The sequence below is a fragment of the Neovison vison genome, chromosome 1 (genome assembly GCF_020171115.1).
Source record: "Neovison vison isolate M4711 chromosome 1, ASM_NN_V1, whole genome shotgun sequence".
Lineage (NCBI taxonomy): Eukaryota > Metazoa > Chordata > Mammalia > Carnivora > Mustelidae > Neogale > Neogale vison.
In genome coordinates, this window is record NC_058091.1 from 2,001,731 (window position 1) to 2,071,437 (window position 69,707).

General features: G+C 57.7%; 2 protein-coding genes across 3 annotated transcripts; both read left to right on the forward strand.

Annotated features, from left to right (window-relative positions):
- Window positions 1-6,601: 6,601 nt before the first annotated feature.
- On the forward strand, window positions 6,602-38,077 carry UNC93A (unc-93 homolog A). Of its 2 annotated transcripts, none has more exons than XM_044242407.1 (9): window positions 6,602-6,992; window positions 22,256-22,437; window positions 23,442-23,671; window positions 25,220-25,345; window positions 26,784-26,995; window positions 28,612-28,747; window positions 29,738-29,869; window positions 37,393-37,597; window positions 37,788-38,077. In XM_044242407.1, exons 2-9 carry the CDS (start codon window positions 22,331-22,333, stop codon window positions 37,960-37,962), a joined length of 1,323 nt encoding a protein of 440 aa, XP_044098342.1. In that variant the 5' UTR covers window positions 6,602-6,992; window positions 22,256-22,330; the 3' UTR covers window positions 37,963-38,077. The 2 variants fall into 2 exon arrangements, with proteins under 2 accessions (XP_044098342.1, XP_044098335.1); XM_044242400.1 differs by lacking the exon at window positions 6,602-6,992 and adding an exon at window positions 18,736-18,969.
- Window positions 38,078-55,353: 17,276 nt separating this feature from the next.
- Window positions 55,354-56,810, forward strand: TTLL2 (tubulin tyrosine ligase like 2). The gene is given in 8 exon segments (XM_044234738.1): window positions 55,354-55,703; window positions 55,705-55,754; window positions 55,757-56,062; window positions 56,065-56,371; window positions 56,373-56,569; window positions 56,572-56,672; window positions 56,675-56,736; window positions 56,738-56,810. Coding segments are annotated over 8 exon segments (1,446 nt in total).
- Window positions 56,811-69,707: the final 12,897 nt, after the last annotated feature.

Genomic DNA, 69,707 nt, shown 5'->3' on the forward strand with positions numbered 1-69,707 from the left:
GCGAGCCTTGAGCCGACAAGGGCTTCTGCGTGGTCAGATGCTCAGGAACCTGCCTTCGGGGTGGAGCACAGACCACGAGCCTCGGTCTACCGTCTAAAACCCCACACGGCGACCTCTCCAGCTTCCATTTTTAATTCCTTCAGAAATGGTTTTCATTTTGGAAAGTCATGGTGTTCCAGTTTTCGCTGGCCAGAGAGCACGCTCCCCGTGCAAACTCTGCTTCCCTCGAGCCACGAGTCACCGGCCGCGAATCTCTTCGGAGCTGTTGTGCTCTCCGGAGGGGAAGGGCCGCCCGCCAGCTGCGGGCTCCGGGCAGACCCTGTAAGGTCGCCGCACCTGGGCTGCCTCGCCGGCTGGCTGGGAAACAGCTCACAGCGTTGCCACGAGGACGGCCTCAGGTGAGATGTGTAAACTGCCCGGCCCGCGAGCCGCCGCGGGAAAGCTTGCCCAGACCCAGCGGTGAGACGAAGCATCGGTCCCGGGTCCTTTCCTCGGAACCCCAGGCCTGGGCCCGAGCCTCCGGGTGGTTCTAGAGGGGTCTGCTCTGGGGTTGGTTTCCTCCTGCCTCCACCCGACCGTACGGCTCCGCACGGACAGTAAGCTCGCTCGCCGAGACGGGAGCCGGACAGCTCGCGAGTTATTCTGTCTGCAGTAACGCAACACGAGTTCCGTTCAACATGTATAAAGAGTAACCCCAGGCACTACTTTCCTATTAGATATTTTAACCAATTTTGCACCTGCTAGAAAATGTACTTCAACATTCTTGACTCTGTTTCTGTACGTGTATTTGTGCTGGACACACACACACACACACATACACACATGGCGGACCCTTGAACAACACAAGTCCTGCACGAATTCGCTGTTTTTTCAATACAGTACAGTGCTGTAAATATAGTTACTCTTTTTTATGATTTTCTTAATATTTTCTTCTAACTTTGCTGTAAGAAAAAGTATCCTATTTTGTATGAAATGTGTGAATCGACGGCTCATGGGATCGGCAAGTCTTCTGGTCAACAGCAGGCTATTAGGAAAGTTTGGGGGGATCAAAATTTATACCCACATTTTCTCCGGGGCAGAGAATTGGTGCCCCAAACCACGCAGAACCCAAGGGCCGGCCGGGTGTGCTCTGCTCTTCCAACTCTCCTGGACTAGCCGCACCAACCGTCTGCTTCTCTCACGGCTGAACGGTGCGAAAAAGATCTGTGATGTGTGTCTGTCGAACCTGCATGAGTCATGATTTTACCTTTTTGAAAATTATACTCATCACGCCCGGTGATGAGCGTGAGTACGGCTGAGCCATGGGTCCCACGCATGGGGAGCAGCGGGGCCGGGCCCCAGACCTGAGTCATCAAGCCGGGCAGGCCGTGGCGCGAGGAGGCCATGAGGGAGGTGGCCGTGGGAGGGGGAGGCCGTGGCGCGAGGAGGCCGTGACAGGAGAAGGCAGCAGGGCCTTCCAGAGGCTGACGTGAGGCTCCTGCCCGGGAAGAGCCCCGATGAAGGTGCCTCACACAGGCCTCCTGTGCTGGGGACGCCCGTGCCACCCACTCAGATCACAGCAGGAAACAGCACCCCGGCTTCGGAGCCCCCACTGAGTAAAGCCCCCCTGGCGCCCTGTCCTCTGAGCTCTGGTCGGGGGTGGGGAGGGAGCTGCCAGGGACAGGCGGGGCTGCCTCCACGCGTCCCTCAGCAGCCCAGCGCCCGCGGCCCTGACCCGGCAGGCCTGCCCCGGCTCCCCCTCCGTGCAGCACGGGGTGACATCTGGGGCGCGTCCTGAAGAAGTGGTGGGAGGGTGGGGGGCGGCCCCATCCGCTCGCACACGGTGACGGGGATGCCACACTGCCCTGCGTTCTCTGCCGCTGGGAAAAACTTCCGGAAGCCGGGCCGGCGGGGCCTTCTTTTGGGTTGAAGCGTCTTTCTGTCTGATTCTCTAGAGAACGGGGAGCGTCCGGTTTGGTACGACGTGAGCACACAGTCCCAAGGGGACGGACCACGCACCCGGCACTGAGGACTCAAACCTTAGAAGAAAAACGGGACTTGGGGGCCCGTAATAATTTTCTCTGAGGCAAGGTTATTTTGCCAATAAGTTTATGTCGCATTTGCACTGCTCGGAAACGTACGGCAGCCGTGAAACAGGACTCCGGACTCAGGACCCCGGGTGGCCGCGTGACGAGGGAGGAGAGAAGAGAGCTCATCACTGCTGTGATGAGCTGACCCTCCCACAGACCCCCTCGGGCGACCAAAGACACGCTCGCCAGCAGGGAACACGTCCCGCCGGTCTCAACAGAGAGGCCGGAATTAGTTCTCCTGAAGCCCATTCGCGGGGGAAGCCAGTCGGGTCTGTCCTGAGCCCTGGGACCCTGTGTGCTCTCCCCGGGGGTGGGGGGGGGCTCGGTCCCAGCCACAGGGATGGGCTCACGCCGGGTGAGGACTCCCTCAACACCCTGCCACACCCATGGGTGCAGCAGACCAGCAGTGGAAAGCTGCCCAAGCCCGGCCCCATCTGCCTCCTTCTGTCCCAAGGCTTCTGCTTCGGGACTGCCAGACGGAGTAGAGCAGTGGCTGAGTCAGGTAACCGGTCTCACCCAGGCCCATCAAAGGGCCCTCACCTTGACCTCACTGTGGCAGTGACAGAAGGCAACACAGACTTAGCTGCGACGGCCCAGTTCAGGGCACCAGTGAGCTCCGGGCCTGCGTGCTGTCCCTAGCAAACCCAGCCACTCTCCAGAAGCTTCTACTGAAGCTCGTCACTGCCTGGAGGACATCCTCAGTGGAGCCCCGGGAGGCTGCTTAGCGACCCATCCCAGCCACCGAGCCGCGTGCGCACAGCTAGATCAGAAGGCGGCTCGTGTCCCTGACCGGGAGCTGGGATGAGTGCCCGTGTAGGACGATCCAAGGCAACGGACTTCATTCTGAGGACGAGGCGACGGGAGCCTCGGCAGCAGAGCCGGCCTCCAACACGTGCTCCCCCAACACTCGGGAACACAGGCAGGCGCATTAGGGACGGGGCGGCGGGGGCACGTCAATGGTCAAGCCAGGCCGGGCAGCTAACACTCCAGAAAGTGTGCATTTCCCCAGCATGGTCTGTGGTGAGGGGGGATGCGTGGAAAGGCCCAGGGTCCCCTGTTGGACGGGCACGCGGGAGCGGGGGCGGTCCTGGCCCCGTGGGTGGGCCTGTTGTCTGCCGCGTGCGGTGCGCGGCCTCCGGCGTGGCCTCACGAGGCTCGTCCACCTCCGTGTCTGTGGGGAGCCGAGGCCGGGCCGCTGCCCCTCATGGCAGAGGCCTCCGGCCCCAGCACACCTCCTGATGCTCCTTTCTGAGGAGATCGGCGTCCTAGCTCAGAGAGAAGGCTTAACCATGCTCCCGGGAGCAAACCGTTCACCTCCAGGCGATGATCACGGCCAGACGCCAGCCCTCCATGTCCCGGGAAGGAGCCATTCGATTCCGTCCAGTCTTTCCTTGGGGTCCAAAGGTAAGCATGCTGGGGATCGGGGTCCCCGTCAGGCAGCAGACGGGCCGGGAGACAGGCTGTGCCCTGCTGGCTGTGGTAGGGCTGTCCGGGGGCACATCTGAGTCGGCTTCGGACAGGCGTCCCACAGCGCGGCGTCCACACCAGAGCAGCCTCAGCTGTCGGCTGGTCAGGGGACGGCCGTCCCTGCATCCAGCTGGTTCCAGGGGCTCACACAGCTCCAGGCTTAGCTGCTCAGCATGATGGGGACAGCTGGCCGGCCGCATCTGCCTCAGCACAGGTGCCACAGGGTCACCCATGAGTGCGATAGGGTCGAGAGAACATGCGGACTGGGGTCTCACCTATGTCACTTAGGGGGGTGCCTCCTGGTGAGGCCTTGCCTGGGGCACAAAAGGAGGAAGGGGTTCTTTCTGGCCAGCACTGTGCTCCCATCTGGGAAAGTTCAGTGTCTCTATGCCAAACAGCATCTGTCACAAAGCACGGTGAGGCTGACGTTTCACACCGCCCCCCGCTGAGCCCCACAGGGACACGTGGACCCGTAAGTGAGGCGAAGCTAGGGGAGGTGGTAGGAGAAACAGGTCGTTTGGCATTGGGCCCAGAGGACATTATTTGGGCCATAAACCCAGACTGGAACTCTGCTTGCTCCCTTGCTCCCTCCTTGCCTCCCAGCTGCTGAGGAACGGGGCAAGACTGAGACACATTTGCACACGCACATGCACACACACACGCACATCCAACCTAACTTGATTCTTTAGACGTGGGTCTGAAGAACAGGAGACAAGCCGTCAGAGACCCCCGCAACGAGGAAGAAGCTACAGCTGCTTAATCACGGAAAGAGCCCTAAGAAGGACGGACTTCCAGTAAGGACACGAGCCCTTGCTCGGGACTCGGGACGCCAGAAGTACAGTCATTGGCAAACGTTTCAACAATAAATTGGCTCTTCCAGGCCTCAGGCTGCTTCAGTAAATGATTTTAATCTGAATCTCCTGGACTGTTCGTCCCTTTGGGGAAGTCACAAGGCACACGTTCTCTTACTCTGGCGGAGTCTATGTTCTAAATCCCAAAATACTGCACACCGAGGGCAAGCACAGGACCACATGCCAGTCAGAGCCCCAGACACCCGGCTGCGGATGGCCAGACCTGCGGGGCGCTCCCCACCCGGCCAGCCTGCCCTGCAGAGCACCGCGCGGCAGGCTCTAGAGCGGAGGGGAGGCTGCGGGGACCTGTCCGGACATTTTCAAACACCGACCACCTTGAGGGCAGCAGGGGAAGGCTTTTCAGCGGGTCATTTCTGAACTGTAAGCCCATTTTCTTCTGCAGAGCCTGAGGACCCGAGGCTCCTCCTCGCGGCGGACGGCACGGGCCAGGGGCACCACCGCGGAGAGCCGCTGAGCAGGACTCGAACACGCGGCTCGGGCACAGCGCGGACGCGGCGAGGACGAGCTGGTTGGTGCATCGGGGCTCTCACCTCACAGAACAGAACTCGAGCCACGGCCACAGGAATGCCGGGAAACACCATGACACCAGTTAACCTCACGGTGTTTAAAGAACCAGGATACTGGGGATTACTCCAAAAACCCCACGGTTTTGCTTGGAGAACCTTCACACACACCCCGTTTCCCCAGGAAAACCCAGTCCCGAGTCCAGGGGCAGACGGCGGCCGGGTTTAGTCGAGCTGCCTCGGCGGGTGCACTGCCTGCGCCCGGGACACCTGGAGGCAGCTCGGCGCGGAGGTTCTTGGCTTCCAGCCGCTGGGCATCCTGCCTTGGGAACGCGGGCGCGTGGCCCCCCTGGCCGAACCCAGGCCCACAAGGGCCGAGCTGCCCCACAGGCGAGAGCTGTGAGCATAGAACCTTACTTACCTATGAGTCACAATCCCTCCTGGTTCTCAAAACACATCATCAGCCTGATTTCCCTCCCCCCGACCCAGGAGCCAAAGCGCACTTCCCCACCCGGTGACAGCCCTGGGTCCCGCAGCCCGTCCCCATCACAAAGGGCCAGGAGGTCCTTCTTGACTGAACAGCACCAGGGGTACGTGGTCCCCTCCCAGCCGGGGAGTGGAGGGCCCTCGGGGGCATTGAACACCGTCCAGTCGTGCCAGCCGGGGCTGTGGGCCGGCCCCCGCCTGGGTCTTGGGCTGGGGGAGGAGGCATGTGTCTCTGCGGCCTGTGTGGAGCAGGACTCGGGGAACGGGAGCAGAACGTGGGGAGACCCCTGCACCGCTGGCCTCCGGGCTGCTTCCGGGGGCCCAACCGCACGTCTCGCTTCTTTCCAGCTTGGCACAGACAGGCCGGGCCTCAAGGAGCTGCTGGCCTCGCATGGAGCCAGCCCCAGGCTGAGCGACCCCAGTGGCCCTGCTTCCAGGAACACTAACCCCATTGCAAAGGATGGCCTGCGGGGTGGCCGCGGGCCGGGGCGGGAGAGAGTGTGAGGCTCCCCCGGGGGCGCGGGAAGCCGAGCGCAGGAGGCAGACACCGGGGGCCTGTTTGCATTCGCTTCGCAAACCCCTGGCTCTGGGCGCAGGGGGGCCAGGAACGTTCAAGAGAAGTAAGAGGGCAACAGGTTAATGGTTAACACGGGGCCTAAAAGTAATGAGGAGTTTAGTTTAATGCTCCGAGTTCTTCCTAACAAGGTTCTTTAGATAAATCCATTTTCCTTTAAAAACCATTACTGTTTATAGAATTAAATGCTTTTTCTAAAACCAGGGGACTAGAATACAGGTGCATCAAAGAGAGGACAGATGCCCCGACTTCCACTTCATCGTCCAGGGAAGGGCTTGCTGTCAGGCTGCCTGTGGACTCCCTGTGTGTGCGCGTGTGCACGTGGGCGTGTACTTGTGTGTGCACGTGTGTACTTGTGTTCACATATGCCCGTATGTGCATGATTTTTGTTTTTTTTTCACTTCTTCATGTTTTTATTAAGTATAATTGACACACAATTATTGTTGTCAGTTTCTGATGTACAACAGAGCGAGCGAACACTCTGCAGGCCACCCAGGGCCCGTCCCTACGTGGGCACCCCGAGTCCCCGTTCCTTCCCACCCCTCCCACGCCCCTCCCCCACAGTGACCAGTGTGTTCTCAGTTAAGAGTCTGCTTTTAAAATTTGTTTCTTTTTTTCTTGATTTGTTGATCTGTTTTGTTTCTTAAATTCTACAAGATGATTTTTTTTTTTTTTTAATTAAGATGAGCTTCTGCCGTTTTGGTGCAAAAAGTAAGACCTCAGTAGCAGCGTTTCTAAAATGTCAGCCACACCAGGCTCTCTCCCCGGCCGCCTCTCCACATCTGGCCGGCAAACCTCTCGCAGAGAGAGTCAAGGAGCTCCCAGATGAGCAGCCGCCCAGGGCTGGTAATCTGCAAACAGGTCGTACCACTTGCCGAAGCGAAGGAGGATTTCCCAAGGCTCTGAGAACTCGGTCCTTCTCCTCGCCACCAAAAGCCAAGCAGGAAAGTGTCGGCGTCCTCCGAGACCTGGAAGGACACGTGCCACGGTAACGACGGGAACGCAGGAGGCGCAGAACCAGGTAAAGCCCTCGCTGCTTTCGGTCCGGGCGGACGTCACGCAGACTTCATGGGTGTCTGTGTGTCGTGGGATCAAAGGCCCACAGTTGTCTTTGGAGGTTCACCAAGGTCACTTACAGCCCTGCTGCTCTGCCTCTGTAGACCGGATAATGGACTGAGAACTACCCAGAACATTCCGGCGTCATCACCGCTTTGCCCTCATCGGAGGAACGTGGGCAAGTGTGCGTTTGGTGCTTGGCTGTCCCTATGGCAGGTCCCGCTTTCTCAGCCGCTCCCAGGGCTCAGTGGGACCTGTTCAAGCAGAAGGACACAGGCTTTGGTCTGCTGGGCTCATAAGATGCGGGGCTGAAACGTTCCCTGTCTGTGGGGCACAGACTGGCCGGGCTGAGCACACGGGAGCTGGGTCGCTGCCCGAGTGGCGGGCTCTGTCACTGTCGTGGAGGTGTGGGGCGCCGGCCAACGGGCTCCCCCTCCCGTCTGGTCTATCACGTCACCTGCTGGCTTCGGGTGACGTGGCAGTGTGTACCCCACCTGCACTGGTGTGATTTCTCGACCTGCTTCGTGGTTTACTCTGTGTCTCCTTCAGTGGTGGGAAACCTCGGTGGGAACAGGGGCTCTTGCTGACCATCGGGGCAGTGGCCTCAGCACCCAGAGCCGTCTCTGGCCCAGGGCAGGCCCGAACAAGTAGCCTGACTGCAGTGGAAGGCGGCTGGGCTGTGCAAGCCACCGGAGGGCGAGGGACTGTGCACTTGGAAAAACAAAGGAGTGTGTGAGCACGCGTGTGTGTTAGACAGGGAACATCTGTCGTGCCCCCACATATGCGCGTAAGGCGTGAGGACTGCCCCCTCTCCGATTCCTTCATGTCGCCACATAGGCTGGGCACATGAAGGGCACCCAAGGGCTCAGCGAAGCCTGCCCAGCTCTGTCTCTGGGACAAAATGAGGGGGTGTGGCCTTTGCTGAGGCAGTGGCTGGGGGCGGGAGGGCGGGACTCCTAAAGCCCTGCTGAGGATGTGGGCTGTAGGCGGGCGCCTCCGGTGGCCCAGCTGGACACGCATGAGGGACCCAGGGGGTGGGAAGACTCTGCTCTCTTGGATAAGGATGGGAAGGAGCTGAATGGGCCTTCTCTGTGGGGAGGACGGGATCTGGAAGGACCCCCCCCCCCGGCCCCCAGGAGGCTGCGGCCAGCTGGGTCCTCACAGCCCCCACCCTCTCCCGCCGGCCAGCCGTCCAGCCTGCCTTCGGCGGCTTTGAAGACTTGCTCGGAGACGAACCGAATGTTTTCTGAGGCCAGAGTGGGGAGGGTATAAATTGATCTTACTTTAAAAAAGAAAAAAAAGTACATTTATTTCCAAATACATTTATTTCCAAAGTGTAAGAATTCCAAACGTAAGCAATAGTTCGCTCCCTTTCTTACAAATGCTTTGTTCGTCTTTGATAGGAGAAAGTATAACTAATGATTAGGACAAATTTGAATTTGTTCGGTGCTTTTACTAACAAACGTATCAGGTCTAAATGTCAAGAAAATTGATGATAATTTGCTTATATAAGTAACTTCTTCAAAAGAGCAAATCGCTGATGAGTCTTCTAGGAGCGGAGAGCTTCTCCGCAGGAGATCACGGACGGGAAATGAGGTCCTGCGGGACTCACACCCCTGAGGGGTCGGTGAGCTCAGTGTCGGCAAAGCGGTGACATCTAGTGGCTGGTAAAATCCACTGCCCTCAAACCCCGAGAGTTTCTAGAACCTTCGTTCTCAGCCGGGTGCCAGACGGGGACTTTCACTGAATACCCAGTAAGGGATCATGAGGGTTCAAGAAGATCCACAAACCATTTTTCTTCCTCCCGGTGAAGAGGTGTGCGTGTGAATTGTAGGGAATGAAGTCGGTGTTTTGAGCTGTTTACACCTAAGTCTTCAGCCGTCCGAGGCGCTCTCCGGCGCGGGGTCCACAGCACCCGTTATGGGCTGCTAATGCTGACACTGGCTGACCGGTCAGAACAGCTTTTGGGTTTCTGGAATTCCCCACTCTCGTCCCCGTCCCAACCACGTAGCTGCAGGAATGTATAAATTAGCGGAGGCCGGGGCCGTCTGATTATGAGGGAAGTATTGTGGCATCAGCTGAATCAGCTTGTCCTCGTCACAGGAACAGCTCAGGCACGGCCCCAGGGGACATCTCCTAAGACATAGTTTGGGAGAGTTCCATCACTAGGGTGGAACAGAGGTTGTCCCGGACTTTGCTCCCTCTCGCAAGAACCACAGCCAATACCTGGTAGAGAAAGAACACCCTGAGAGGATTCTAGAACACCGGCGTGAGGCTGAAGCACCAGCCGCACCTCAGAGACCAGGACGGATCGCGTGTGCCGGGGAAGGGAAGCCACCACACGGCCACATGGCCACACGGCCACACGGCACCACACTGCCCCTCCCCCAGGCCTGCAAAGCCCCACGCCGAGAGGTCTCCCCGAGCCTCTGGTTCATCCACTGGGAAAAGGGAACCTGGGGCAACAACGAGGCTCCCCAGCATTGTGGGTCCTTTTGTGGGATACCCGAATCTGCTTTCACATGGTGGGGATTATGGGGGAAAAGTGCAGGGCTTGGCCACTGGGACCGTGACTTTGAGGGAGAAGTGGGGGAGGGGCTTGCCACAGCAGCCCTGGGACTTCGGCTGACCAAGTTCATATCTGCAGTGCTCAAGTAGTGATCCCCACAAGAGGTTTTGTTCACCAGCAAAACCAGGCCCGGGGTCCAGTCTGACTGGGGAACTTAGTGGGCCGCAGACCTGCCTGACTTGGCTCCTCAGACAAGGAGTTCTGCTGGCCCTAGAGCCCAGCTTGCCCACGCCCAGGCAAGGTGCTGAGCCACAGCCCTGTGGAGAGGGCTTCCAGCCCCGTTTGAGCAGAAGGGCTGGCAGCGAATCCCGGAAGCTGTGCGGCCTGGCATGTTCCAGCCAAGAGCCGGGCGGGCTGAGCCGATGTCACCCAGAGCGATGCCAGTACCAAGCAGGGACGCCTCTTCTGCTTCACACAAGCAGGGAGATGAGCACATGCCCAAGTCCCAGGGGCGCTCCCGGCCCCTCCCAGCTGGAGAGCTTGCTTGGGAAATTGAGAGGAGCTTTTCCCCCTCCTTTCCAGGCACAGGGGCTGAGACATAGCCTCACCTGGGGTGCAGAGTGTCTTCTAGCCCCAGCTGCCCAGAGGGCTTGGTGACTGCTCCTGGCAGCTGTGTGACCCAGCAATGCTAGAGTGGAGAGAAGGGCAGGCACAGCTGACAGTTTGCAGAGAAAAGCTAGTGGCCCTGTTCTTCCAGGGAACTTGGGGTGTGGGTTGGCCTGAGTTAAGACGAGAAAAAAAGAACTTTACCAGCTTTAGAGCCGCTTCCCCTGCTGTTCCTGGCCGTCCCTGTCCATCTAACTCACAGCCCAGATCATCACTGAATATAGCCCTCAGCCTGTAAACAACCTAATCGAAGCACATGGGAAGCTGCATAGCCCATGCAGTAGTGCTACATACAGGGACACCTGAACAGAGCCCAGACTGACTTCCCCCTCTGCAGAGCAAAAGCAGGGGCCTCCCCTGACCAGGGACTTCGGCTTATTTCAGGCCCCCAACCATGAGCTATACAGGCTCTGGTAATGCTGTCTTGCCAAGGCAGGGAAACTAATTCATAGTCCTATGTAGCACTGAATGTAGTAGCCAGTCCTGACCATCTAGTAAACCTGACCAGCAAATCCAGCCAATGGCTCCAGCTGTGGAGCCCATCCTACATCCTCACCTGGGGAGGGAACCAAACCAGCAGTCCTATTCAACTGTTCTCAGCCAATGGCACAATTCCAATTCCCAACCACAGTGCTAGAAAAGATGCCTTGCCAAAAATAGACCATAATATCAGGGCCCATCTGCCCAAGGACATGACCATCAGACACACACAGAAACCCAAACGGAGCTGACTGGTGAAGAGCTGTCATGCCAAAGCCAAACTGTAACATGTAGAAGAGGAGACGCACAGATACCAATGAAGTGAACAAAGGGTCATAAAAAACCAGGTGCATATGACACTACCAAAGGCAACTAATAAAGCTCCAATAACTGACCCTGAAGAAATGAAGATCTATGCACTGTCAGATAGAGAACTGAGAACAATCCTCTTCAGGAAGTTGAGTGGTACATACGAAAACAGACAACAGGGCACCTGGGTGGCTTGGTTGGTTAAGCCTCTCAGGTCATTATCCCAGAGTCCCAGATTGAATCCCGAATTGGGCTTCCAGCTCCACAGGGAGTCTGCTTCTCCCTCTGACCTTCTCCCCTCACATGCTCTCTCTCTCTGTCTCTCTCTCAAATAAATGAAATCTTTTTTAAAAATTAAAAAAAAAACCAGACAACTAAACAAAATTGTGAAAACAATGCATGAACATAATAAGTTCAACAAGGAATAGCAACCATCAAAACAAGCGAACAAATGAAATCCAGGAGTCACAGAAATACAATAACTGAACTGATGAATTCAGTAGCATGTTTTAAAAGTAGAATCAACCATGGAGAATAAGGAATCAGTAACTTGGAAGACAGGATGTTAGAAATAATTCAGTCAGAGGAGCAAAAAGAAAAAAGAATGAAAGAGTGAAGAAAGACTATGGGAATTACAGAACACAATGAAAAGAAACTATTCACATTATGGAAGTTAAAAAAGGACAAGAGAAAGATAATGGAACAGAAAGCATATTTAAAGTAATACTGTCTGAGAACTTCCCACACCTAGGGAGAGAAAAGGACATCCAGATCCATGAGGTCCAAAGGACCCCAAATATGTTGAACCCAATTAGGGCTATACTGAGACACACTGTAACTAAGTTATCAACAGTCAAAGATAATAATAATAGTAGCTTTAAGAGCAGCAAAAGAAAAGATAGAAATAACATACAAAGGAAATCCCATGAGACTGGAAATGGATTTCTCAACAGAAACTTTTCTGGCCAGGAGAAAATGGAATGACATACACAAAATATTGAAATAACTGTCAACCAAGAATTCTACACCCAGTGAAGCCATCCTTTAGAAACGAAGGAGGAATAAAAACTTCAGTAAACAAACAAAAGCAAAAGGAGTTCATTACCACTAGACCTGCCTTACGAGAAATGTTAAAGGGATTCTCTGAGTGAAGGAAAGGAATGTTTATTAACATCAATTAACATCAATCAAACCTCACTGGCAATGGTAAATATATAGCCATGGTTAGATTCTGCAATATGGTAATAGTGTGCATAATTCACTTGCAACTATAGTTTAAAAGTAATAAAAATGAAGTATTAAAAATAACTATAACTACAATAGTCTTTTATTAATTATACAATATAAAAATGTAAATTACAATAGTAATAAGCTAAAATGTGAAGGGGAGGAGAAGTAAAAGTGTAAAGTTTATTAATTTTATTGGAGTTGAGTTATTTTCAGTTTAAAATAAGATGTTTCCAATTTAAAATATTTTATGTCAGCTTATGATGACCACAGGGGTAAATCCTATAGTAGCTGTACAAAAGAACATGATAAAGAAGTCAAAGCAGACTGATGCCAAAAGACATGAAAATACATGAAAAAGACAGCAGGATAAGAAAGAACAACCAATCTATAAAACAACCAGAAAACAACAAAAAAATGGCAATAGTAAATTCTTACTTATCAGTAATTACTTTAAACATAAAGGGATTGAATTATCCAATTAAAAGACATAGAATGGCTGGGTGGATTATAAAAAACAACAGAAGATCTAACAATATATCATCTAGAAGAGATTCACTTTAGCCTTAAAGACACACATAGACAGTGAAGGGATGGAAAATCATGTTTCAAGCAAACAAACATGTTTCAAACAGCAACAACAAAAAGAGGGGTGACTACACCTACACTGGACAAATCAGACTTTAAACTAAAAATGGTAAAAAAAAAAATAAAAGAGACAAAGAAGATTATTAAATGGTGATAAAAGGGCCAGTACATTAAAAAAAAAAGATACAACAATTGGAATAATTTCTGCACTCAATGTTAGAGTGCCTAAATACATAGAATAAAAACTAACAGAGCTAAAAGAAGAAATCAACAGGAATACAATAATAGTGGGGGACTTCAATACACTATTCTCAACAATGGAGAGATCATGCAGAGAATCAATATGGGAACAATGGATTTGAACAACATTATAGACCAAATGGTCCTAATAGGTGCAGAGCATTCTATCCAACAACAGAATACATTCTTCTCAGGTGCCCATGGATCATTTTCTAGGATAAATTATAAGTTAGACCATAAAAGAACTCTTAGCAAATTCTAAAGACTTGAAATTATATCAAGTATCTTCTCTGACTACAATGTTATGAACCCAGAAAACAATAACAAAAGGAAAACTGGGAAATTTATGAACACATGAAAATTGTACAATCAATGGATCAAAGAAGAAATTAAAGGGAAAACACAAACGTTTTTTGAGACAAACAAAATTGGAAACACAGCATATCAGAACTTGTGGGGTGTGGGAAAAACAATTCTAAGAGGGAAGTTCATTGCAATAAATGCCTATATTAAGAAGCAAGAAAGATCCCAAATAAGTAACCAAATTTTATGCTTTAAGGCACAAACTGCACACAAAGTTAGAAGAAAGGAAATAATAAAAATTAGAGCAGAAATAAAGGAAAAGAGAATAGAAAAAACAGTAGAAACGATTAACCAAAGTAAGACTTGGTTCTTTGAAATGATAAAATTTATAAACCCTTATCTAACCAAATTAAAAAGAAAAAGGATGCAGATCAACTAAATTATAAATGGAAAAGTAGACATTACAATGGATACTACAGAAATTCAAAGGGTCATAAGAGGCTGTGAAAAGCAACTATATGTCCACAAACTGGAAAACCTAATAAAAATGGAAAAGTTTTTAGAAATCTATAAATTACTAAGACTGAATATGGAAGAAATTAAAAAGTATGAACAGACAAATTCTAGTAAGGGGACTGGCTCAATAATAAAAAAAAAAAAACTCCCCATACAGAAAAGCCCAAGACCAGATGGCTTTATCAGTGAATTTTACCAAAATTCAAAGAAGAATTAATACAAATTCTTCCCAAGGTCTTCTGAAAAGTCAAGGAGGGGGGCCATTCCCAAACCCATTTTATGAGGTCAGCATTATCTTGATACCAAATTCAAAAAAGAACGCTACCAAATGAACAAACAAAACAAACAAACGAAAAAGTACAGGCCAATATCCCTGATGAATCGATCAATGCAAAAATTTTCCACAAAATACTAACAAACCAAATTTAGCCGTACATTAAAAGGACCATTCACCATGAACGAATAGGATTTACCATTTGGAATATGAGGATGGAGAGTTTGACATATATAAATGAATCATTATGATACATCACATTAATAGAATGAAAGAAAAGAATCATAATCATTTCAATAGAAGCAGAAGAAGCATCTGACAAAATTCAACATTTATTCTCAATAAAAGCTCTTAACAAATTAGGCATAGAAAATACATATCTCAACATAATAAAGGCCATATATGACGAGCCCATAACTAATATCATGCTCAGTGGTGAAAGGTTGAAAATTTTTCTCCATGACCAGGAAGAAGAGAATGGTGCACACCTCACTGCTTCCATTCAGCAATGTACTAGAAGTCCTAGCCAAAGCAATCAGGCAAGAAAAAGAAATAAAAGGTCAGAATTAAAAAGGAAGAAGTAAAATTTTCTCTATTTTCAAATGGCATTATCTTATATCCAGAAAATCCTAAAGGTTCAACCAAGAAATCATTAGGTCTGATCAATGAATTCAGTGAAGTTTCAGGATACAAGATCAATATATGAAAACAAGTGGCATTTCTATACACCAACAAGTTCTCAGAGAAGGAAATAATTGAAATTGATCCCACTTACAATACCATCAAAAACAATAAAATGTTTAGGAATAAGTTTAAGGAGGTGAAAGATCTGTACTTTGAAAACTACAAGACATTGATGAAAGACATCAAAGAAGACACAATTAAATGGAAAAGTGTCCCATGTTCATGGATTGGAAGAACTAATATTGTATAAATTTCAGTACTACTATAAGCTGTGTATAGATTTAAGGCAATCCCTGTCAAGATTCCAAAGGCATTTTTTACAGAAATAGGAAAAAAACTCTTAAAATGTATATGGAACCACAAAAGACGCCCAAAAGCCAAAGAAATCCTAAGAATGAAGCAAAAAGCATCACACTTCCTCATTTCATGCTATACCGTAAAACAGTAGTCATCAGAAGAGTATGGTACCAGCGCAAGATCCAGAATGGACCAATGGAACCCAAGCATTATAAAGTTAATGTTTGATAAGGGAGCCAAGAATACTCAACGGAGAGAAGACAGTCTTCTCAATATACAGTGCTAGGATACTTGGATATTCACATGTAAAAGAATGAAACTGGGCCCATATATATTCTACACACAAAAATGAACTCAAAATCGATTAAAGACTTAAATATAAGACCTGCCACCATGAAACTCCTCGAAGAAAACACAGCAATAAAGCTGCTGGACATGAGTCTTGGCGGTGATGTCTGGGTGTGACGCCTATACCACAAGCAACAAAATCAAAAGTCAATGAGCAGGACCACATCAAACTAAAAAGCTCTGTACAGAAAAAAAAAAAAAAATCAACAACCTGAAAAGAGAACCTACAGAAGGGGAAAAATATTTGCAAACCATAATCTGATAAGGGATTAATATCCAATATATACAAAGAAGGCATATGAATCAATAGCAAAAACAAACAAAGCAAAAACAAAAAAATTTTAAAATGGGCAAAGTCCCTGAATAGCCATTTCTCCAAAGAAGATACACCAAAAGCCAACAGGTACATGAAAAAATGAACAATATCTCAAATCATCATGAGATATCACCTTACACCTGTTAGAATGGTCACCATCGAAAAAGACAAGAGATAAGGAAAGCTGGCAAGTATGTCAAGAGAAGGATCCCTACGCGCTATTGGTAGGAATGTAAATCTGTGCAGCCACTGTGAAACACTGCATGCTGGTTCCTCAAAAAGTTAAAAATAGAACTACAGTATGATCTAGCAACCTCACTTCTGGGTGTGTATCCAAAGAAAACGAAAACACCAACTCAAAAATACACGGCACCCCCATGTTCACAGCAGCATTCCTTACAACAGCCAAGACGTGGAAACTACCTAAGTGGCCGTCAATGAATGAATGGACAGGTAATCCGTGTAGGGAGATACAATGGAACATTTTTCAGCTGTAAAAAACATGGAACTTGTACCACTTCTAACAATACCGTGGACTCCGAAGGCATTATGGTTAGTGAAATAAGACAAAGGAAGACACATACTGTATGATCTCTCATACATGCAGAATCTTAAAAAATAAATTTAAAAACTTAAAAACCAAACTCATAGGGAAAAAAATGGAACTTAGGGTTACCAGAGACAGAGGATGATGGGAAAATGGAAGAAGGAGGTCAAAAGGTACAAACTTGTGGTTTCAAGATTAATAATTACTAGAGACAGGAGGTAGAGCATGCCCAGTACAGCTGATGCTGCTGTGTGCATGTCTGGGAAATACAGGGAAATTTTTAAATCCTTAGAATTCATCACAAGAAAAATTTCTTTTTCTCTTTCCTTTCTTTTCTTTTTACAGTATCTATGTGAGAAGGTGGTCGGTAGCCAAGCCTATTGTGCTAATTATTTTACAATGAAGATAGATCAGACCACCATCCTGCATACCTCAAACTTATACGGGGATGTATGGGAATGACTTCCCATTAAAACTGGGCAGGGGAGTATTTTGTTCTGCTAGAGAGCGAGGGCAGACTATAAAATATGGTTCATTTAAAAAGTCACTATTATGAGGAATAAAAGGGAAGAAGTGGGAGGGAAAGTGGGAGCAGACAGGATGAAAGCAGTAATTTCCATGTGAACTCCTGACTACCAGAAGGACAGCTAGAGGGACAGGGACGGACGTGGCTTGCAAAGACAGGAGGAGAGAGAAGCTTCACGGCGTACGCACGGAGCTAGAACGGTAGCTCCGGGAGCTGCTTCCCGGAGTCAGTGAGCAAGTCCCAGAAGGTGGTTCTGGCATGTTGGAACAGTAGGCAACGGAAGAAACCTCCGCTGCGTCTGCGAAGATCAGGGTGCAAGTCACTGTGAGGAGTTCCAGGCCAGAACTGAGTAAGCGAGACCGTTGCTGAAAATAAGACACAAGCCGAGTGCATTCATCAGTAAGACTGGTGTGGAAAAGCGCGTGTTGTGCTAGGTATTAGACTTCTTTAAAAACTGTCCCGAGTGGCATTTTCTCTGGAAGCGAAAATGTCATCCTAGCCCATTAACGCTTCCTGGTGATGACGACACGCTATGGCCACTGCAGGGGCTTCCACGGTTATCAGCTTCCTGAACGTTTGCGACTCTCCTTGTCCAAGAGGAAAGTGGGTTTGGAAAGTGGAGTGATTCCCGTGAGACTCGGGCAGAGAAGTGACAGGGTTGGGATTTGAACCTACAGCCCTCTGTTTGCGTGTTAGCGTCTTTTACTGGCTGAGGCTCCCTGCACGTCTGTATTGAGCGTGGCAATCCACGTTTCGTCTGTGCGTAGAACGCTTCTTTTCCTAAAAGTGTTATTTTCACAAGAGTCGATGACGCTGCCAGGGTCCCGCCGTGCTCTTCGAATGGAACGCACGCTCGCGTGGACGGTGCCGCCAGTAACCTACCTGTGTTAGGTCAGCCGATACCGTAAGGCTTTTCTTACCGACCCAAACGAAATAAAAATGGCTGATTTCACAGCACTTTGGAGTCAGTCTACAAACATCAAGTTCACGAACAACTGAATGAACTAACAGCTGAATGGACAATTGGACGAAAAATGATTTTGCTTCTTACCTGTGAGATACGGGTTACGTTGTTTGAAATCAGCTGGGGGCTGCCCAGTACGGCAGACACGGTCACAGGTTGCTATTCAAATTTAAATTAATTAAAATTAAGTGCAGCCATGAGTTCAGCCCCTCAGTTGCAGTAGCCACGTTTCAAGGGCTCAGTGGCCACATGAAGCCTGTGGCTGCCCTGGACAGTGCAGGAAGTTCTCCTGGACAGCACACCTCTCTTCCAAAACCCCAAATCTGTGACCCATTCAGAAGCTCAGCTCCCCGCCTGGTCACGTCTGGGAGTCCCAGTGACTGCGGCCACAGCTTGCCCTTGGGACAACGTAAAAGGACGCATGTGAGGTCCTTCGCACACTGTAAGGCTCTACGCTCAGGAGGTGTTGTGCTCTTGTTCCTTTAACTCTGGCGGTGCGGTAAAATCATGTAGAGTCTGACACGGCCGGACTGGGGCCCTCGGGTCTCACGGTCACCTTAAGTCTTGCTCAGAAGCCGCACCGTGTATCTCGAAGCCCACACTCGTACTTCGTTCTTTACGACGGAAACACATCCATATAATGCACTGCGGATGATTTCTTTTAATGCGGAAGGTACCGTCACACACACACGCGCACACACGCACACACACACACACACACACACAGGACAGTCGTTCTGGTACTGTAAGGACTCTATCTAGAAATTAGGAGGGGGACTGCAGGTGCGCCCGGGCAGTGAAGGTCCTAATCTCCCGCCCTGCTAGGAAGTGGTTACTGCGGGTTGACGAGTGACAGACACCCCCCCACGGCGCTCCCCGGCCTCTGCGGTAACTAAGTCCATTGACTCACCAGGACCTCGCTGACCTGCACGCCTCGCGCAGAGGACAGAGAGAGGGCACGGGACTTCTGGGTACAGACGGCGTCCCCGCGCCCCGGCCGGTGGCTTTCAGGGACAACGCGTGTGCGTGCCCACGGATGCTGGACACCGTGAATCGGAACGATGGAGAGAGGCCTGAGGAATGTCCTCGTGGTGTCCTTCGGGTTTCTGCTTCTCTTCACAGCCTACGGAGGCCTGCAGAGCCTACAGGTAAGGACACTTGCGAGCGAGCGTCTGTCTCTTGGCCTCCAAGAAGCCCCACGGCCACGGAAGACGGGAACCGAGCATTTCTCCTTCACCCCCTCGCTCCCACACCCTCTCCGGCGGCCGTTCCCGTGTGCAGGCGAGCTCGGCCCCCTCCCCCACCCCGGCCGGGCCGCAGGGCGGGGAGTGTGAGCTCGACCCTTGGACCGGGGTGTGGGTCTTGGGTTAGTGATGAGGTAAGACATTCTTTGCCTTTGGATAGTTAAAGGGAGGGACGCAGCGTGAGTCTCGGCAAATTCTCCGGTTTCACGACTTTGGCTTTGTGGCTGGGGTAGTAACGGGCATTTTTCAGGTTTCACTAAACTCTAGATTCTAAGCCTGGTTAGGCAATATGGTGAATCTGGACAAAGTTTGGACAAATTGGTCTCTGTAAGTCTGTCTCCCGCAGCACTCTTTCCCCCTCGGGCCTCTAACAGCTGCGCCAGGGGCCGTGTGTGCCGAGTAGTTTGCTGTCCGTTTCCCCAGACAGGTGCTCTGTTTTGTCTTGTTTTCTGAAGTGTAGCTGGCATAGTGGCCGCGGTGCCGGGAGAGTGGATGGCCCCGCCCCCTGCACGCCCCAGTCCTCCCCGGTCCGCCCGTGATCACCGTCAGTGCTGAGGAGGCCCCCTCTTCCTGGGAAGAGCAGAGATGTCAGGGGACCAGACCTCCAGCTCTGGCGTGGGGCAGTCCGCCCTGCCCACCTCTGCCTTCTGTCCAGCCCTAACCCACCCACCATATTTCCTCGCGTGCTAATCTTGAATACGTGACCATGGTGTAGCGGAGACCATTGTCTCCACCAGTCTGGGGTGGCCTACACAAAAGAAGGAGATGACACGGACAGACGTGACCTTAGGCATGGCTGTGTCCCCACGATGTTGGAGGCTCCGGCCTGTCCCTGTCATTTCCTTCGGCTCTCATCTGGTCAGTTTCATTCTCAGGCCCCTGGGGGTGGCACGGATGGTCCCAGGCATCCCCAGGGCCCCAGCCCCAATCCGAACTCCCACCGGGACCCAGGCACACACCCACACAGCCTCCCCCTGCAGCAGCTGTGGCCTCTCCCTCCTGTGCCTAATGGTCACCTGCCAGTCACTGGGCTCTCCCCTTGGATGTCACCCCCTTCGCCCCTTTCCCGGCTCCCTGGGACCGAACTCTGGAAGGGGCACACCTGTGGGTTCCTCCGATGCTCTGGCAGGCCCCGCAGTAGGCCCGGGAGTCCGCGACGCCGTCAGGTCGGTCACTGCTCCGTGACCTTGTCCCCCTGACTGAGACGGTGCTCGACACACAGGAGGCCGTCGACGGCTACCGCAGGGCATGAGGTCAGCGCTGCATCTCATCTCCAGCCCGCCTCCTGCCCCAGGCGCTCTGTGGCTTGAAGATCCGACCCCACTCCCCAGGCCGGAGCCGGCACTCCTCCCGCCGCTGTCCGGCAGGCTTCCCGGCCTCGTCTCCTCAGAGGAGCTTCACGGCTCTGGACAAAGCAGCTCAATGTTCCCTGCTGCCTCTCAGCCCAGCACGAGCCCCGGGCAGCTCCTCTCCGGCACCCCTGCCTCCCGCACCCCTCCCCATCCTCCGGGACCCGCTCACCCTGCCCGTCCCATACAGTTTTCACGCCTTCTCCACGGTCTTCCTGCTGCCCTGGGCTAGCACCCCTTGCAGGACCCGATTGCAACGGTCCGTTGGCTGGTGTCCCTGACCCCCGTCCGCTCCTGTCCACCGTGCACTCCTGGAAGGGCGGGGCTGTGTAGTTCCCTTTGGTTTCTCTAGAGCAGGGCACAGAGCCTCTCCTGGCAAGTACTTAAGGATGTATTTGCTGAGTGACTTGAGTGAAAGCCCTACTTGTGTGTGCGAGTGTCTTGCCTAATGCAGATCTCACAGGCACACACTCCTCCTACAGTGTTCCGGATTATTCCGCACGCCCTGCTCTGCGGACACTTGCGGACACAGGGATCTCAACACCGGCATTCACGTAGAAAAGAAGGTTGCTTTTAAAATTTGATTCCTGCTTTGGCTACTGAAATCTGTCTTCCTTTTCAGTGGTTTGCAGTCAGATTTGACTGTTCGTGACCGAGATACCTTTGCTGATTGCAGCAGCACAGTGTGTGGACGAGAAATTCCAGGGCACAGAAAGGCTGCGTGCTTCTTTCTCACGAGCGTCCGGGGAGCCGAGCTCAGTGGCACTGGATTTCCTTCGTGTGTATTAAGGAAGCGAAAGTCTCAGGCTGAACCAGCTCCCCTACTCCACACAAGCAGGAATTCCCAGATAACCCCCACTTCAGAGCGGAGACTCAATTTCCATCTTCCAGCCAGATTTCAGAATTTTCATGGCACTAGCTATGGTTATGCTCAGTTTCAGTTAATCCACAAATACTATTATGTCCCTGCTTTGAGCAAGGCATCGGGAGAGATCCAGAAAGAGCAGAACATTTCCCGTGTTCAGGGACCATTGTCAGCGGGGGTGACATCGCGGGTCCCCAGGTGGTATGGGCTAGAGGTCAGGTGACATTCCAGCGCAGGATCAAAGCGGAGGTCTCTGCGGATGGCACTAGCCAGGCGCCCTTGGAGACTCTTGATCTGCCCTTGAAGAACGGGAGCCCTTTGGAAATTGAGAATGAGGAAGGTCCCAGCACGTTGAGGGGTGGGGCAGGAAAGGAAGAGAGAATCTCAGAGTGGTGGGTGCTGTGCGGAGTCAGAGCTCAGCCCAAGGGTGCGGGGCCACAGTGGACGGAATGACAGTGAGGGAGAGCCGGTGGCTGCACCTGCCCAGTGCAGGTCCCGTGTCACAGGACATCGTCATGGCGGGGGTAGGGGGTGGCGTGGCAGCCAGGAAGGAATGTGAAGAGTCCGCACAGTAAAGTACCCACTTCCTGACCGTCGGTCTAGCCACGCATATGAGTCTACAAGGAGACAATGTCCCCTTCCTTATCTCTTCCATGGGGAAAATAGCACCCATTTCTCAGCCCTAAAGGGGAGGAGTGCAAAGCTGTCCTACAGATAAAGCGGATGTCACAGAAGGCGTGAGGCCCTCTGCCCCACCACACTCCCAGCGGTGGCCTGTGCTTCCCCCTCCCCAGTGTCTAGCAGCAGCTCACTGTCTGCTGGGACCTTGCTGCTCCCCCCGCGCCGGGCCTGTCAGCTGGGAGGGGCCGCCGGCCAGAAAAAGCCTGTGCTGGTGGTCTCAGGAACCCAGTGCTGACCTAGAGTGCTTTCCCTTTGGCCGCCGGCCCCTCTGACCAGGGCGGTTTTGCCCCCACAGAGCAGCCTGTACAGCGAGGAAGGCCTGGGCGTGACGGCACTCAGCACGCTATACGGCGGGGTGCTCCTGTCCTCCATGTTCCTCCCGCCGCTCCTGATTAAGAAGTTTGGCTGCAAGTGGACCATCGTCCTCTCCATGTGCTGCTACGTGGCCTTCTCCCTGGGCAACTTCTACGCCAGCTGGTACAGCCGCACGCCTCCCGCACACCTCCCACCCGGCTTCTGGGTCAGGCTTTAGGGTCAGCGGCTCGAGAGCCCTCCGCTGGCACCTGCCCGAGGATGCCCCGTTGCCTCCCCTGTAACATAAGTGCCACTTCCTGACTTTCCTTTCTGCTTCTGGACAGGAGAACGTGGAGGCTTTCTTCCCATTTCTCTCCCTTCGAGATGTTTCTGTCCCTTGGGTCGGGCCCATCTCCGCCCCCCAGTTCCCAGCCCTGACCTTCCCTCAGATCTGTTGAGGGCCTGGAGCTCCCCTCCCTGCCAGGGCACTTCTGTGTCCCCAGCGATGAGAGCTGGACCCTGGCGTACAGGGTGAATTTCAGGGGATTTAGCAAGAATGTGACCGGTGGACCCAAACCATACCCTCCCCGCATCACAGAAAGTGGACGCAGCAGGGCTGGAGTTGGTGCAGGGGCCCGGCCTGGGCTCCGCCTCCCGTCCACGGAGGGGGTCCTCCGGGACCAAGCTCTATGAGCACTGGCCCCACGCGCTTATTCCCAAGAACACACCCGTCAAGCATCTCTTCGGAGAGATGGCTGCTATCATCTAGGACATGACGATCAGGGACCTCACAGTCTTCTCCTTCATCCTGCCGTAGAGGTTCCATACGGAGCCTTCCGTGAAGAGGGTAAACCAGCCAATCAGCCAGTCAGGGATTCAAAAAATCAGTCGTTTTTGACATTAGCTGTTAGAGACTCCGCCTTACCTGTAATCCAGCTCATTGGTAGTTGCTTTCAAACGCAAGGAAGTTCCCTGGCAGTGAATTTCTCTCTTGCAAATGAACCTGAACCAGAAAGAGCAGGGGGTTTAGTCATTTCTCTGCGGGCGAAGGATGGTGAACCCACAGATCCAGCTAATCCACAAGCATGACGAAGCTTAGTGAGGACGAGGCAGGCAGGGGTCTCCTTCTCCACAGAGGCAGGGGAGAACGGAGGAGGAAGGGACGCTGTCTGCCTTTTATCTCACAGGTACACCTTGATTCCCACCTCCATAGTGCTGGGTCTCGGCGCAGCCCCGCTGTGGTCCGCCCAGTGCACGTACCTCACCATCATGGGAAATGCGCAAGCAGAGAAGGTGGGAAAAGTCGGCCGAGACGTGGTGAACCAGTATTTCGGCATCTTCTTTCTCATATTCCAGTCGTCCGGCGTGTGGGGCAACCTGATCTCATCCCTGGTGTTTGGCCAGACGCCCACGCAAGGTAAAAGGTCGTGGGGCTCAGTGATGGCCCCCGAGTGCCCCCCCATCCTGCTCACACGCGTCTTTATTCCACGACAAGGGCGGGTGCACCACCCGGCGTGGGTCTCGACCCCTGGGCCCCAGCCTCTCCTGTGCCCAGCTCTTCTCCAGGACAGTCTATGCAGCTCTGGGGGTCGGTCTTGTCCACAGGTTCTCCAGCCTTGCTGGCCCTGCCCTCCGGGAGGCAGGGGGAACGCTCACAGAACAGTGCCCCGGGGAAATGGAGGCCACGGCCCCTGGAACTTGGGTTCCCAGAGTCGTCACCGTCCTTTCAGACCAAGAACGGGCTCAACTGATTTACTGTCCCACTAAACTGCTCCACTGCCCAGTGTCTAATGTCCTACTAAGACCAGTTGTCCCTTGACTGGTTCAGCATTTGACGGCTGACGACTTAACTCACGTCTTTACCTGACCTTGGCCAGACAGGACTATAACGTGTGCATTTGTGTAATATCCGCACCCTTTGATGTCTGAGGATTTAAACCGAGGGCAGAGGAAATAAATCTCACCAATTCTCATCGGCAAACCTAATTCATGGGCCGGGGTGAGGGTCAGTCCTGACTCCTGACTCTTACCGGGGCGACACCTATTTCTCCGTCCTGGACCTCCCTCCCGCTGTCCTCTATGAAGTCCCACCTTCGCAAAACTCCAAAATCCTCCTCCTGTTTCTCACGTGGTATCATCAGTTGCTAAGTGCGTCGGAAGAAGGGAACCCCCGGGTCGATGGATGCCCGTCTTCCCTCATTATTGCTGAGCTTGACAGACCTTGACAGGACCTGGGATCCAGCTTCAGTCTCTAACACATGACTGGTGCAAAATGGAGTGAACGTCTTTACTTTTAAAGACACCAGACAAGCGAGCTTCATTCCCCAAGGGGTCTCCGGACCCGGACTCCGAGGAGTGAGGCATCCCCAGCGCTCCCGAGGCTTCTCAGCCCCTCTCCCCCCGCTCAGTCTCCGTGCTGCGGATCTCAGCAGCCGGGTTCTGTGTGAGATTTCTGCTACAACTAAGGTTCTTTCTTGCATGGCGCCTCCCCGCTCTCTCCAGAGACTCTGATGGGGTCAGAGACGCGCGGAAGGTGCGTTTTGTTCTTCTAGTAGATAGGGAATGTAACACTCAGAAGAGGCGGGTATCGACCTGCCCAAGGTCACGGAACGGCCACCGATGAATCTCAGGCCCAGTATTTCCGTCCCACACCTGCTGTCCCTAAGAGTACCTACTCCTCCTTGGTTAGGTTGGAAACGTTGAGCATTTTCATTATGTGCAGAAAGTCACACAAGCAGGCAGCCTTTACGGCACATGTGTCTCTGTAAAACCACGCACACAGATGCGTGCCCAGAAGCAAGCGTGTTTGGAGGTACGTGGTCAGACAAGCCCCTGACTTTGACCTATCGTGACTCTCGGCTACAGGGTGTCTGGGCTCCTGTTAGCTCTGTGCTTCCTTACTCGGGCCCCTTGTCCTATCGGTTCCCTGTGTTCTCATGTCACCTTTTTGCTTCCGACGGCACAGAGGCCATCTCCGAGGAGCAGCTCCTGTCCTGTGGGGCCAGGGACTGCCTGACGGCCACGGCGTCCACCAACAGCACGCAGCGTCCCTCGCAGACCCTCATCTCCACGCTGCTCGGCATCTACGCAGGTACGTGCTCACCGCGGGCGGAGTCCCTGCAGAAAAAGAGTGTCTTCCCAAAGTACAAACATTCCTGCAAAATGAGCTCAGCGGGGTCGTCCAGTGTTCTTCAGATGGAACCGAAGACAGCGGAACGGGCCGTCTTACAGTTCCCGACCACGATAGGATCGTTTTTCTTTTGCAAAGTTCAATACAGTAGCCAGTAGCCACAGGTGTTCATCTGTGGTTTTGTTAACCAAGTTAGAAACCCTGTTCCAAAGTCACAGGGGCGAGGACGGCAGCTCTGGAGGACCAGCCCCGGCCACGGGAGCGCGCTCTGCACCCCCAGTCCCTGTGCGACGTTCCCCTCCTCTGTGCGCCTCCACCAGCTCTGCCCACACCTCCGGAGAGGGCTGGTTTATAAGCGCAGCGGGCTTGGGAGCGCCCGGCCGGCACGTCCTGGCAGGCCACACGGTCACATCAGGCTGGTGAGAAGAAGCAAAGAGAAAAAAATAATTCAGGTCACCTTTAGAGGGGGACGGGTCTAAGCTATTGGACTGGAAATCGTGGCTGAAACCCGTTCCAAAGGATTTTCACCGCCTTTCAGAGAAACGGGGAAGGCATCCGGCTCTTGGAAGGACCCTCGGCTCCCGGAGCACCGAGTGTCATTGGTGTTGCGGGAGAGGAGAAACCGGGACAGGCACACGCTGTCACAAAGCCAGGAAGGACCGAGGAGGCTTCTGGGGAAAGAGGGAAAGGAGGAAACACTAGCCCTCGATCCACATACCACCGGGGTGCGCCGTGCAGAAAGAGGGGCCGCCACGCCTGTGGGATTCCGTGGGCACAGGTGTCCCTCCGGGGCGGACGGTGGTCAGCCCAGTCACGTGGCTCAGAACGCACCCCGGTGAGAGGGAAAGCCCCCCTCCCCGTCCCTCCTCCTCGCTGCTCCCCCCACAGACCGCCCCCGTGGCCGGTAGTTCCTGGACACGAGGGCAGTGTGACCGCCCGTCAGGTCCTTCCTCTCTGAACGCGGCGGCCCGGCACGGGGGCTCTCGCCCAGCTGCCCCCCGCGCAGATTCCGCACCGCGGCGGGTAAACACGGCGCCGCCTCTCGCCGGCAGGTGTGCGGCAACCCCGGCGCTCGGGTCGCCAGTTCCCCTGCCGAGGCGTGTGGGGGACCGTCACGCTCGGCAAACAATAGCCGTGGGGGACCCGCGGTCCCGAGAGGGGGGACTGCCCGTCGCTGGGAGCCACCCGCGGGGGAGGAGGAGGGACTGTGGCGGGGAGGGCCGCAGAGGACCCCGGCCTCGCGGGGTGTGCGGCGCAGGCCAGAGGCCCTGCTCAGGCTTGGCAGCCTCCTTTCCCTTAAACCAGGATCTGAACCCGATGTCCCAAAGGAGAGAGAAGGAGTGACCCGGAGCCACGGCTCCTGGGAGCGCCCCAGACCCGCCCTCTGTGTCCCCTCCAGGCAGCGGCGTCCTGGCGGTCCTGCTCGTAGCTGTGTTTCTCGAACCCATCAGGGACGCTCAGCAGGAAGGTGAAGGAGAGAAGAAATCACCTTTTTGGTTCACCCTCCTGTCGAGCTTCAGGCTCCTTCGAGACAAGCGCCTTCGCCTGCTGGTGCTGCTGCCGGTGTACAGCGGGTTCGAGCAAGCCTTCCTCGCGGGCGACTACACCAGGGTACGCAGGAGCCCGTCAGGATGCGCACCCCAGCACCTGCGTGTCTCGGGGACCCCTGCCCGTGGCCTGAGTGGGGGGCGCGGCCTCTGGGGCCGGAGAGCAGCTTCAGGGTTCAGGAGCTCAGCGTCCAGTCTCTTCCCGGTCCCCCAGAGCTTGGCCTTGACTCCGGGGACGGGCTCTCACTGGAGATATGTCTTCAGGGCAAGGGCCCAAGAGCTCCGGGAGCCGTCACGTAGAACGTGTCCTTGTGCCGGGCCATCCTGCCTGCTGTGTGCGCAGGGAAGGCCTCTTCGGGGGCAAGCCAGCAGAGACACCTGTCCCCCCAGGATCCCCACCCGTGTGGTGTCCTGTCCTGAAGACGGTCATGGGGTGCCGTGGGAGGGATGCCTCAGACGGGGTAGTAGAGAACAGAGACGCCTTCTCCCGAAAGTGCCGGTTGGGGGCTGGGGAGCCGAGGGGCCGAGAGCCGGGAGCAAGGCCGCTCCTTGAGGGTTGCCCTTCCTTGACCAGAAAACTTCTCTTGCTTCGTGCCCTCCTCAGCTCGCCCCCATGTAGACAAGCCGATGTGCCAAGCTAGCCAGATGCCCAGTTAAATCCGAATTTCCGGGGAGCCCCGGCTCTGTCAGGACCTACACTCTGCAGGATGAGCACGTCCTGCGTTCTCTCTGGCACCCCCTGCTCCAGGGACAGTCTTGATGGAGAGTCTTGGAGTTCCCAAGACTGAGGACAAAAATGACAAAACAGCCCTTTGGCACTTGGCCACGGCCCTCCCGTGGGCCTTGCTGTTGGCCACGCGGCATGTGACTCTGCCACGGCCCCACCGTCCCAAAGCGGCAGAGCTTCTGTCCAGCCGCTCATCTGTGTGCCTGTCCTGATTTTGCCTGGGGACAGTGGGGGCACGCGCTGTCCCGGGTCCAGGCTGGGGTCGCTCAGTACCCCAGCCGTCCGGGGCGGGACACCCCCTTCTTTGCGTCTGCACAGAGAGTCCCTTCGTTTCCTTCACACCCGCTGCTTTTCTATCAGAAATTTATTTGCGGACCTGTTCCCGGGGCCCAGCACGGTGGACGGAAGGAGCCGAGGGCTCCACCGGCCCCAGACAGGCCTAGCCTCCCCACTAACAGTGTCCTGCCCCAGAGGGGACATTTGTTCCCACCCGTGAACCTGCCATGATGCGTCTTCATGGCCCACGTCAGGGGTCACTCCTGGTGGGTATAGACAGGTGCGTAAGGACACGCGTCCACCATCCCGGTGTCCCACGGGGAGGCTCTGCGGCCCGAGAGTCCTCTGTGCTCCCCCGTTCGTCCTGCCCAGCTCTGTCAGCCCGCGGTGAGCGGAGCAGGAGCTGCCCAGATCCTCACGCAGCTCACAGGACCTCCACGACACATGGCGAAGGACGTGTGGGGACGACCGGGTGCAGGGCCCGTCCTCGCTCGTTCCCACCTGGTTTGGGCATGTTGTCCTCCCCTGGCCGCCTCGAGGCCTAGACGAAGGTCTGGGCCACCCTGCACGGCCACCGTCCCACGGCAGAACGCGTGCCAGCGCCACCCGCATCCCTGACCCAGACCCGCCACTGCACCCCGCGCGGCCACGTAACGTGCCCCATGCTTCCCCCGCAGTCCTACACCACCTGCGCCCTCGGGATCCAGTTCGTCGGGTACGTGATGATCTGCTTCTCGGCCACCAACGCACTGTGCTCCCTGCTGTACGGAAGGCTCTCCCAGCACACGGGCAGGATCGCGCTCTACGCGCTGGGTAGGCGGACCCGTGGCCCCTCGCGGGAGGGAGCGGCAGCGGGCGGGCGGGTGGAAGGGCACACGAGGCTCGGCGAGGGGTGCGGGCTGAGCGTGTGCGGCCCTGCGGGAGGCTTCCCGTCCTCACGGTCAGGACAAGACTGCGCCCTAAGCGCACCTCACTCTCTGGTCTCTTGGGAAGGGAAGATTCACAGCAGCGTGGATGACCAGGGCACTGACGAGACCACGACCAGGCCACCCAGTCCAGGTCTCACGTGGCTGTGGCGGGGACACAGCAAGGAGGTCACAAGCACTAGTCGGCGCCCACCAGGGGCCACGTCATCCGACTAGGTTTCTCCGTGTCATCCTTCCGGTCGCCCTGGGGAGGGGACACTGCCCACTTTACAGATGAGGGAACTCAGGAACAGAGCAGGTAGTGAGCTGTACTGGAGCCCACAGCCACAGCGAACACGGCAGGCATCTCCCTTTAACCCGTCGTCCTAGACGCCCCAGTGTCCACAGGAGTCACGAGGCCAGAACTCACGACACGGGTGTCAAGTCAGGAGGAACGAGCCTGGGGGACTCTGCCGACCTCTCCGCTCACACCCGCACCTGCTGGGGAGCCCAGCGCCGTCCCGCGCCCCCAACACTCACTGCGAGTCCAGGGGTCAGTGACCCCCCCTTCTGTCACTCTGGGGTCTCCTCGTCTGGAGCACGAGGAGACCCCCTGCACAGTCCAGGGGCTCGTGGCCCAGCCCTGCTGATGGGGTCGGGGCGAAGGTGGGCAGAGCGGCCCCCCGACCCGGCGCGCGGCGTGGAGGGGCTGTGAAGGGCACTCCCGGTCTGCCGGCGCGCTCAGGGTCAGCCTCCAGCCGCGGAGGGCGGTTGGGAGCGTTTCCGGGAACGTTACTCACACGTCGAAGCAAACAAGAGGCTCCTTGAGCGTCGCCTGGTCCACGCCTCCCGGGGACTGCGCTCACTTCCGGCCGGTTTCCGCCCTCTGCGCCCGCAGGTGCGGTGACCCACCTGTCCTGCAGCATCGCCCTCTTGCTGTGGAGACCTGACCCCCGCCAGCTGGCCGTGTTCTTCGTGTTTTCTGGGCTTTGGGGCATGGCCGACGCCGTCTGGCAGACACAGAACAATGGTGAGTCTCTCCCCGGGGGTCCGTACCTGGGCCAGCACGGGGGACACATGGCAAGCAGGGGACCCGCCCTCCCAGGGCCCCTCAGGGGGGTGGCACCTGCAGCGAGCCTAGAGCAGGAGGCAAACGGGGACCAAGGGTGCTCCAGGCGCCGGCCTGGACTGGAGCGTCTATTCAGGCCCAGGATGTGAAAGGAAATGACCCGTGGGACAGCTTTCTTCCCTAAGAATGGCGGTCCCCTCGTGGCTCTCTGTCTGGAGAGTGTCCCTGCGCAGTGACACGGCAGTGCTGGGTGCTGGAGCCATGGGTCTGGAGAAGCCTCCGGACACCCTCGGCCCCGACGGGGAGAGAGCTGAGCAGGAGACGGGCTGGTCACTGTGACCGCAGCCAAGAGGGGCGCTGGGACCCGGTCGCAGTCTTCTGGGGAACTGAGGCCGGTCGGTGCGGCTTGTCTGGAGGTCAGGCCGGAGTCAGGGCCCGGCTGACTGTCCTGGGGCCGGGCTGCAGGTGGGAGGCCGGGGAGCTGGGAGGGCTGCAAGTCTGAGACAGCAGCGCAGTCTGGGTCGCCAGAGGCCACTTCCTGGCTCGTGGAGACGTCTTCTCCTCTTCTCGCTGTTCCTCACTTGGCGGGAGGGACACGGAGCTCTCTGGAGACTGCTCACAAGGACACAAATCCAAGGCGTAAGGGCTCCCCCTTAAGACCTTGGCGTCGCCCCCCAGAGGCCACACCTCCTAACACGGACACCTTGGGGTTAGGGTTCACCCTATGGATTTGGGGGTACAAGTGTTCTGGCCATAGCAGATGGGACACGCTAAGGGGACAGCTGGGCCAGGTGCTGGGGGTGAGACGGAGAGGCTGGGGGCCGGATGGGGGCCTGATGGGGGCCCGGGCTGCCTGGGGAGGGGTCTAGATTTGCTCCGCGTTGGGGCAAATAGCAGAAAGGGTTCAGGTGGGAAACGGCAAGTTCAGCCCCTTCGGGTTATGGGGGGACAGGGAGCTGCTGCATTCACTTGGGGAAGACAGAGAGGCATCGAGGGGGCCGTGTCGCGGAGCAGGAGGAGAGGGGAAGCGGGTCGAGCAGGAAGGGACAAGGCCAGCTCGGGGGCAGGGGGTGCGTGTGGCCTCGGACACAGCGTCCCCAGGATGGGGTATGAAGGGCGGAGAAGCAGAGCAGAGAGAGGACGGTGCTGGGGGACGCAGCTCTCAGCCTTGGCTGTGCGTAGGGCTCACTGCCCAGGCTCTGGGCGGGGAGCTGTGCGCGGAGGGCCGCCTGCGGGAGGGACGTCACGGTCACCTCACAGTGCAGGACAGCGGCGGCGGGTCCGGGCACACAGTGAGTCCAGCGGGACACTGGGAAGGCCCGGCGGCCATCGGAGCAGGGGCTGGTGTGGGCGCAGCAGCCGTGTGGTTGGGGTGTCTGGGGGCCCCTGTGTCAGCCGCGGGTCATGCTCCCTGTGGAGAGATGAGCCGCGGCTGAGGGGTGTGGGAGACGCCACGGGGAGAGGCGGGGCGCGGGGGTGCGGAAGCATGCGTGTGGGACCGGTGACCGAGGGCTTCCATTCTGGGAGGGAGTGAAAGTAACAGCCGCGTTTCCCACGGGCCCGTCTGCAGCCTGGACGGGCAGCTGGGGCCGGGCCCCGGTACATGGCTCCGAAGAGAGCTTCCTCCCCTAGCGACACGGCTGCGGCCCCAAGCTGGGAAACGTGTGGGGGCTAGAAAGTGGGTCAGGCCGGTCCACAGACAGCACAAGGCCGGGCCTGGCTGCTGCCCCTGCCTCCAGGGAGGAGCACACAGGACCTCGGTCACCGTGGCCTCGTGTCCCCGCGGTGGCCCCTTCCTGACCAGCTGCGTTGTGGCCGGCTCACAGAACAGCTGGAAAAACGTCTTCGCACAAATCCGGTGCTGCCGGAGTCAGGGGTCCAGGCTTCCCGGCCTCCCGACGGCCCCGCGGGTGCAGGTGTCTTTGCTAAACTCCGGAAGCCGCTGACAAGCGCGTGTGCGACTCCGGGCCGTGATCAGACGCGTTTGCAGTAGTGACGGACACGGTCGCAGGCTGGGCTGGAGGGTCCCTGCAGAGACGTGCTGATTCCGTGAGGAATGGGAGACGGAAACACCCTCACTTTTTGGGCAGCCCAGAACTGCGAGCCGGGACAGGCCACGTCCCCCGGGAGCACCAGGAGAGAACTTCTCTGGGCCTCCGCGTGCAGGTGTGAGAGCCGCAGGGCGTTCCCGAGCGCACACGCACACGCACACGCACGCCGTCCCGAGCGCACACGCACACGCACACACACACGCACACGCACGCCGTCCTGCCTCCCACAGGGTTAGGCGATGCCTCCAAGCTCACGGGAAACTTTCAAGCGTTTACACATTACAAGTCAGGCAGGGGACGGGGGAGGGGGTCCCTGAACACCCCAGGCATAATCCTCTAGATGTTCCCGACAAGTGCCGTGAAAATGCTCGGCTTTCTCTCTCCCAGAGACGCAGGAATGAGGACGCTTTTCACCGTCCTTTTCCTGCCGAGGACGGAGGAGCCTGGCAGGCCGCGCCTTGTCCCGGTTGTGCAGACGGGGCTCCGTGAGGCCCGGCGAGGCCTGGGGCGGTCCAGCACAGCAGGTGGCCTGAAGCCAGACTCCCTGGAATAGGGCACAGATGTGAAAGGAATTATTTCCATCTTTTCCTGCAGACAAAAAGTCATTTTTTTCAAGGACACATCGGCTATTGGGGAAAACTGTTCTTGTCGATGTGTGAGGATTTCTCCCCCAGTCGGAGCCCGCGGTCCTCCTCGAAGGGACGGCGCTTTCCTCCCAGAGTCCCGCGTGCTGACCGCGCCGGGCTCCCCGAGGACCCGCTGCAGGGCAGGTCCTAGGGTGCGCCCCCTGCCACGCCCCGACGAGAGCGCTCTCCTGGTGCTGCTTTCCTAACGAGCAGGTTGGTTTCTCCTCAGTCTCCTCCAACGTGTGTCTGGTCTGGGAGAGGCGAGACCTGCCCTTTCCTAGTTCTTGAGACGGAACCCGGTTCCATGCAACTCAGCCCTCCTCTGCGCCACGCTTCTCCGTTTAAAACCTGACTCAGAAGCCGACCGGAGGCCCGAGCGACCCGCCCTCCTTCCTGGGGCAGGTTGTGGAACCGCGGCTCCACGTTCCCACGGGGCTCCGGGCACCTGCAGCCTTCGGGGCCGCCGATCTGGGCCGCGGACTCCTGTCTAATTCACTTGCTCCGACGGTTCAGCAAAGACAGCACCGTTGCCGTAGCAACCCCTCCCACCGCTGCCCGGTGTTTGAGATTCAGAATTTCTGGTCTAAAAATACGTTTCTGCCGTGTAAGCGGCCAGAGGGCCGTCTGGATTAATTAAGACAGAAAATGTGCCTCCGCTACAGGCTCAGGTCACCGGCCCGTCTTCTCCAAGCAAACAGGACGGCCCGATGGCGCGTCCACCCTCACACGCGGTCAGAGGTCTCTGGTCACTCCCACCCGTGCCTTCCTGGGGAGGACGAGGCAGGAGCAAGGTTTTTTTTTCTTTTAAATAAGCTTTTTATTTTAGAATGATTTGAGTTTACAGAAAAGTCGCAAAGACTGTACAGAATGTCCCCATGACCACTTTCTTAGTTTCCCGGACGCTGATACCTTACAGAACAGCGGCACATTTGTCGAACCAAGAAATCAGTGTCGGCGCACGGCCCAGCTCAGCTGCAGACTTCATTTGGCTTTCTCCAGTTTTCCCTCTTTGCGGGTCCCCGGGACCCACCCAGGGTCCTGCTCAGCGTCCCTCCCAGGGTCCCCCCCACAATCCTGCCTGTGGCCCCACCCACGGTCCCTCCCAGGCCCCCCCCCCCAGGGTCCCCATCGCACTGAGTCACCACATCTCCTTGGTCTGCTCTGTGACAGTTTCTTTCCTTGCCGTGCGTGACCCCGAGCCCTCCGCAGAGCGCCGGTCAGGTACCGTGGTGCGTCCCTGGTTGGGGTCGTCTGATGCTTCTCGTGACCGGGCTGGGTGACGCTCTGGGGCGGGAAGGCGCGGAGGGACGTGCTCTCTTGTCACACCCACCGCTCCACGGCAGGGCGGCCCGCGACCTGCCAGACGCTCCCGGGCAGATCCGCGGCTCTTCCCTTGCCTCTGCCGGTTCTGGGGAGGTGGTCACCGGGTCTCGCCCACAACCACGGGGGAGATAATTAGCCCCACCTGTCGGGCGGGGTCTGTGCAAAAACAGGTGCAATTCCTTCCTCGGGAGAACGTGTCCCGCGTCCCCAGGTTATCTAGTGACTTACCCAACTCTGTCTGTATCGCGACAGGCTCTCGTATTTGGGTCCCAGTCCGGTGCTACGCTCCTTATTCTGTCGCTCTTTGGCCACTGGGGTCTCTCCTGTTGCCACCGGTGAGCTTCTGACTGTCCATGTCTGCGTTGCTGCTTCCCTGCTTGCCGGTGCTAAAACGCCCCCAGAGCCGTCTTCGGTGCCAGCACGACCATCAGCCGTTCCTCAAGGACCCGGGGTAACGGTGGCAGAGGGTGAGACCCGAGGGCTGGGCATGCTCACTGCGCCTACGTGACCGGGCTTCGGGGCCGCAGCGGGGAGAAGGGTGCGTGCGGGCCGGCGTCCACCTGCGCACGTCTGCGCTTCTGGATCGGCCGGTACGTCAGCAAGGACGAGGGCACACTGGGGTCCCCCACTCGGCTCCAGCACCCCGCCCCTCCCCGCTTCCCCACCCCCGCTGCAGTGGGACGGCCCTCTCTGACCAGGAGCAGCCCGGCCGCTTGCTTGCTCAAACCTGGCCTAGGGTGAAGTGATTCAGGATGGTTGAAACACGAGCTTACCTCCTTCCCTTCTCTCTGGAAGGGCTTTCCCTTCCGCTCGCTGGGACCTGAAGGAGCTGTTGGGATTTGACGCAATGAACGCGTTGCTTTCTTTACGTTCCAAGTGAAAGGGGATCCAGATCGTGGGTAATCTCCTGAGGAGCCTGACTCGGTCATTTACCGTCAGCACAATCTAAATTTAATCTGGCTCCGTAGACGGAACACATGACTTTGATGTTAGCATTGCTGCCTTGCTAGAACATTCACGGAGCTGCACCCGCTGAGGGCACCCCCGGGCCTGCTGGCCGCGGGACCGGAAGCGCCTGCCGCCCGCAGCCAGAGTGCGGCACACGGGGACCCTCCTCTCTGGCTTCTCTTTTCCGGATCCTGTTTTGAGTGTCAGCCTCTAGGAATTCAGGCGGTCTTTGTTTAGTTTTACTCGAATCCCAGTGAGTGAACATCCCGGGTTGTACTGGCGTCCAGGGCACGACACTGATTCAACACTCCTCGACGTCACCGTGTCCTTCGTTCCCCGCACTTGTTAACCCAGCCTCCCACGCTTGTCCCCTCCGGTCACCGTCCACGTGCTCTACAGTGAAGAGGTCGTGTTGTGGTTTCTCTCTCTCTCTCTCTCTCTGTCGGTTGCCTTCGCTCGCTTGTTTTGCTTCCTACCTTCCGTGTACGGGTGACATCAGATGTCGTGGGTCTTTCTCTGACTGACGTATTTCAGGTGACATTACACTCTCCGGCTCCAACCATGCGGTTGCAAATGGCAAGGTCTGGGGAAGCCTGGGCGGCTCAGCCGGTTAAGCACCCAACCCTTCATTTTGGCTCAGGTCATCATCTCGAGGTCCTGAGATCGAGCCCCGCAGGGGGCTAGGCACTGGTGTGGGCCCTGCTTGAGACTCTCTCTCCCCATCCTCCTTGGCCCCTTCCCCCCCCAAAATGGTGAGGTTTCATTCCTTCCTGTGGCCAAGTAACATTCCGTTGCGTCTAAACACCCACGTCGTCTTCCCCCGTGCCGCGGTCGCTGGACTCTGGCCGCTCCTGTAACTGGGCTATTGTAAATAACGTTGCTATAGACATAGGGGTGCGTGTACCCTTAGTATTTCTGTATCTTTGGATAAATACCCAGTAGTGCCATTTCTGGGCCATAGGGCAGCTCTATTTTAATGTCTTGAAGAACCTCCACCTGCTCTCCAGAGCGTCTGTGCCCGTCTGCATTCCCAGCAGCAGTGCAGGTGTTCGCTCTCCCCGCGTCCTCGCCAATGCATGTGGGTTCCGGCGTTGCTGACGGTAGCCGTTCTGACAGGAGTGAGGTGGTACCTCATCGTGGATCTGATTGGCATTTCCTGGCCGTGGACATCTTTCCTGTACCTGCTGGCCATCTGTACAAAGACAAGAAACCTTTAAAATAAGCTTAGGAGTCACTAAATCCCAGACTCTGTTGTTAGACCCTCGTGGGTGTGCTCTCGTGAGAACGGGCACGTCACAGTCTCGGACAAGAAGAGCCTCTTCTTCCGAGCCTTCCGAACGGCCTCTTGTGTTCCCAGGCGCATGAAGTCATTTACGATGTAATCTGATCTTGTGTCTTTCTGACGGCCTCGTCCTCCTGGTTCCTCCCATGGTAGGTGAACAGCCGTGTAACCGGATGCCAACAAGAACCTTCTCAGGGTTGACATTTCCAGGCAGGATTGCAGGAGGCCTCGCTGCTGGCCTCAAACCAGGGCCGGAGAGGCTTCTCTTCCCTACGTCCCTCCCCTGCGAAATGTGGGGAGGAGGACATGGCAGAGGCAAGAACAGGAAGAGAGCTGGCCAAGGAATGTGCACGGACGTCCGTGCGGGCCTGCCCTGCCACCTCTGCCCATCCGCAGGAAGGGCGCGTCTCGGCTGAGCGCTTTAGCGTCCACGGGCCACCCCACTCAGGCCGGGAGAGGGGAGCTTCTGGTCTCATCCAGGAACCTCCACCATTTTCCCATCCTGCAAACGGGAACAGCAGTAATTTACCTTCCTCTGGAAGCACTTACCAGACGACGGTCTCCTGCTCGGGCTGTCCGCAGAGCGCAACAGGACACAGCAGACGTTTTGTTTCGTACAGTTCTGGAGGCTGGGGTCGGAGAGCCGGGTGCAGGCAGGCTGGCCTCTGCGGAGGCGTCTCCCCTTGGCATGTAGACAGCGTCTTCTCCACGTTCCACGTGTCCCTGCATGGTCGTCCCTAGGTGCACCTCTGTGTCCTGACCCTGTCCCTATAAGGACATGAGTGGTGGGATGAGAGGCCTCTCTAGTGACCTCGTTTACCTTCATCACCTCTTTATAGGACCTGGCTCCGAACACAGTCACGTTGTAAGGTCCTGGGTTGAGGGCCGCCCGTGTGTGTCTTTGCTTTCAGACTCCAGCAAAGGGCCATGCCTCGTTGACCCAGGTCGGGCCTCTGAGCCCTACTTTACTCTCCCGCGTACTCACCCACCGAGGGACAGGCTGGACGGGGCTCTCCCCAGGGCTTCCCCTGCACGAGTTCTGCATTTCTTTTATGTGCCCTGGTTCTTCACGGCTAAAGACTGTCTCCAGACTTCCCTAATCTCCAACGTAACACAATTCTGTCTTTTTGAGAAGGAAATGTTCCTGATGTTGTTGATAGAATTGGGCAGAAGAAAAGCTGCCCCCTTTTCAGCAATAGGGGGGAAAATCTTACAGGTTTCGCAGCCACGTGTTCATGCTGTGTCTCCCCACAGTGCTTTACGGCGTGCTGTTCGAGAAGGACAAGGAGGCTGCCTTTGCGAACTACCGCCTGTGGGAGGCCCTGGGCTTCACCGTCGCATTTGGGTACAGCACGTTCCTGTGTGTCAGCACCAAGCTCTACATCCTCCTGGGCGTCCTGAGCCTGGCCATGGTGGCGTACGGGACCGTGGAGCATCTGGAGGCCCAGAGCCTGGCCAGGTCAGCTGCCACAGAACAGAAAAAGCCAGCGGAGGAGGCGGTTATGGAGACGGCCATGTGACGGGGACGCACGCCCGCGTGCTCGGGGCTTCTAGATGATTCTTCCCAGCAAGGTCAGCGGTTTCCAGCCGTCCTGAGCACATCCCATAGTTACCTGCTTCTGTATGTTTTTTTTTTCTCTTCTGACAAGTTTGCAGCCCACCGTGTCTCCGGTGGGGATGGAGAGTGTGTGCGAAGGAATCCCCCAACGCCAGACGCGACGGAGACGTCGTCGGCCAGTGGCACCGGGCTTGGGTAGCGCCAGCAGCTCCCGCCTGCTGTTGTGCCCACGGGTGCTGCTGTCCGTAGGAATCGGAAGGTTGTGACGACTGTGCGTGTGACACTGTAGTCGTCCCCACGGGAACCCGGCGCGCAGGCACGTCCGCAGACACCCCCAGGTCGGTGAGCGACCAAGCCAGACGAGAGTTACTGTGCCTCGAAGTTGACAGACTGAGTTTCTAAATAAATGTAACTACAGTACAGACGTGTCCCCCACTCGGGTACTTCTGTTCTGAGCCCCGGCGGCTCGCACGCACCGCGAGCGTCGGGTCGGGGAGCTAGTGGCGGCATCACCACGCGGAGGCTGACGACGCGGTAGACCCGGCCCGTGGGTGCATCTGGCACCTGCCGTGCCTCGTCCGTTCAGAGCCCGCGTCCGCCAAGCCTGCCCCCCCTCGTGGTCTTTAACCGCCGCCGACGCTGCCTCTGCCGCCTCCTGAGGCGTCTTCCTTCTCCCTGAAGCTCAGCACGCCTGGCCCCTCTGACGGCGTCCCTGGGCTGCTCCCTTCCCCGTCACCCCGCGGTGCCATCCGTCATCCTCCGTCCCCGGAGGGGTCCTCTGCACGTTCCCACACCTCCTGCTTCCCTGTGGACGGCGCCCCCCTGGCCCCAGCCCGCACACCAGCCCGCACTCCTCCAGGCCTTAACAAAGTGCTGTCATCTGTGTAAAACCCGTACACCTGGCTCCCCCTTCAACGAGGCAAGTGCAGTCCAGTCCCGAGGCCCACGGGGGCTGCCGAGCTCCTCTCCGGACGCTTCGCTCCGAACCTTTGCTCACAGGCTTCCTTGACCCTGAGAACCTCCCAGCCCCCACACCGGTGCACCGGCTCGCGGGCCGTCCTCAGGGGCCAAGCAGCTTCCGTGCTGCCGTATTGTTCGTCTCAGCATCTCCCCAGCTGACCCGTGAGCTTCGCTGGGCTGCGATACAGTGTTAACAGGCACCCGTGACTGTTTGTCGAGTGAAGAAAATCTATCAGTAATTCAAGGAATCCTTCACCCATTCCTGGGTCTCTCCGTGAAATTCCAGCCAAACCCTGCCCCCCCCCCCATTGAGTACGAGTTGAGCCTGTTTCACTGGCCCCGCGGTTCCCTCCAGTGGCCTCACCTCCTCCTCCGTGGCCTCAAGGACCCACCACCTACCTCACACCCTCCTCCTCTCCTCCACCTCCGGACAGGCCAGGCCTCCCCCTTGCGTCTCTCCGTCCGAAGCATTCCTGCCCTCCCGGGCCCACACAGAATTCCGTAACTTCCGGAGCCCTCCGTGGGCTTCACATTCTCTGAATCTCGTGTGTTTTCCCTCTCGCATTGCATTTGTGTGTGCGATCCTGACCGTCTCCAAACAGAGAGTTTCGGTCGTCTCACGAAAACTCAAAGCGCAGCAGGGGTTTGCAGGACGGACGAGGGGTGGGCGACAGGCGCGGTGTCTCCAGCTTGGAGATTGGGGTTCTGTGCGGAGAGGATGTGTGGCTCCCGGACGCAACCAGGATAAGACGGGCTGGTTCGGAACTGATCTCTGCTTACTCAGCTCAGAGCCTTTGAAAGTGAGACCCCTCACTTAAGGATCCCTCATTCCTTCCAGAGACGCCCTTGAAGATTATCCTAGACAACAGGCCACACGCCCCTGACCCCGCTAGACGTCTACTCACACGTGGATGGCGCTGAGGAGTGTGCCCTGAGCCATAGGTCCGCAGTAAGGCCCCATGGGCTGCTAGCTGCGCCGGGACATGTCGGGCAAAGGGCTACAGACCTCTAGGGACACCTGTCCCCGCCAGTGTCCAGCGTCAGGACCCGGACCCAGAGGGGACGCAAGCCATCCTGATAGTTTGTTGTTTTATCTTAGGGTTTCTTTTTTTTAATTATTATTATTATTATTTTATTTATTTATTTTGGAAGGCTAGGGAAGTGTCCTCCATGGCTGGTGACATTGGCCGTTTCCTGTCCCAGGGGCGGCTGTCAAGTGTCTGAGGGAGGAGAGCGGATGGACCAGGCTTAAAAGGCAGAGGCCGGACCCCGCCCCTGTTGCTGGGGTGCCCCGCCCCTCCCTGCCCAAAGGGGTCTCCCAGATCCGTCAGACCCTCGAGGATGAGAACATGGGCAGAGGGGCCTAGCTTTGAACTTCGGGCCCAAAGACCGTCCTGGTCCCAATACCGGGACCAAAGGCCACCCCAGGACAGACTGTGAGAAGACGGGGCGGAATCTCCGAGCATCCCCACAGCAGGGGCTGAACGATTTCTCTCGAGGCTAAGGGGTCGCCAGGGTGCCGGTGAGACGGCTGAGCCCGGATCCTGTCCGCTGCTGCTGATGCCGGGGGGGACGTGCGCCAGACGGCGTGGCTGCCCGGAGCCCAGGCCCCCTCGAGGGACGGGAGGTCCGCAGGTCCACCCTGACGCAGACACGGGCGGTGGCTCATCACGGAGGGTCTCAGCGGACAGCCCTTTCCCCTCTGCCCACAGCTGCTCGGCTGCGTCCCTGGCTCTCCCAGGACGATCGCCTACGGCGTGAGGACCTCCTCTCTTCTCTTCTCTGCTTTGAACTCGCTGGTGAGAAGCGTTTGAGAATGTGCCCCAGGACCCTGGTGCGGGGCCTGGACAGAGAGTCCCCCCGCCCCAGCTCTGGCCTCTGCCCAGCCGGCGGGTGAAGGGTGAGTGGCCAGCGCCCAAGGTCACACGGGGACTTCCAGCTCCCCACGGGCCGGCGTGAAGGCCGGATTGTAGCGGAAAGTAAGTGATGTCACCTTGCCTTTTGTGTTCCTTTCCCACGGTGAGACTCTTCCCGTGTCGTAAGGAGTCAGCACGGCAAAGTGTTGTGAACGTCTGTGAGGGCTGTGCACGATGGGGCGTCCGTCCCCCGACCAAGGTTGAAATCCGGCACTTCCCAGCCTCCCACGGCTTGACCCAACCGTCCTCACCCTCTCGCCGCGGCTCCCGGGGCCCAGCCGCTGAGCCGTGCTTACCCCCTCCCATCACTAACGAGGGCGAGGGTTACACGTCCTAGACCGTGGAGACGTGTGTCACGATATGTTAAGAAAAACTTCCTGCAAACGGGAGAGATGGCGGAAAGAAAACGCTAAATGTAGAAATAAAGTTAAAAGCATCTAATGAAGAGAAACATGAGAGAAATCTAGGCAGTAACGAGCCCAAGTCTAGGGGCCGCCAAGCCAGGGCGGTAAGAAACCCGCAGGTCACACCGTCATCGTTCCCGGACGACAGCAGCCTTGTCAGTGTTTTCAGAGAGAACCACCTTCCAGGTCCCAGATCAGAAAGGGACGTTCAGCCAAGAATGCGGGTGAGCACAGTCCGGGTGCAGACCAAGGGCCTTTCGGAGGCCCGACCCTACCCCCACCTCTACCCCGACCCCTGCCTCTACCTCTGCCCCTGCCCTGTCCCTGCCCCTACCCTTACCCCTGCTCCTACACCACCCCTGCCCCTATCCACCCCTATCCCTGCCCCTACCTCTACCTACCTCGGCCCTACCCTACGTCTACCCCAACCCCTGCCCCTACCCCACCCCTCTCCCTATCTTACCTCTACTCCAACCCCTGCTCCTTCCCTACATCTACCCTGACCCCTGCCCTGACCCCTGCCCCTGCCCCTACCCCTGCCCCTACCTTACCTCTACCCCGACCCCTGGCCCTTCCCTATGTCTACCCTGACCCCTGCCCCTGCCCCTACCTTACCCTACCCCGACCCCTGCCCCTACCTTACCTCTACCCTGACCTTTGCCCCATCCCTGCCCCTGCCCCTACCTACCTCTGCCGTACCCTACGTCTACCCCAACCCCTGCCCCTACCCACCCCTGCCCCTACTTTACCTCTACCCCGACCCCTGCCCCTTCCCTACGTCTACCCTGACCCCTGCCCCTCCCCTACCCCTGCCCCTCCCCTACCCCTGCCCCTCCCCTATCCCTACCCCTGGCTGGGGAGGGTCTGCTCCAGCCTGGGCTTCCTGTTCCTGTGTGACCGCAGCGAGTCTCACCTGCCGGAGAGAAGACACCAGGTACGGCAAACGACAGCTGCGTGAGCGCCGGGGTGTCTGCCGCCCACTTCCGGCTTCACATCCAAAGCCAAGGATTCTTCTTCCTCCCGAACCCCTTTCCAGGCCCACGTCCGGGCCCCTCCACTGGCCCGACTGCAGATTTCCCCCAGAAGCCCCTGCCTTCCCTCCCCGGGCCCCGTGACCCCTTGTCCCCGGCTCCTGCGGGCAGTGGGCATCCCAAGGTCCGGCCCACCCCGTGACCGTCCTGCTGCTGTGGTCCCCTCCCGTGAAGACCCACCGCAGGCGTCAGGCCCACTGCTGGGGTCTCTTCCCGGACGCCTCTACAGCCCGGCTCCCAGCCCCGTCAGCCACCTGCTCTGTCGACGCTGCTATTGGGGAATCTTCCGACCCCCGTCTGTCCCCATGGTCTCTGTCGGTGGGTGACCCGACACACCGGACCTCAAAGTGAGAGGGGGACACGCTGCTGTCCCTCCTTATTCACCAGCAATGGCTGTTCTCAATCAGGATGAAGTCCCAATGCCCTCACCTGGCCTACAGGGCTCCCCACAGCTGGTCCCCCTCCCCCTGGCCCCCCACCCCGTCCGTTCCCCACACAGCGACATAAATGTCTCTCGCATCCCTGCGACGCTGCAGTTCCTGCTGGCTTTCCTGGAGTTCCTGTCCTCCTCCGTCTGTCTGTCTGCCCGAGGGCTCAGGATTCAGCTTAGCGGTCCCTCCTTTGGGGACGTCCTTTAACACCGCCCTGTGCCCTGTGGACGGCAACCCGCCGGCCTCAGTCTCCCTCTCGACGGGTTCCCAGTGCCCTCTGTCCTCCCTTCCACACTGGAACCTAAGACGCCTGTCCCCTTACCCGTCCCCTCCCTGAGTGAGTGTGGGTGAGACGGTGGGCAGATCCACAGCCAGAGGGTATCTGAGTCTGGCCCTCGGGCCCTTTTCCTCTCTCCCCTCCGTCGGTTCTACACTCCCACGGGCATTCCGTGCTCGTGGCCGCACAACGTGGGAGAAGAACCCGCTGCCCAGTGAGCACAGAGAGTGGAGTGTCCCGGGGCTCTCCCTTCCCGGTAAGAGCAGGGGACCACACAGGGCCCCGTGTCGGGCAGGAGAGGACATGGTTGCCTTCCCGGCTGGCGTGGGCAGAGAAGGGCCCGTCACCTGGTCCCGTGTCTCCTGGCCCTCCTGAGCTCGCCGCGACCATGTCTGGAGGGGCTGCCCGCCTTCCCGGGGATGGTGCTTTATTGATTGTTTCCCTCCCAGCGACCGAGATCTGACTGTGTTGATGGCCCTTGGCCTCTTCCCCAACCTCCTTATAAAAAATAGGACAAAACAACTGGAGGCTTCCCTCCAGGCTCGGGAAGGTACAGTGCGTTACCTAGACCTCACCCGGGAAGCACAGTTGCCTGTTTCCCCTCAGCTGTTCTCCTGGAGTCCGAGGTGTCCATATCGCGGGGGGGGGGGGGGTCCTCTCTGTCCAGCCCTGGCCGCGACGGCGTGAGCTTCTTCCCTCCCACCGTCATCACCTGCAGGTGCTCAGAGACCCAGCGGAGACCCACACGGGTGCCCCGGACAAGCTGCAGGTGCGCTGGGACCTGTCCACACGCACAGCGAGCCCCCGAGCCCGTGAACGAAATTCTGAGGCTGGTGTGACGCCCTTAAAGAAAAGCAGATTTGCATTCCCTATCGGACCACGGACCGCGTTCTTGCTCCGAGTACGTGAGGAATCCCAGGGCGACCCTTTCACACATCTTTTCCTCCACCCCATGGCTCGTCCTGCTGCCCTTGCTGACCTCGCATCTGGCACCCCCCACCTCCGCTGCATGCATTTCTGGAGACAACAGTCTCCGTTGCTGCTGCCCCGGTGAACCCGGCCCAGGACTTCACCTGCCCCGCACAGCCTCCATTCCCGACCCCCACAAAGCCCAGGCGGGCCCAGTCTGCCCGGAACAGTTCTTGCCGCACGAGGAACCCGTCCAGCCGACGAGAGCGTGTTTGCTCGTGCGCTCAGTGGGTGTCCAGCGTCGCTCTGGGCTCATCCAGCAGGGCTGGCCACGAGCTCCGTCCTCAAGAAGTTTGTGCCAAGCAGAGAGCGCGCAGTAGCCATGGGGGGAAAGTCTGCACGAGCCGCGGGGCCGTCGGACCGGCTCAGGACAACGCCGGCGAAGGGACGGACGTCTCTGGGTTGGGAGGAAGCGTCCTGCTTCTCCGACGAGGTGGGATGGGGAGGGAAACGGGGGTGACCGGGGGAACACAGCCCAGCTGGGCAGAGACACAGCCCGGGGGCCAGCCAGGGCTGTAAGGAGGAAAGTTTGACTCAAGGCCAGGAAGCAGAGAAGGTCCCAGAGGGCCCACGGGCAGTGAGACTCTGGGTTTTACTGTGAGCGATAAAACCCGCAAAACTGGGTGTGAGAGGCTGAAGCGCTGGGAGCTGCTTCTGTGCCGGTCTGCAGGCTGGGAGCCCAGAGTCGAGGGGTGGGCAGGGCCGCTCTCCCCGCGACGGCCTTTGTGGGACCCCCTCCTGCCCCTTCCGGCCCCTGGTGTTGCCCGCGGTCCTGCTTGTCCCATAGCTTGTGGCGCCGTCACTTGCCCCCCACCCGGACACCGCACACCCGCTTCCCGGAGTCTGTGTCGTCACGTACATTGTCCTCTGCGTCTGTCTGTCTCGGAGTCTTGCCGCCTCTCCTGATAAGGACAGCGGGCGTGCGGAGTGAGGGCCCACCCCACCCTGCCGGAGTCCGTCTTAACTAATGACAGTTGAAATGACCTTAGAATGTTCCGGGAAGGACGTGAATTTGCCAGGGACACTGTTTACCCCAGCACAGGCCCCACAAGAGACAGGAGTGACATGAGAACCCCTAGTTTTCAAAGGCCTCCTCTGGCTGCTGGCCGCGGAGACCTCGTCACGGCAGCGGTAAGACAGAGAGTTAAAGCCACTGAACTAGGAAGGTCTGAATCGTTCGAGCGAGAGGACCGTGGCTGGCCCCAGGGCGGCCCCGGGGCAGTGACCGGGGCTCAGACCAAGGACGTGCTCGCAAGGCAGAGTCTAGATGTGGTGAGAGAGAGGAGCAGAGCCCAGGAACACTCCAGAAGTTTGGAAGGGTCGGGTGGCCACTTTCTCAGGCTGGGGAGGCTGGCCAAGGAGCGGATCCGTGGGGCAGAAACCAGGAGCCTGGTGTGGAGTGTGTGAGACGCAGAGGCTGGACTCTGGGTCGGGAGCACCCGGGAGGGAGGGAAACGCGGACGTCAGCACCACAGAGAAGGTGCTCAAGTCGAGGCGCAGGAGGAGACCACCCGTGTGCGTGGGCCTCGGGCAAGCAGAGTCCTGCGGTCGGGGTCCCCACACCCACCCGTCTTAGAGGTCAGGGCGACCCGGAGGAGCCTGTGGGACAAACAAGCGCCCCAAGAGAGCGACACGGCGGAGCCCAGTTACTGACTGTCCAGAGACGGGTCAGCTCTGGTGCCGACTGCTGGGGCCAGAGCACAGCGAGGAACGGATCCCTGACTTGGCCCAGTGAGGCCACCTGTGTCTGTGGCCAGAGCAGCTCCGTGGCGCCTGCAGGATGAAGACCGGGACCAGCGTCCCCAAGAGAGGAGAGGCGTGGAGACTCGGAGGACTGCCAGCCCTTCCCACAGGGTCTCCAGAAATGAGGCCGGGGCGGGGGCCCGAGGTGGGGGCTGGAGGCTCACTCCGCGGCAGAAATGTTGGGCCTTCGGGTCACCGCAGTTCAGCCTCCCTACGCGGTGATGGGGAAGGCAGGGATCATCGGCAAGATTCAACTCACGGGCTGGTTCGTTGACGAAATGGGACAGAACTTGATTTCTCAACCCCTGGACGTTTTTCTACTGAAAGGGAAGCTGTTGGCAGGAACCCCGGATGGCATTCTTCGGCTGAAATATAAGCACTTAATTTTTTGGGAACTTTCCACTGAGTTATAAAATAAAGACAGGAAATGTACAATTGTGCAATTACAGCTTGATAAGACTTCACAAACTGAAAACACCCATAAAACCCAGCCCCAGACCAGGAAACAGCACAGCCGTGCGCTGCCCTGTGGGGACCCAGTCCCTCCCTTCCTCTGGGGCAACAACTTCCAAAACTATAGATCTTCCTTTTGTACTTAATTCTATGTATTTCTCTCTTGATTATCTTTATTGTAAAAGTATCATGTTTGTAAATGTCCTTCAAGAAGTGTTGAGGAGATCATGGCAACCAATACAAATCCATTCTCAGTAAATATCCACCATCCTTCCCGGGAGCCAGGTCTGGGGTCATTGGTGGCTCCTAACTGGAGAGCGTCAAGGGCTCGGCCCCCGGTTGGGAAGGCCTGCAGGGGCGGGGGAGGTTTCCAGGTTCCTGGAGCTCCTGCTGTTCCTCACGTGGCTCTCCCTTGGGCTTGGGAGTTGATAGAAGGAATTATTTTTCCAACAGCCCCCGGGGGTGTGACTTTTGGTCTCACTTGGTGGGTAGGACTGGGGTATTAGAAAAAGGTGAAAGTTCTACTTACGGGTTCAGTGTTTCCTTGGATGTCACCAAAGTTCTAGATTTAAACATCATAATGAACCTAACGTCCTCTGGAGCCTGTCAGAGAAGGTAAGTGTGTCCTGGATGAAGAGCATTTGCCCTTGAAGTTGAGACCACGTGGACGCCGTGAACAGCACACACTTGTGAGCCCCAGAGCCACGGACCTCGAACCCCAAGGCTGTTGGCTTCCGCCTGGAGCAGAGAGCGAAGTTCCTGGAGCAACGCCGTCGTGGCTTCATCCTCTGACCCCAAGCTCCGAGGCCTGTGTGGTCAGCTACTAGGAGGCCCCCCGAACCTCTCCGTGTCTGAGGGGGACAGGACCCCATGGGGGACACAAGCCAAGGGAGACCTGAGTCCCCCGAGAAATTCAGAGGAACCACCCAGCGGAAGAACGTGGGGAAGAACGCTCATTTCGGATGAAACCAGCATTCGACGGAGGGACGTTCCGCGTTTGGATGAAGCTTCTCTGGGAAGCGTGGCCGCTGCTGCTTCACTGCCCGCGGGCCCTTGGAGTCTCCTCGGGTCTCGGCAGCCGCCCCCTCGCTCACAGAGTTACCGGTGGTCTCCGAAGCTCGTGTGAACGTCTCCTGTCGAAGGGGAAGATTTTAAACTACTGAGCAAATTCAGAATTTGTAGATCTCTAAACTAGCTGATTTCGGCCCAGATTCCCCCCACACTCCTGTCTGGATTGCCAACCCTGTCTCTGTCTCTCTCCCCAAATCATGGCCAAACGCCCCGTCATTGGGCGCAGGTGAAGTCAGCTGGGGGACGGACTCTGTGATGCCGCTCCTACGTTACTGACCGGAAATAATTAGCAACAAATGAACATGTCGAACCAAAAGAGAAAAATGCCTCGTCGGCTGCAGATGATTGAATTACTTTTGTCTTGGTGTGCTAATGGGGAAGTCTACAGCATGGCTGACATCCCTGGTTGTTCTGTTGGGCAGTTTTACATACCATGGGAGGGGTCTACTGCGGCTGCGAGTGGGTAGCAGGGTCTGGGCATCGAAGCATCAAGCGCCGATCGACTGATGAGATGCCAGAGCCCGAGGGAGCCGAGTACACAGGCCCGCGGCCCGGCGCCTCCCTCAAATGCTGGGCAGATTCCCCCTGGTGTCTTCCCAAAGTCCCCAGGCATGGCGCATTGGTCCCGGGGACAGAACAAATTTGCGGGGGGGCAGCGCACAGCCTCGCCGGAAGGATGGTGCCGACCGGGGTCTCAGGTGTAAACTTGGCTTAAGAAAACAGACATTCATTTTGCAAACTCAACTGCATTGGTGTGGAAATGATCTATTTTCAGATCCCACCAGGGAAAAACACTAGGAGATCCCAGGCAGCCCCTCAGAGGAGCCCACCTGCCTCTTCTGGTCCATCCGTCCACCGCCCCAAGCCCCTCTGTGTCCTCTGGTCTGCAGCTGACAGGGGCCATGGAGCCCCAGGCTGAGTGTGGTCCCCGCAGAAGGAAGAAGGTGGAGGAGATGCCGATGACGCCCGCAGCTCTGCCCCTGAGGCGCTGTGTGCCCCCCTTTGTGAGGAGAGTGGGTTTGCATCACTGAGCGACCAACCCGCGTCCTTCCAGCTCTGCCCTTGACCTGGGCTCTGCCGCGGCTGAAGGCGGCCCCAGGTCCCCTTGGATCCTTCCTGGCTGCCTTCACCCCAAGCCAGGCTCGGGGACAAGTGCATGGAAGTCACGCCCGGCACAGGAGGGGGCCCCAGTGCTTGCCTCCATCCCCGGACCTACCCCTCCCCGAGAGCTCAGGGGGCCCGGGCTGCCGGGACCGGCCCGCGTGCGCTCTGACCGGCAGGGCCCCTGTGCTCCGGACTTCGTAGGACTCGGGAGGAAAAGCCCTTTGTCCCCAGCTGGCTTGCATTTTTTCAACAGTCCAGGAAATACACAGATACGCACCTACTGTGCGCGTCTGCAGCAAGAGGACAGATGGGGTCAGCACTTTCTGCAACAAGTTGGTGAAGGCAGGAACTCAGTGGCTCCCCTCGGAGAGGGGGACATTCAGGCCCAGAACCCTGAGCTGCCTGTGTTTTCCCAGATCGGATGGACGCCGCGGCTTCAGGGCAGAGCAAGACGCCACCTGGAACTCAGAAGGCTGCAGGGGACAGTTTTCCCTAAGGTGCATGTGAAGGGCGTGGGCCCCCGGGGAGGGGAGGAAGGGGGGCTTGAAGTAGGGACGCACAGAGGCCACAGCGAGGGGCTGGTGCTGGACCCCAGGCTCCCGACCCTCCTGTGCTGTGCTGGGACATCGGGGCCGGGGTGCGCGTTCTGCGGAACAGAAGCTGCAGACTCAGGGGAAGCCTTGAACCCCACGCTAAGAAGTGCGGCCTTGATGCAGACGGGATATGTGGAGGCTGTCCAGTAGACAAAACGGACAGATAGACACCGGCTTCCCATTCGCGGTGTACAAAGGGCCCGACGGAGTCCCGCAAGTCCTAGGAAGGCGGGCCTGTTCCACTGGCATCTGTTCTGTTCCCCGGGGATGCGGTGGGGGCGGCGATCGGTGGGGCAGGGGCCACGGCGGTGTCAGACGTGGTCTTTTCCCTTGGGCACAGGTGGCTTTCGTGAGAAAACAGTCATTGATGCTAAAGAACAGTGCATGGGCACCGACGGAGAATAATTAAAGTTGTTCTGAGTTTAAGTTGATAACGTTTCCAGAACAAAACAAAAAAATGGTTGCAGGGGTCGGGCCGTCCTCCACCGTCCGGCTTTGCCGCCTGAAACCCCGCGGGGGCCCATGGCCGCTGCCTGTTTGGAGCTGACCCAAACGGAGAGCTTTGCACGCGTGAACTGCTCGCTCGAGAGTGTGAGAACCGCCGCGCTGAGCCATCCTGTGCGCCGCAGGACGGCACGTGTTTCTGTACTTGCAGTAGGGCTGAAGGCAAGTTAAGGAAACCAGGTTTCCACTTGGGACACGTGAACATCGAGGCGCGTAGAGCAAATCCCCAGTAATGCCCTCCAAGGCCCGGCAGACGCTTCAGACATCAGCGGCTGAGGTTCTGAGAGCAGGCACGGTTTGATAGGAATGGGTGCGGTTTCAGCCCCTCATCTTCTGTGCGCGAACAAGGGATGCAGAACCCCTGGGGAACCCACAGACCGAGGTTCTCTGCGTGGGCAGAATCTGGGTTTGCCCTTGCTGCGTCTGAGCTCAGGGTCTCCCAAGGAGGATCCCTCTCCTCGACCCGTGGACAGTCCCCGTCTCCGTTCATGGACGACAGACACTGTGGCCCTCAGCCACCTGGTTCACGCCGCAGCTGGATCCCAGCAGGCTGCTGGTCCCACAGGCAGTGAGTGAGCTGGAACAGGGGTGCGCAGACAGAGAACGGGCTCCGATTCCTTCTCGGCGTCCCTGGCTGGCAGGGCAAGCGCGTGAGGACGCGCGCTGGGAGGGGCCCCTCCCGCAGGACTCCCATTCGGGAATCCGTCTTCCGGGGGAAGCAGCGCACCTGCAGTTCCCGCAGCGATGGCAACGCCGTGTGTGGCAGACTTCCCTGCCGCGGGGTCCCGTGTGCCCAGGAGTGTCCCCACAGTGCGGGACAGAGCAAGCTGGGACATGGAGGTCACCAAGCCCCATTGTTACAGTAACGAGCTCATCAGCCCTTTGGGAGCAGTCTCGGTGGCCACCAGCCGAGTCCCAGCCAAGGAAGACTCGCAAATGTGCCTTGCCCCAGGACGTGGGTCTCCGGCGGTGTGTCCCTGCTTCTCTGGGCTTTTACTTGCTCCTGATTCACGCCCAGAGTCCGACAGTGGTTCTGTTCTAGCGCATGGCCGTGACCTCCGTCCCGAACGGGCCTGGACCCTGGGAATGTTCGAGCAGCGTTCCCGGTGTGACTGTCCCCCGCCTGAAGGAGGTCAAAGCATGTGGCCTTTGTCCTGTGGGCCGGGGCAGCCCCCTCCCTTTGGGGGTGGTTTCTAGTGGGGGATGACCTTACCGTGGAATGCGACGTGGGGACCCTTCCCATGAAGCCTCATTGACCGACGAGCTGCTTCCAGTGTCTGCGGGGGTGTGGCCGGGCACCTGCCGTGCGCCTCCCGCGTCCCGGCGCCCCCTCCGTGGGCCGCACCTGGAGAGCTCAGCCCCCACCGGAGAGAGCACCTGGAAGTGCAGGCCGGAGATCACGACCAAATGGGCACGACTGTGTTAGATGATCATCGCTTTGCAAGGAGCTGGGCGAGTGTAATGCACACGTTTCTAGTAATCATCGTTACCGGACACACTTCTGGGCCAATCACGGTAGTCCGCGTGGCGGCCCCGGGAGGCTGAGAACTATATTCCAAATAAAGGGTTTCCACGCTGGGAGAGAGTGCTTACCGGCTGCTTTTCTGGATAAAGTCTGTGGTCCCTGCGAGCTCTTCTGACGGGAGCCCACCTACACCCAGGTTGAGAACCGCGGCCTTGGTGTGGCCGGGGCCTCCGCTTCCGTCCGGGACGAACGGCAAATATTTAAAAATAACTAACATGTCAGATTCTATTATGTCACGCGTGTGTGCTCACATGGGACACTTACATTGCGTGACACGTTACTTTGCCTTAGCACAGTGAGCCCAATTCAGTATCTTCATTATTTATTGTAAGCACCAATCAGTGTAAACGGATGCCTTTGAGAAATAGCCGGGCCCCTCTGCCAGCGCCAGCAAAGTGCCTGGCACCTCCCTCATTACAGAACTTATTTCACCTTTAATTAATCTCATTATATTCGCTGTCATTCCAATTTCCCACTGGCACAGCTCGTATGTCACCGTTTACAAGCCCGGACACCCAAATAACCATGTAGTGACTGATTTAAGCACTTGGAGAAAAGATGGGAAGGTCTAGAGTTTATTTGGTACAATGTCAGGTTTGGTGATGTCTATTTTAATTGGGAATAGAATTTTCCACTGAACGTTGTGTTCAAGTCCGAGAAGCCCAAGTTATCCATAAACCTCTTGGCTTCGGACCTAGACAAATGGGATGTTAAACTGTTATAAAAAGGGAGAGAAGATCTTAGGCAGAAAAGAGCAATGGAGTAGGAATCTGGTATCTATCTGTATTCGGTGTTATTTGCGGCTGAAATGAAGGAAAAAGGGCGATATCTCGTATTTCTCTACTTTACAGGAGAAATGTAATCCCCGTGCGCTCTCCCCGGCCCCGGCCTGCACCGGTCTGCTGGTTCCTTCCTTTATTCCTCCAGTAGACACAGCGCCCAATGCGGGGATACCCTGGCCTCGTAAACTCCTACTTCAGTGGGTGAGGCAGTCGGATGGCCTTGCCCCACCAACGCTGGCCTGCAGGCCCCGGAAGGGGGAGACTCCCCCCGAGACCCCAGGGCAGCGACAGACCCGATCGCCCCTCCAGAGCGCAGACACGCCGACCCCACGCTCCCCAGACTCGAGAGGCCGCCGCCAGCCCCAGCAGGTTCACTGTGGGTGTGCGGAGGGCGCGGTGTGCAGACACCATCCCCGGGGCTGCTGCCCGTGTCCGACCGAGCCGGCAGCGGTTCCTCCGTGTGAACACGCGTGTGAGCACAGACACGGTCACACACGAGCCGTCACCCGGCACGACGCCCCCTTTCCTCACCGCGGGAGAGGCGCGTGATGCTGCTGCTCTGCCGTCGACCCAGTCTGACCCCCCGGACCCGAAGCCCCACCTCCAGGGCCCGGTCTCTCGCAGCCCCTTCGACGGTCGCGCACCCCGGCGCTGGTCTCAGGTGTTTCCTGCCTCCTCAGGGCCTCCCTGCTTCCGTCCAGGTCTGCCCCGGCCCTGATCTTCTCAGGCATTCGGCTCCTCCTCCCAAAAAAGGTCCCGTGATATTTAATCCTACAAAATACATGAAGGACCGTGACCACGGAGCCAGCACGCAGCGGACAGACATTCGTGGGGATCAGCCCGTGGCGGGGGCACCGCTAACCTTCGGCTGGGCTTTGAGGCTCTGCCCACCTCCCCTCTCTTCCCCCCTTCACCGGCCCTCCATCTCTCCCTCACCTCCCCACTCTGCTCCCCCCACCTCTTCCCTACTGCCCCCTCCCTTCCCCCCTCACCTCTCCCCCCCCCCACTGCTTCTCCCCCTGCTCCCTGCTCAGCTCTGCTTTCAGCAGCAGGAGGTCAGCCTTTGGGCCCCATAAGGGGAAGACGTGTGCACTCCCTGGTGCTCCTCTGTCCATGGACCTCGTGGCCACGCAGGCTGGCGAGAGCACACCTGTGGCCGGGCCCGCCGTGGCCATGATCGCTGTCACCTCATCGCCTTCCTCCCTCCTAGAGGACTTCCTCTCCCTTAGCTCAGACCAAGGAAGAACATGGCAAATACGAAAACCTCCGTGGACAGTTCCCTCTTACCCACGAGGAAGACGATGAGACGAGGCTGTGACTCCAGGCTCCGCCGTCCCGCTCCAGAAAGGGGCGCAGGCTGGGGCCCCAGCGCCTGCAAGCCACGGAGGTTTCGTCCCGGCTTCCTCCCGCAGGCGGGCTTGGCCCTGCAGGCAAGCGTCACGGCCACACCTGGACTCACAGAAACATCCTCCGTTCCCTTAAAATGAGCACTTTCTCCTTTATAACTACGGGCCGCCAGAGCGGGGGACGGGCGAGTGCCCCGGGAGGCCGCATACGGGCCCCGACAGTGTGCCTTGCCCCGGGGAGGGTCCTCCGCGGGCTCTTCCCCACGCGGTCCTCACACCCGTGACCACCCCCCGCGGCAGCCGCCTCCGGCCACAGACACAGTCTGACCCTGTCCCCCCGGGGCGGGCTTCCGACTGGGTCCCGACCCGCTTGCCGTCGCTGTGCCTATGCCCCCCACCCCCAGTGCGTTTCCAGTCAGAACCATCTGGTCCTCTCGGGACCTGTAAGTCTGAAAGGCACAGAGTGAAAGAGATTTCAGAGGCTCCAGATGAACTTTTATTCAGTGGAGAAAACATTTCATGCTGCATCCGGTCTCTCGGCGACATTTTAGCAGGAAGACGGACCCTTAGCAACGGGACCCAGGGCCAGCGGCAGCATGAGTAGCCCAGAGTCCCATTAGGCCGCGTCCTTCACCGCGTCCCGCGCCTCGCGAGAGGGTAACTGAGTGGCCTTCTGGGTTCCATGGTGGGGGAAACCCAAGTTTGCAGACCGGCCTCAGGAGCCGAATTTCCCGGTCTGCCCGTGGCCTGGACCTGCGGAGCGGGGAGAAGGCCAAGCTCCCAGCCCCCGGTGCTGCTCCCTGTGAAACGAGGCTGTAGCCGGACACCAGCCGTCTCTTGTGACGGGCTTGTCTCCCCGCTGCGGGGTGGAGCGCGCCAGAAACCGGGCTGTGCTCCGTCGGTTTGCCGACTCTGTGTTTCCCACACTGCGGTGAGACGGCAGCGGACCGGAGGCTCACGGGGGTTTCATGATCAGAGCAGCTTGGGAAAGATGGCTTGTTTCTCGGAGCTAGAAAGAGAAGAAACACGTTCAACCGCGTTTCATCCAACTTGAATATTTTGACTTTGGATCTCCTTCCCCTGCCACACACACACACACACACACACACACACACACACACGCACACTCGGCAATAATACCTCTTAATGTCACTGAACGCAGTTTGAAACATGCGTAAACGGCGAAGACTGACTTTCTCCATCGCCACCCGGATCTGCAATTCCGTGCGCTCCTCCGGTCACAGCGGGACCAGCACCGACCGGGGCTGTGTTCGGCTGCAGGTGTTGCTTGTGTTCACGCCCCTTCGGACACAATTTTGGAGCTGCAGCCCCAGCCTGTGAGCTGTGTCAGGACCAGACGCGACGGTTGGCTTCAGATTCGGAAACAAGGTTGCGGGGGACAAGGTGTCTCCTTCGTTCCTTGACTCTTCCCACTTTCGAGTCTGGAGAAGGGGGCGGGTGAGCAAGCAGGACGGCCTCCCTCTGTCCCTCTGTCCCTCTGTCCCTCCATCCCTCCTTCCCGCCCACTTCCGCTCCGGTCAGACCAGCCTCATGGAAAATACGGTACAAAAGTTTATTTATTGATTGATCAAAATCTCTCCGACACCACAAAATTTCCACTGAATAAGTGACGTATGCCACCTTAGATGATGAAATAGGCATGAAGGCCCTAACATAGTCGGAGAAACAAGTCAAATGGCCTGAACTCGGAATTTCTGATGAGCACCTTGTTTAGGACTTTGGAAGACACGATGTATCCCCCAAGAAGCTTCGACCTTATTACTTTTTTCCCTCGAGGTCATAAGGGAACATGCCCCATCATCAGTTTTGATTTTCTCAAAAACGATCTTATTTTCTGTCTTAAAAAGCTCAGAGAAATGTCAAATATGCCCTTTCCGTGTATGTTGCAAACCGTGAGGCACAGTCTTCAATCCCTGTTTTTGCAGAATGAGTCTCTAAAACGTCAGATTTTTCTTGACTATTTTTCTTGCAAGTTACCACGTGTTTGAGTGAACCTCCGGCCACTGGGGCTACAGGGCAGTTGCTGGTGGCCGTCACAGGTGTGTGATCAAAGCTCCTTGGGCTTCTCAGGCCAGTAGGACCCCTGCCAGTCACGTTCACGCCAGCGTCTCATGTGTTTCTTGCACGTTCAAATTCCTCTAACTATAGAAAACTTGACGTTTGCTTTCTGTAGAGAATGTTCCTGTTTTAGGCCGAGAGGACCCACTGCACCTCCAGGACCAGAGCAGGGCGGCCCTCAGGAGTAGCGGCGGTCGGAGCTGCCCACACTCGGAACAGGTCTCTATGAGGACGAAGTAGGCAGGTGACGTCTGGACAGACGGAACGCACAGGGAGGGCGGGTCTGTTTCCACAGGGGTAGCCGAGATGCGGGCATCCGGTGAGACTGTCTGGCGTGTGGGAAAGGCACAGACCCAACGGTGGGCCGTGGGACATGGAGTCTTTATGGAAAGCCCCCTCCAGGGCGACCCCCCACCCACCTGCTAACGTGGTCCTGATTCTCGGTTTCTAGAAAAGGACACCGTACTTCATGGCAGAGGACAGAGCTCCAGGACCCGCCGGGAAGCCGCGGGTGGTGCAGAGCGTCCTGCTGGAGCGGGGGTGGGAGAAGTTCGAGCAGGGAGGGCAGGACGGGGAAGACTGGAACCTGTACTGGAGGGCCTCCGCCTTCCACATGGCCGAGCACGCCAACATCACACCCTGGCAACGTCTCAACCACCACCCGGGCACCACCAGGCTCACCAGGAAGGACCACCTGGCCAGACACCTGCGGCACATGAGGAAGACGTACGGCGCGGCCCTGGATGAGATCACCCCTCTGACGTTCATGATGCACAAGGACTGCAGCAAGTTCGTGGCCGAGTACTTCAGGGAGAAGCCCGGGGCGGCCGCGGAGCTGCTGGATCTGCAAGCCGGCAGGGCGCTCCCGCGGGAGGGCATCCTCCTCTTCAGGGACATCAAAGACTTAGTCTTCGACGACACCTACGTCGTGCAGAAATACATCTGCCACCCTCTGCTCGTGGGCAGGTACAAATGCGACCTCCGCGTCTCCGCGTGTGTCACCGGCTTTCAGCCTCTGACCATTTACCTCTACCAGGAGGGGTCAGCGCGGTTCGCCACGGAGAAGTTCGACCTCGGGAGCCTGCGGAACAGCCACGCGCATCTGACCAACAGCAGCATCGGTAAGTGCGGGGCCTCGTCCGTGAAGGTCAGGGAAGTGGTCGGCCATGGCTGCAAGTGGGCCTGAGCAGGTTCTCCTCCTTCCTCCGCAGCTGGGACGTGGACGACCCGCTCCTGTGGCAGATCAGCCACGTGGAGATTCTCCCGGTGCTGCCCATTGCGCCCTCGGTGCCCGTCGCCACCAACTGCTCTGAGCTCTTTAGCTTTGATATTTTGGTCGACAACAACTTGAAACCGTGGCTTCTGGAGGTCAGCTTCAGCCCCGCCCTGTCCATAGACTGCTCAGCGGACACATCCGTGAAGAGGAAACTTATGCATGACACCATGGAGCTGATTTACTTACGCGGTCGAAGAAACGTGAGGGCAGAACGGCAAGCTGCACGCAGGCGGACTCAGCAAGCCTGGCAGTGTGCGCCCCTCGGAGTCCGTCTTCCAGCGGACGGGTAGAACTTTGAAGGATGAATCTGCTGTGAAGAAAGCCCTAAAAATATGCCCTGAAAATAAACATGCGTCCCAGCCGAGGGAAATGGCAAGCGGGCAGAAGGACCTGCTCCTGTCCACAAAAGAACCCCCAGGACGAAGCCAGAGCTAACGTGTAGACACTCGACCTCTCATAAGACACTCCTTCCGTTCATGTCGCTCATTCAGTCGTGCGTGGGCCAGACCAGCATGTCCCCTGCGTCCCCTCGGACAGCAGCAGGGTGCCGGGTCTCCAGGCACGGAATTTTGTGCTCATTTCCTTTCAATGAAGCGACTTTCGGAGCATCTAGGAACGGATTAAATGTCAGAAGAATAATCCAAGAATAATCCAATTCATGAGCTCCGGAAACTCATGAAGAGCAGCATCCCCATGTGGTGGACACGGAAGCAAAAAGAAGGTGACGGGCTTTGAGAGAAACCAGGGATCCCTTCACCAGGGACAGCAATGACTCAGCCCTACACCTCCGCGCTCAGCACATCGACCTCCTCCCTGGGGCCCCCGATGGGGGTGTGTGTGGAAATAGGAGGTCTCGGCAAAGTCAGACACATGCGGGCAGTGATTAAGTTATGTGATATGACTGGGTTATTTGGTCCGGTTTCTTGGGAGACGACAACCCTGCCTCTTGCTTGCACGTGGAAACGCGTCACCTCAATTACACTATGCACTTGTGTAAACATGGAAACAAGATTATTACAATATTTTTTAAGGACTCTTATGTGAAAACAGTACCATAAAAGGGTCAAGCCTTAACTTTCTTGTATTTTAACACGCCATTCTTTGTTCAAAATTGTTTTGTCAACTTAATGATGAAACAGTCGTCTGGGGTGAGGCCAATTGCTGAAAACCTCCCCCCAAAATACCCAAACAACTCTGTCATTCCTCAGTCCCGGGCCCTAACTAGACACTGTGCCACGTAGCTTCCCACTGAGGACACCCATTGACCACACCCAGAAGGTGGCCGCCTCTCGGTTGGTCCCCTCGCTGAGCGGTCACCATCCTGCATGCGTCCCAGACGCACCACGTTACCTCTCCTGCCTCAGAAGGAAGCAGTGACGCGTCCTAAGACACAACATTGCAGCATTGACTTGAAAACTTCTTGCCGAGTGAAAAAAATCCAGACTCCAGAGGCCACATGTGGTAGACTTTCCTTTACAGGGAACGCCGGGGGTCGGGACCCACAGACACAGAACACAGACCGGTGTTTGCAGGGCCCGGGGGGTGGGGTGGGCAAGGGAGCGACTGTGAGTGCGTAGGGGGTTTCCTTTCGGAAGACAAGAATGTTCTGGAGATGGTGTGCAACACGGAGTGCCGAGGTCACTCGTGGTAGGCTTCACGTTGAGCTCGCGTTACCGCAATCACAGGTTAGAGCAGAACGAGCTAAGTCGGGCTAAGTCGGGCTGGCTGGACTAGAGACCGGGCACGCGGGACGCGGCAGGTAACAGAACGCGGGAGGGACCAGCATAGGATTACGAGCTGGAATCACAGCTGCGGCGCCCTCCGTGGCTAACGAAATTTGAGCGCTTGACCGCCCTGGTTCAGAAAAAAGGGGAGACAGAATTCAGCAGTCTTGACGCACGGCCCACATGCTCACTGTGTCCCTGGCCCGGCTCCCGGCGTGACAACACTTACGTGCTCCCAGCCTCGGTCCAGGAAGGGCTGAAGGGAACGGGGGGAGCATGAGTGAACCACGATTGTTTAGATCTTTCGTAGGAGATTCCGCTTACAGTATTTGGCAAGAACGGGTTCTTTCTACAAATGGTGAGGCGTGCTCCAAGACCAGACCAGGAGGCTGGCATCACTGGAAAACCTCCGTGTCTTCGGATACTCTCCTTCACCACGAGCCAGGAGTTACGACCCCACCAGGAGGACGAGCGCGGCAGAGAGGCATGAAGCGTGTGCTGTAAGGAAAGATGGTTTTACGGCAAGAGCCTTGGGCCATCTGTCAGGGAAAACATGCAAAGTCTGGGAAGTGTCTCTCTTAAATGGCAAAAGGTGAGTCAATTAAACCAAAATCATGGTGGGTTAATGCAAGCTTCAAACGCGCCAGGAACCTGTATGGGCGCGGAATTCGCATGCCGGGACGCAGCTGTGGGAGGGACGTGGAGGGACACACAAACGCAGTCTTCTCGGGCAGAAAGGTCCAAACTCCACAGACCGGAGACTTCCAGGAGACGTGGGAGCTCTTCAAGGGAAGGCCCGGACTTGCGTTGGGGGAAAATGGAACAGGCTGCGCACCTCGTCCTTTCACGAAGTACAGCTGAAGACTCGGCACAAACAGAGCAACGTACGGGGTCGCTGAGGGGAGAAGGCAGTGCCTCCTGGGGCCCCAAGAAAAACAGTGTTGGGTTTTCTGGCTTCGGGGATTTGGGTGTTTTGAGTTTGTTTGTTTGTTGGCCTCATACGCACGCGGGGGCTGAGGGGCTGACAAGGCACACGGACACGAAGAACCCAGCCTCCTCTCCGAGCGAAGGACCCGGCACGCGGATGGGACCGCGAGCCCTGAGAACGCTCCCAGGGAGCGGGACCCTCCTGCCGCTGAAGGCGAGAGTCTCGCGTCATTTCCAAACTGGGTCCCATCTCCCCTGCACTCCGGGTTGGACGAAACCAACAGCAGGGCCACAGGAAGTCAGGATGGAATCTTCGGGAAGGAATGGGGAAGGACGCGTGGTCCAGGAACACTGGGGTCACCCTGGGCCACAAGGCTTGTGGGTGTGGGGGGGACGCCCCCCGAGTGGGTGGAGCCTGAGCCCGAAAGTGCGGGTGGCAGGGATAGGCGGGCGGCAGGTGCACAGCGGCCCGCGGGCAGGAGACAGACCCAGCGGGGCACAGCCGGGCTGCAGCGGCCACCCTCGTGGGCATGCAGGGGTCCGGCAGACACAGGGGGGAGGAGGGCAGCCCCCCGCGTGGTGTCTTCCAAACCTGCCCTTTGAGACCCCTCCCATCTGTCGCGCAGACTCACCCTGTCCATCTGCAGATGTGTGCGATGACGGCATGCCCTCCCACCCGGGGAAGCTCGGCTTGGGCGTCTCCGCACCCCTGCAGGGTGCACCCGTCAGGAAGGGGCGGTGGGAGGTAAGCCACATCCCCGTGCCCTCTGCCAAGATGCTGATGTGCCCAAGTAGGCTGCCATCTGCAGTCACTGTCCAGTCCAGTCCCTGCTGGGGCTGGTGTCTGCGGGGCCTCTTCGGAGGGGACGATGCATTAGACGGGGTAGCGGAGGGGTGGAGGAGGGTTACTGGCTCAGGTGGGAAGGGACGGGCCGCTGTGTTCCCTGCTGGACGCCACCGTCCCCTGGCTCGGCTGTGACATCAGTCTGACATCTCATCTCAGCATCAGAGGCTAAAGAGAGACCTTCTCTCTCTCTCTGAAAACTCCAGGGACAACCCTGGCCCACGTTGCCCACGATGACAGCGCAGGCCTAGGTCCCATGGGTATCCTTAATCCCAGAGAATGGGGGTTCAGATTCACCCCTGCGGGCTCCCAGAGCCCCCGGAGAGCAGGAGGAAGACTTTCCTTGAGGAAAGCAGGAGGTACAGTTCTCGGAAGAAGGGGTGCTCGGCAGACGCAGGCACGGTTTGCCGTGAAAATGGACGGGGGTCGTCCCTGAGGCCTCGATGCCACCTGAGGCCGCGCAGGCGGATACTGGAAGTTGGGCAGCATCTGCCGCGGGAGAAAGTTATAAACGCACCGGCCTAGGATTCCACCCTCGGTCCGGACACGACAGAAGCAAGAGCACAGACCAGCAGCGGCTGGCAGCACCAGCGAGGGCTCCACAAGTGGAGCCTGGAACGTTCAGGACCCTCCCATCTCGTGGGCTCCCCACCACATTCACCCACAGCCACTCCCCGAGGACAGCACTGGGCTTCAGGACCCTTGTCCCCTCAGAGGAGGAGGAGCCCCGCAGACGCCCCTCCCCGGGAGTGTGAGTGTGTGGGGAGCTCGGAGCCGGGCCTTCCCAGCCATCGGTCTGTCGGGAAGGGTGCCTGTCCGCCCCGGGCAGCTGTGCAGGACTGATCAGTGCCTTCATGGGGGTGAGCGGACATTCCTGAGACCTGCACAGTCACCTCCTGTCCCACTTATGAGCTAGTAAATTACAAGGGAGTCTGGTGGTGAGGGTCCTGGGCAGTGGGGCTGGCCCAGAGTTGGGGGGAGCTGGCTCTGTGCACCGCCACAGTCGCTGGCCATGGGGGTCACAGCCATGGGGCCTGGCCACGGGGCCCCTGGCTATGGTGCGCTCCTGCCTTGCAGAAGCACGGAAGGGCTCCGAAGCCCACACAAGCAGACGGCACCCAGGTTGAACAAGCAAAGGGCGCCCGAGCTTTCCAAGGGCAGACAGGGAGAGGTCGGGGGCCGGCCTGTGCGGTGGGGGGAACGCAGGTGTGATGAGGGGCGTGTCCCCCTCCCCCTCCCCAGCGCAGCGTCCCAGAATAGAGCACATGACTCACCAGCAAGAAATTTAAGTTCCAAAATAACTCAAATATTATTGTCATTAAAAATCTGACTTGGGGTCGGTTTGGTGACTGTTCTGTCAAGCCTGTACTTCCTGCAAAAGCTGGACCCCGTCAAGGCTGACGGGGACTTCTTTCAGGTTCGTAAAGAGGTTTCTGTTTTATTTTGTTTTTCCAAGCATTTTCACGCAGGTCTCTGCTGACTGACGTCCGGAGAGCCGGAAGGTGCCCAGGCGGCAGCACAGACCCAGGCCCCCAGTGCTCCCGGGCGGGGTTCCCAGGCCGCGTGAGGCCACCTCCCTCAGCCGGGGGCTGCGACCCAACATTCCCACTAGAACTTTCAGTATCTGTCTTGCCTCTAATTTAACCAAATCCCTCCCTGTCAGTTTTTCTTTAAAAAATAAATAAATGTATAAATCCAAACCAGGAAACAAATTTGCCGCGATCGCATTTCTAATAGCCGTGCTGGTGCCTCGTTTTTCATTCCTCGTGTCTCGGGCCTGGAAACACGCACCGTCGACAGACTGCACGGTTCGGGGGGGACCTGCCTGGCGTCTTCAGGTGCTGAGGGAAGTGTCTCAGGAGGGAGTGTTCTTGCTCCTGAGCGCCCTGGGGTGACGTGAGCCGAGCAGAGGAGGACAGCTATCATGTGGGGTCACTGTGTGCGGAACATCAGGAACAGTGTGGAGGACCAGGGGGACAGGAGCGGAGACGGAGGGGGAAGTCAGAGAGGGAGACGACCCATGAGAGGCTCCTCATCATAGGGAACAGATTCAGGGGGGCTGGGAGGGAGGTTGGGGGATGGGGCAGCTGGGGGCGCGCGTTCAGGAGGCGCAGATGAGCACGGGGTGTCCGACAAACCGAAGAGTCACTGAACACCACATCTGAACCTGACGCTGCGCCATATGCTGGCTAATTGAATTAAACTTTAAAAATGAAAGATTGTAGTAAAAATAAACTCCGCGGGGCACATCCGTGGAGAAAGTCGCCGGGAGAGGAGACAGGTTCGGGGCGATGGGTCCGTGCAGGGCTGCAAGTGACAGGCTCCGTGACGTCCAGGTGTGCGTGAGCCCGAGACAGGCCGAGGGGTGTTTCGGCCGTGCTGTGTGTCGTCGAGTCCCGGGCTGTCACGAGGGGACGGTGGGCTCTGGGCGGGACCCGCTGCCGGGAAGACAGCACCCAGCATCCTGCCAGCACACGGCGCCGTCGGCAGAAACCTAGCTGCCGGGGGCAGGGACCCCCCAGAGCTGCTCACTAGAGGCAGCTGACCGCCAAGCGAGGGACAGAACTAAGGACATTTTCGCTTCCTAAATTCGCCCCACGTCATCGGAAACTTTCGCACAGAGAGAACGCTGCTGGGTGATATCCGCGGGAGGCAGCGGTGTCCCCCAGAGACGTCTGTACCCTAATCTGGGGGCCTGTGCGGATGTCACTCACGCAGCAAAGGGCTGGTAACGGGAGCAGGATCAGGGAGATGTGACCATTCTGCATCACTGGCTCTGGGGGCAGAGGAAGGGCACCGCAGCCCAGGACAGGCGGGCGGTAGCAGCTGGCGGAAGGAAGGGAGCCGGTCCTCCCCGAGAGCCCCCAGCTGGGACGCGGCCCGGCCAGCCCACCTCAGGATCCCGACTTCCAAACTAGAAGCCACTGTGGGTAGAGATTTCTTTCGGCAACAGGAGACTAAGGGCTGAGTTCTAAATAAGAAAACACAGACCAACACAACACGGGCTAGCGCGGTTGTTTAAAGGAAGCATAAAAAACAAGGTCAGTTCATATAGCATAGGAGGCCGTCGGCTTGGTTCCCCACAGACCCCCAGTCTCTCCGGCTCAGGGTCACCGCCGGCTGATTGGCAGCCTGCGTACCTATGAGAGCGCACACATCCCCGAAGCCCAGGTGGGGGTCCCCGTGGCACAGGTGTGGGTCCCTGCAGCACAGGTGTGGGTCCCTGAGGCACAGGTGTGGGTCACCAAGGCACAGCTGTGGGTCCCTACTGTACGGCATGCACAGAGCTCGGGGCCACAGACAGGACCGGAGGGATAGACACATCCCCTTCCTCCACAAACCTGGCCCATGGTATTTTGGGAAACACCCTCGTGGATAAAGGGACTGTTTAAGGTCCAGCAGCACAACAAATTTTGTTTGGGAAAAGCCGTAAACATCCACGACCTTAAGAAGAAACATCGGTTGAGGCTCTGAGCGGAGGTACCAGCCGCCGGTGGGCTCCACCCGGATCCCAAGCTCTGAGCACCCCTGCTCTCCCGACTGTCTTTAAACTCTGCTGCCCTCGGGGCACCCGGGAGGCTCAGTCAGTGAAGCATCTGACTGCGGCTCAGGTGATGATTTTGGGGTCCTGGGATTGAGCCCTCCTCAGGCTCCCCACTCAGCAGAGTCTGCTTCTCCCTCTCCCTCTGCCCCTCCCCCTGCTTGTGCTCACTCTCTCTTTCTCAAATAAATAAACAAAATTTTTAAAAGACAAAATGAGTAGACTAACAATTCTGGGAAGGCATGAAAATTAACTACGGACTAGTGAAAACATAATCCAGGCTGAATGATTGGTCCAAGGTGTGAGCGTGTAAAATGGTCATTAAGCATCGGGTTTTGTCTTTTGCGTGAGGTGTTTATTCTAAAGCACCAGCCGCACTGAACCTACAAAGGAAAGTTTAGTTATTTAAGGATGTCTAATCTAATTAGCACCGATCTTCAAATGCTCAGGAAAAAGTCATTTCAAAGCTACATTGGATAAACTGGGCATTAAACAGTGCTAATTGTTGCGACTGTGGCCGTCCCCGTTCAAAGTGCCTCTGATTTTCAGAACCAACGACAATCAGACGTATGATGACCGTGTCCTGTTATGGACCCGCTCGCTTACACCAGAACTAACTTCGGAAGCCTCCAGGCCCTCTCCTCACCGTCACGGAGAGGGGCCTCAAAGATGTAGGAGACCTGATGTCCCCCCAACTTGCTCCAGGCCCCTTGAGAGGGACACAGTAAGTAGGTGGTGGGAACGCAGCTGGGGATGAGCCTGGGGACGAGGGGGCCAGGGGACTGGGGGGACCTGCCGGCCGGACGGGAGTGGGATCCACGGGGAGCTTTCTAGAGCAGAGGCGGCTGCGCAGGCCTGGGAAGGGGAAGGACAACAGGGGGGCTTGGGGGAGACAGGGCTGGTCCTCGGGAAGGGCCTTTCCCTGAGCTGTGCTGGGAGAGGGCACTGGCGGGGGGAGGGCAGAGGCAGGCAGGGCAGGTGGGCGGGAGCTGGCGTGCCACGCTCTGAACCCAGACCTTTTCTGTCCCGCCCGCCCTCAGACCACACGATCCGCGCCCAGCCTTGAGGAGGCGCGAGGAACGGGACTGGGGCACGATCCGACGGCTTCAGGTGCGGCTCGGGGTGTGCGGTCCTGAGCGTGTCCCGACGGCCAGCGCGCCCCAAGCCCCGCATGAATCATCGGCTCTGATTCCGGATCGCCGAGCGAGACCGCTCCGGAGCTGGGGACACGTCAGACGCCGCCGGACTGGCCCGTCGTCTGGGGCCCGAACGCGGTTCACCGACGAACACGAGCGTCCGTTTCCGCTCCCCGTCCCCGCACAGAAGCTCCGTTCTTTTCCCGCTCCCCAGCCGCCGTCCTGTTTGCTGCAGTGGAAATTCTCGGGATACGTCGATTCAAAATAAAACAATCGGCACGTTCTGTTCTTTCTCTCTTTCTTTCTTAAGACAAAGCAAAAGCAGCTTTTCCCTAACAGATTCGTTTCACCTGATAACTGACCAGTGGCAGGGCTGTGGTCCTCGGGAAGGAAGAGGCCTCTGTCCGGGGCAGCTGCCGGGGAGCGTCTCTGCTCTCCTCCGGAGCCGAGCGCGTGCTGTCCCTGGGTCACTTCAGACAGCGTCACCGGCGTCCCGACGGCCTCCGTAACGCGGCACGGGTGACACGGGTTGACATGGTTACGGCGACGGACGCAGGATGGCTCGCGTCCGGCAGAGCAGAGCAGGAGTGCGCACCGGAAACACAAACACAAATCCACGTTTCGCGACCAGATGGCTCCAGGAGGGACTCCTCCCCGGGGAGTCTCCGCGTGCGGACGAAGCCCGCTCGCGGCCGTCACGCTGCTGGTTTCTAGGCGGCCTGCAAACGGCACCATGAGGAGGTCACTGGTCGCTGTCGTGACCTTGAGAGGAGAAGATCCTGAGCCTCCGGAGGGGACTGCTGCCGGGCAGGGACGGCCCCGAGACCCACCATGCTGACCCGGGCCAGGCTCCCTGTAGGGGCTACAACTCTCTTCTTACCGACCCGGCAAGGTTGGGGGTTAGAGGTCACGGAGGGCGATCGGTCTGGCTGGGGTTTGTGGAGGGAGGGGAGTCGGGGTCTGCTCATCAGGGGGCCTGACGGGCCGCCCTGCTGACCCCCCATCCCGACACAGGGCAGCGCCGGCTCCTGAGAGGCGGACAGCGGCGGCCCTGCTAGGGCTCCTGGGACGCGCCCTCTGGTGAGTCCCCTGTCCCCCAGCTGGGGCCGATCGAAACACACGTCCCGACCAAGGAAGCCCGGGGTCTGTGGAGTCACAAATCCTGCATGACTTGGGGTGTCCTAAAGTTTCATCGCCATTTGGGGCCGTAAATAGACTATTAGTTTCTATGTCTGTTTCAGCAAAAACAAACAAACAAACAAACAAACAAACAAAAACAAAACCGTAATTGGGAAGTCACATATAACATTGGGTTTTGAGGGACGCCTGACGCCTTCTGGCCAGGACGACCTGGCACCGGATGCTCACGGTCCCAGAGGCGGACCGGGTTTCCTGGGAGCCCGTGCAGTACACGGTCCTGACGGCGCCGTCGGGGTATTCCCGCCGCGTGAACCCGGGCGTTTGGATCTCCCTCTGCCCGTTGCTGAGCAGGATGGTCCTGTCGCCGTTCCTGGGAGGGGAGAGGGAGCTGGGGAGGGAGCCGGCACGGTGGCGGGGACCAGAGTGTGGGAGGGGGACGGGGCGGTGCATCTGCTCCCGCCCTCCTGGGCTGGAAGCTTGACCTGGGGGAGAGGGAGGGGCTGCAGGGGAGTGAGGGGAGCACAAAGTACGATATTCCGGACAAGTGGCGCAGAGCTCACGCAGACTGCACGGTGGGGACACCTGGAAGTCCACCCCGATGTCCAGGAGGGCCTGTGGGGCCGCGGGCGGCTGGCTGGCTGGTGGGCACAGCCTCACGCCTCTCCCCTGCGCACGCAGGGCGTTGGAAGGTCGCGGGCTCTGGGAGCGCCGCCTCGGGGTGTGTCCCGCGGCTGCTCCCGTGGGCCTGCCTGCACCCGGGCTCCCACCGACACGAGCCGACAGGGCGTGCGCCGAAGGCCTCGGGTACTTCCAGGTGGCAGCACAAGCCTGGCCACGGTCAGCGAGGAGCACACAAGTCAGTGTTAGGATCCATGTGGGAACCAGATCAGGGTCATAGACAACACCGCAGGGTCAGTGACGGCATCTTCCATCCCCCCGTTTACGCAGACACCTACTCTTTCTCCCAAGTTAGCCGGAAGCAATGGCTGCCCGCACGCACCTGTCGTCGTACTGACCTTTCCACGGTGACGACCGTCCCGTCCGGAAACACCGTCTCCTCACGGCCGCCGCTCAGACGCCTCACGGTCCCGTCTGGATGCACGATCTCCTTCGAGCCATCGGGGTGGTATTTGTCTGTGGAATACACGTTTTTAGAAATGCCGCCCCTGCTCTCCGTGCTGCATCTCTCGCGGCTCCCACGTGTCCCCCAGGGACCCACGCCACAGAGCGCCGGTATTCAAGACGCGGTCTTGTGTCCTGCTCCGTCATTTTTTATGTGTAGTCCAGTGTCTTGCTCAGACTGAGCTCCTGCGTCTCCGTAGAAGACAAAATTTATGTTCTTCCAACTTTGCTCAAATCATCCCCTTGGCTGAAATGTTCCTTTCCTTCCGTTGCTCCCCAGGTCCTTCGAGATGGAAGGTCATTTGTCCATCCCGCACCGGGCAACCTTGGGCTTCTGAATGCCTCTGACCTTCACTCTTACCGTTTTGACCTGGGGCGTCAGACGAGATAGGGGTGAAGACCCAGGTCTTCCTCCGTGTGAGCCTCCAGAGGCAACGCTGACTTTCAACCTTGTGCAAGAGACAGACCCTGAGGGGCTCCCGGCTGGTTCAGTCGGTAGAGCGTGCAACTCTGGATCCCAGGGGTGTGAGTTCGAGCCCCACGCCAGGAGCGGAGCGTACTTAAAATAAACAGAACCTTCAAATGCGACGAGGCTCTCTGTCCGATGCCGAGACCCTGCTCTATCCCATGTTCCTACAGGACCAAAGGCAGGTTATAATGCACACACGTGGTGTAAATCACTATTCGCATGTGATTGTGAACTAAGGAAAGCTGTTAGACTTAACTGATTAGTTTCTGTTTTCTTTCTGAAAATACGCATGTGCTTTTGTCTGAACTGTTAGCAGTTGCCGGCAGACAAGAGGAAACACCAAACAGGAGAAAAACAAATCTTGCAACTGAGGGAGAATTCTACCCATTGAAATATTTTTTAGCAAAAAACTGTGAAAGCTTATTTTTCTGTGGTATATTGAGGGAATGCCCAGGACGACCTGGGGGGGGCTCTTCTTTGGAACGATTCTCCGGAGCCCCATGGACCCCAGGGAGCTCACGGACCCCCAGTGCCACTCTGAGCCCAAGCCTGCTGGTCCACGTGAATCCTACAAGAGCAAGCGCGTGACACACAATTGCACACATGAGACAGCAGGAGTGGAAAACGAGGCCTTTGACCGCTCTCCTGAAATGTCCGTCCCAGGGAGCAGGTCTGAGGGTGCAGACGCGCCTCCCAGGGCCGTGACGGGGCTTGGAGTTTCTACGGAGAGACTGAAGCGGTGCACACGCAAGGTCTTCATGGACCCGCCGAGACTCGGGGCTCCGAGGCTTGGGGACAGCGAGGAAACACAGGTCTACAAAGTGCCTCTCTCCCCAGGTGACCAGACCCCACATTGACGGGTCACTGACACGGTGTGCGGGAACCAGCCTGCGTCGTGTTCTATTGTCAAGAATTGGCGGAAGGTCACCGGAGACTTCCTTGTTCTTGTGTCCACCTCTGCGCGCACTTGCTAAGTCAGAGCCCAAACGACAGACTGTGAGGGTCCATCTGGGCATCGGCTGGAAAGAGCCTGCTTTGGGGCCCCTCGAGCCCCTGATGACAGTCTGTTTAGCGATGACCTTGACTCTCGGCGTGTGGCAGGTCAGACCCTCTGACAACACCACCACAGCCAAGTGTGATGCCTGATAAAACAGCACTGGAGACCCGTGTCGATGCGCTCACGCCCACGACAGAGGCCAGACCTTGCAGGGGCGGCCGAGAAGCAGACGGAGCGGACTAGAGCTGCCCCACTGTCCGGGCTGCCCTCGCAGGGGCTCCGCGGAATGCAGAGCTCATCCCTGCCTCCCGACGACACGCTCACGTCATGCCCCCCGGACAGGGACGAGGTAGGAAACATGCATGGCAAGACAAGGGCTCCAGGGAAAGTGTCCCGTTCCGAGCCCTGCGGGAATCTGGGGAGAGGGGACGCCCCAGACCCAGGAGCAAACCCAGAGGAGCCCAGGCTGGCAGCACCCTAGCGCCTCTGGAAGAAGCAAGCCCAGATCTCTCCCGGCTGACAGACCCCGACGGGGACCCGGGATGCACCACCACCAGCCCCCCGCCCCGCGCAAGCCGACAGCTGCGGCCACGGAAGTGGGGAGGGAGTGTGCCGCGGGGGGCACCGGCACGGGCTGGCCGCCAGCGCCCGAGTGGGACGTTGAAAACCAGGGAGAAGGGATATTAGCAAGAATGACGGGCCGGCCCCGCTCGGCCCAGGAGACGGGGAGGTGACGGTCAACAGCTCGCCCAGGATGCAGCAAACCCAGGAAAACGTGGTGTGAGGCGCGACGGGGAGTGGAGGGAGCAGCTGAGCCCCACACTCGTGACTGGGCTGGAGGGGCGGACGGTGCAGGAGGGTCATGCCGCGGTGGGCGACGGCTGACGGCGTTGCTGAACTCGGACGGGTGCCGGATGCGGCCGAGGGCACTCCGGTCCACCGCGCCACAAAGGGCTTCTAGACTCCTACGCCCACGCGTGAGCCGCGTGGAACGCGCTTGGAGGGCATCGAGTCTTCTCAGCTCGCCTTTCCGCAGGCCTCCTGTGACGGCGGGCGCCCTGCCTTTCGGAGGACGCGGGTCACTCACCCTGAGGCACACACCGTCCCCAGCACCGCGATGCGGTCCCATCCGCAGCCTCCCCGTCGCCACGGGCCGCGAGACACAGCGTCCCCCACGAGCAGCAAGAAAGAAGACAATTCACCGATGCGACAGGGGCCACAGGAAACCCTCCCCGCACCGAGAATGATTGCTTGTCCTGCTTTTGCTCCACATTCTCCAGCGAGGGCCCTTGGCGCAGAAGCCCGGGTCCCGTGCACCCCGGCGCCCCACTGCCACCTCCCCTCCGCTGCGCAGCCCCCACCCCTCCCCCGCCACGCTGGCCTCCATGATGCTCCTCAGACAGTTCCCTTGCTCCTCTCTCGCGCACGAATGCTCCTCCCTGGTAGGCAGGTAGCTCCCTCATCCTGCCTCCCCCGATCACCTCCTCAGGGAGGCCCTCCCAGATCACCCACAGAGAGAGGACCGGAAATTCCAGACCCCATCTCCGTTGTCCACCTTCTTCCTTTTCTCTGTAGCTTTTAATATGGGTTGATTTTTATTGACTTATTTTTACCTCTTTTGTTTTCTGTCTCCCTCCCCTAAAACTT

Excerpts from the sequence above, each read along its gene's own strand:
- UNC93A (XM_044242400.1), top strand. The coding sequence starts at position 18,883 with ATGGAGAGAGGCCTGAGGAATGTCCTCGTGGTGTCCTTCGGGTTTCTG. Across the intron at positions 25,346-26,783 it reads GCTGCTCGGCATCTACGCAG|GCAGCGGCGTCCTGGCGGTC; the intron begins GTACGTGCTCAC and ends TGTCCCCTCCAG. Across the intron at positions 28,748-29,737 it reads GATCGCGCTCTACGCGCTGG|GTGCGGTGACCCACCTGTCC; the intron begins GTAGGCGGACCC and ends CTGCGCCCGCAG.